Source organism: Microchirus variegatus (genome assembly GCF_963457635.1).
Source record: "Microchirus variegatus genome assembly, chromosome: 9".
Taxonomy (NCBI): Eukaryota; Metazoa; Chordata; class Actinopteri; order Pleuronectiformes; family Soleidae; genus Microchirus; species Microchirus variegatus.
Genome location: NC_139810.1, coordinates 20,600,981 through 20,673,069, shown reverse-complemented (window position 1 = coordinate 20,673,069; position 72,089 = coordinate 20,600,981). Strand labels below are relative to the sequence as shown.

The 72,089-nt window shown below is 40.7% G+C and overlaps 5 protein-coding genes across 10 annotated transcripts in view; 1 reads left to right on the top strand and 4 right to left on the bottom strand.

Moving 5' to 3' along the window:
* kcnc4 (potassium voltage-gated channel, Shaw-related subfamily, member 4) overlaps positions 1-11,547 on the bottom strand; it is a 17,496-nt gene extending 5,949 nt beyond the window's left edge. Inside the window, exons 1-2 of the mRNA XM_083894549.1 lie at positions 10,373-11,547; positions 13-949 (exon numbers count right to left, since the gene is read on the bottom strand). Coding sequence (XP_083750675.1) covers positions 13-949; positions 10,373-10,990 — 1,555 coding nt within the window. The 5' untranslated portion in view covers positions 10,991-11,547. The remainder of the gene's footprint in view (positions 1-12; positions 950-10,372) is intronic.
* A 4,705-nt stretch (positions 11,548-16,252) lies between these two features.
* ahcyl1 (adenosylhomocysteinase-like 1) lies at positions 16,253-35,126 on the bottom strand (the record flags this gene model as incomplete). Of its 3 annotated transcripts, XM_083894546.1 has the most annotated exons (16): positions 16,253-16,377; positions 16,533-16,611; positions 16,837-16,905; positions 18,123-18,221; positions 18,615-18,709; positions 18,941-19,011; positions 19,191-19,279; positions 20,069-20,132; positions 20,226-20,342; positions 21,279-21,385; positions 21,526-21,620; positions 22,427-22,529; positions 22,643-22,743; positions 23,356-23,499; positions 24,330-24,444; positions 34,935-35,126. In XM_083894546.1, 16 exons carry the CDS (start codon positions 35,124-35,126, stop codon positions 16,253-16,255), a joined length of 1,665 nt encoding a protein of 554 aa, XP_083750672.1. The 3 variants fall into 3 exon arrangements, with proteins under 3 accessions (XP_083750672.1, XP_083750673.1, XP_083750674.1); XM_083894547.1 differs by lacking the exon at positions 34,935-35,126 and having other exon boundaries at positions 23,356-23,526; positions 24,330-24,378; XM_083894548.1 differs by lacking the exon at positions 34,935-35,126 and having other exon boundaries at positions 23,338-23,499; positions 24,330-24,378.
* A 1,402-nt stretch (positions 35,127-36,528) lies between these two features.
* Positions 36,529-43,063, bottom strand: nfyal (nuclear transcription factor Y, alpha, like). Of its 4 annotated transcripts, none has more exons than XM_083895746.1 (10): positions 43,007-43,063; positions 41,201-41,308; positions 40,596-40,682; positions 39,556-39,702; positions 39,276-39,407; positions 39,080-39,182; positions 38,799-38,968; positions 37,907-38,080; positions 37,444-37,554; positions 36,529-37,306 (listed from the first exon to the last, which is right to left on the bottom strand). In XM_083895746.1, the coding sequence occupies exons 2-10, from the start codon at positions 41,279-41,281 to the stop codon at positions 37,241-37,243; spliced, it is 1,071 nt and encodes a 356-aa protein (XP_083751872.1). In that variant the 5' UTR covers positions 41,282-41,308; positions 43,007-43,063; the 3' UTR covers positions 36,529-37,240. The 4 variants fall into 4 exon arrangements, with proteins under 4 accessions (XP_083751872.1, XP_083751874.1, XP_083751873.1 ...); XM_083895748.1 differs by having other exon boundaries at positions 38,817-38,968; XM_083895747.1 differs by having other exon boundaries at positions 40,599-40,682.
* A 628-nt stretch (positions 43,064-43,691) lies between these two features.
* On the top strand, positions 43,692-45,915 carry ngrn (neugrin, neurite outgrowth associated). The gene is made up of 3 exons (XM_083895180.1): positions 43,692-44,073; positions 44,719-44,829; positions 45,121-45,915. The coding sequence occupies exons 1-3, from the start codon at positions 43,868-43,870 to the stop codon at positions 45,719-45,721; spliced, it is 918 nt and encodes a 305-aa protein (XP_083751306.1). The 5' UTR covers positions 43,692-43,867; the 3' UTR covers positions 45,722-45,915.
* A 2,625-nt stretch (positions 45,916-48,540) lies between these two features.
* Positions 48,541-63,518, bottom strand: sort1b (sortilin 1b; the record flags this gene model as incomplete). Its single annotated transcript, XM_083895484.1, has 20 exons — positions 48,541-48,604; positions 50,054-50,188; positions 50,290-50,402; positions 50,517-50,622; positions 51,191-51,307; positions 51,403-51,592; positions 51,682-51,872; positions 53,907-54,078; positions 54,166-54,268; positions 54,893-54,999; positions 55,421-55,576; positions 57,101-57,245; positions 58,192-58,319; positions 58,425-58,474; positions 59,947-60,020; positions 60,572-60,733; positions 60,867-60,969; positions 61,072-61,145; positions 61,266-61,325; positions 63,222-63,518. 20 exons carry the CDS (start codon positions 63,516-63,518, stop codon positions 48,541-48,543), a joined length of 2,547 nt encoding a protein of 848 aa, XP_083751610.1.
* Between the last annotated feature and the right edge of the window lie 8,571 nt (positions 63,519-72,089).

Sequence of the window (72,089 nt, the reverse complement as noted above, 5' to 3'; positions counted from 1 at the left end):
CTTTAGTCTGACCTGAACGGTTCCTGCTGACACTTTCATCAGCAGCCAGTGGACAGGTGTCACTCTGCGTGCTGTCTCTGCGCGAGTTTGTGTCTGACTTCCCAAATGAGATGGAGTCAGTCGGAGCGTCTGGATTGGGGTTGTGCTTCTTCTTCTTCTTCGGCAGTTTCTGTTTGGCCATAGCCAGCGAGTAGTACATCCCAAAGTTATTGACGATGACGGGGACCGGCATGGCGATGGTCAGCACCCCAGCCAGCGCGCACAGTGCCCCCACCATCATGCCCAGCCACGTCTGCGGGTACATGTCTCCATAGCCCAGTGTCGTCATGGTAACCACCGCCCACCAGAAGCTGATGGGGATGTTCTTGAAGTGTGTGTGGTTGGAGCCTTTGGGGTCGTCGGGCTTGGCTCCGATGCGCTCGGCGTAGTAAATCATGGTGGCGAAGATGAGCACGCCCAGCGCCAAGAAGATGACGAGCAGGAGGAATTCATTGACACTGGCCCTCAGCGTGTGGCCCAGCACACGCATTCCTACAAAGTGCCGCGTCAGCTTAAAGATCCGGAGGATCCGAACGAACCGCACGACCCGCAGAAAGCCCAGCACGTCGCTAGCAGCTTTGGATGACAGACTGCTCAGGCCCACCTCCAGGTAGAAGGGCAGAATGGCCACAAAGTCAATGATGTTGAGTGAGTTCTTGATGAAGACCGCCTTGTCCGGGCAGCAGATGATACGCACCAGGAATTCAAGCGTGAACCAGACCACACACACGCCCTCCACCACGATGAGGGCGGGCTTGGTCACCATCTCCAGTCTTTCCACTTTGCGCGTGACGTTGCCCTCAACGACCTGCTGCGTCCGGTTCTGCAGTTCATGGAAGGCTTCATGGGTCTCCAGACAGAAGGTTGAGATGGAGACCAAGATGAAGAAGAGAGAGGCAAATGCAACTCCCTGGATGAGAGGAGAAAAAAAAAACTGATTAGCACAGTGATATGTCTTCCACTTTTCTCACAACTAAGGCGCAACTAGTACTGTTTATGAGTCTTCTCTTGTCTCAAGGCACCAATAAAAACCTTTATCTGCAGTATTGGTGACAGTAACATCACCAATAAAAAGACATGGATGTGCAAATCAAGTCTGTAAAGCAACCTTTTTTTTCTCTGATCATTCTGAGGCAGAGAGAGTGAGCTTCAGGTGATTAAAGACTCACAACATGAACACAATTATCAGACGACTTCACTCAAGCACAAATAAATGCGATAATGAGTGAGAATGAGTAATGGCAGCAAAAAAAAGCTTCATCAAAATTGGAATAAATGATCTTGGATATGCGACTGTAGTCATGGTGTGCAGACACGGACAGAAAAGACTGACCCCTGTGAAAAACCTAATATAAACCTAATATATCATCAAAGCTGAGAAAGGGGTGGCTGAAAAACATGTATACAGATAATATTCATTATTTGTATGCAATAATGGATAAACTCACTATTTAAAATATAATCATACTTTAGTTCCTAAAAATCTAACAATAATTTCTAGGAGCTGATTATATTCTCAAATTTGTATCCTTACAATATCAAGAATAGTATGGTAAATGGACGTTCAATGCCATATATGACAAACTAAATATGTATATTTGATATAACATTATGATAATGACATTGATTATTCAACCGATCACTGCAGTTTTTCAACTCGTATGTCGACAAATCTGTAAAGTAAAGTTACAGGCAGCATGTGTTGATTTGTTACTGCACAACTGCACCAGAGTAAAAACAAAAAAAAGTTTATTCCCTCCAAAAACCAGTGCAAACATAATTCATAAAATCAACTATTTTTAATTATGCTGAAGTGAAACCTGCAAAAAATGTCAACCATAATAAAAAAAATACTAAATATTATCTACAAGAAACAGCTCACTGGGCTTTTCTTGTAATAAGGGGACACGTCGTCCACAGGAGAGCCTGGACAGTGTTCTCATTAAAACAAGAACGGCCAATTTAAAACCAATTATTCTGAAAACGTGATTCAATTAGCATTAAGTCCTGCAGGGGGCGCTCACATGGAGACATGTGTCTTTGTCTAATGGATCAAATAAACTATATTTTACACACATTTGTATTTCATGCCCATCAATTCACACTTACTGAATACGATTGTTCCTTGTTGCTGCTTTTATCTGCGTGAGGCTCGCTGAACTGTCACATGTGTATGATCAGTATAATAATGTGTTTTTGCTTTTGCTAATATGGCAATGCTGCACTGTTGGAGTCAGAGCACAAGAGGATGAGAGGGGAAGTGAAAAGAGGAGCGGAGCCTGCAGGCCCAAAGTAACAGGAGATAAAGCAGAGAGACCTGCAGACTCCTGACAGACTGACTCTACCCGTCTGTACACTTATATTCACCTGCCATCTTGTCTGGTTTATCAGACATATTTCACTCTTTTATTGCCAGTGTTTGCTCCAACACAAATCATTTCTTGTGAATACAAATCCACAGAACATGGCGGGGCAAGGATAAAAGACTTTTAGACCTCCCATAAATAAAAAAAATAAAAAATAATGGGAGGTAAAAATGATGAATGCTGTGGCAGGATGGCACTTACCTGATCCAGCGCAATTTGCGCGAACAATGTGTGCTCACTCATACCTGATCTCTCTTTGTTGTCGACTAAAGCCTGGACATAATTGTAATGCCTCTCCAACCTTTTCTAATCTTCTATTGCAGCTGGACAAACAACACACCTGAGCCTTGCATGCACTTCTGCCTCCAGGGCCTTTTAACGCATCAGTCTGCTTTATAATGTTTGTGTTTGTGATTGAAATGAAAAAATCAATCAATGGATCAAACTAAATAAATAATGACCGGGGCTGTTTGAGCTGCAGCTTATGTTCAAAACATATGATGTAAAGATACTTCACGTCTGCGTCTTTATTTTGCACACAGACAATGTGCAGCTTTATCATGACAACTGCTTTTCAGCCTGGTCCCTGCAGAGCTCTGCAGCTCTGATCTCCTGGGGAAGATGAAGACTGAGCCGCAGGACAAGAGGGAAGGCCGTGAAGCCTCGACCGTGTCTCAGGAGGAGCTCAGAGTTCCCTGTGTTGCATAGACACAGTTTCCCTGAACATTACCCAGGCGTCATGTGCATGGTGTGTGAACAGGTGTGTTACAGTCACGAGGTGCATCACAACAAGGCGCATGGTGTAAATACAGACCTGACGAAGTATTTTAACAGGGAAAATAAAGACGGTGGTCAGTTATGCATATGGCATGTAAATAACAATTGTAGTTACTTTTTTGCAATTGTGCATCACGTGCTGCATCAGTAAAGCAGAACTGGTCCCTGGCTTCTCATCAACCCCCTCAGGACCGTCACATTCCCTCTGAGGATTCCTCATTTGCAGAATAAACTATAACCAGAACGATAAACATCTGAGGGGGAGCTGTTGTAGAGGGTACAGTGATGTGATTCTGCAACACCATGATTCTTGTTTTAAAGCTTCTCACATTTAAAGCTGCAGTGTGTGACCTTTCGTGACCTTTGTAGCTATTCTATTCACATTCTTTGTATGCTGTGTTAAGGCTCTGTCAAGCAAAACTATCAGAACCTGACTGCGGTAATGTTATTACTGTGGATGATCTGAACACCACTTTCCATCTGACAGCAAAAGGCAAAAAAAAGGTAAGTGTCCCTTTTTATATAAAATCTATTTATGCAGCACCAATGTTTCCTATAATGACAATAAAAACAATGCTGTATGAAAACTCAGGCATATAAACCAAAATAAACACAGATATTACTTTCTTACATTACATGACTGTATAAACTGTTACTAAAAGACTTAATACCAAACCAATGCCAAACTATTGACAAATGTCATTTGAATGTTGGATTATTTGGTGTTTTTCAGATTCAATAATTGATCAGTATTTCAAATAATTTGTCAGTCATGATCCAAAATTATTATAACAATAATCCATCCATCCATTATCTACCGCTTTTTCCTCCACCAGAGGGTCGTGGGGGGTGCTGTGCCTATCTCAGCAGACATTGGGCGATAGGCGGGTTACGCCCTGGACAGTTCGCCAGTCCATCGCAGGGCATAACAATAATAATAATAATAATAATAATAATAATAATCAAATGCTTACACAGAAATACAAATGATGATACATATCTACAGATCTCTGTACGTACAGCGGCCTGTGGACAGTGCGTTACTCTACACGTGTACAAGGTCGTCTGGCCTCAGTGTGCACACAGAGCTGAGTTCCCCCAAGGGGACGGACACCTGGTCCGAGCTGGGGAATTAAGAGCAGAATGGAGCGTGACAGGACGTATGACCGGCAGCAGGCTGTGCATCAGTGTACGGCAGCTGGGGGAGTCACCTCCAGCTGTTCAGCATCACATCCTGTCGCTGACACAGACGTGCGATATACGCAAATAACAAGCCACCTGAGCTGCAGAGTCAACAGCACCGGCTTCTGCTGGGTTTCTTACACAACTCACGTCAATTCATGAATCAGTACAACTGAGAACAGAGGAGTCTCAGATTAGGTCCATTACTAAGGCTGTGTGCTGAAATTCTCCTGTGCATCAGTATGTTGATGACACCAAAAACAAACACTACCATTCAAAAGTTTGGGGTCACTTAGAAATGTTCTTACTTTTGAAGGAAAAGCACTTTTTTTTCAATGAATATAACATTAAATGAATCAGAAATACAATACTATACATTGTTAATGTGGTAAACGACTATTCTAGCTGCAAACGTCTGGTTTTTAATGGAATATGTACATAGGTGTATAGAGGCCCATTTCCAGCAACCATCTCTCCAGTGTTCTAATGGTACATTGTGTTTGCTAATCACATTAGAAGGCTATTGGATGATTAGAAAACACTAGAAAACCCTTGTGCAATGATGTTAGCACAGCTGAAAACACTTTTGCTGGTTCTTTGACGAAAGGGCAAACTTATTATTTTGAATAAAAATCATTATTTCTAATCTTGTCAATGTCTTGACTATATTTTCTGACCCCAAACTTTTGAAGGGTAGTGTATAAAATTCAACCTCCATTTTAACTAATATTCTGCATTAATCAGGCCTCAGCATTGATCAGTTACACAAAGCAGAAGTCCAAAAACCATAGTTTACAAATTAAAAGACCATAAGTTACATTTAGTAAGCTCCTTTTGTGTCACCGTTTGGACGTATGGCTAATTGTTAAAATTCCATTTTTATAAAGGTCTTTGTGAAATTGTCATATTTCATCTTTGTGGTGTGTATGTTCTGTGTTCTGCATCAGCTCTCTGAGCTCTGGCCATAGAGCAAGCAAGAAAGTCAACAACCTAGAATGAATGGGTCATGGGTAGACCGTATATTTTGATATTGTGTAAGAGCGAGGACCACAGCAACTACTTTATACAAGATGTCAATTATAGTGCTAATACTTTACTTTTATGAATGGTTAGGCAGGAAAAAAACATAAATATTGGCAAAATGGATTTTAATTTTTTTTTTTTTTTTTTTTTTTTTTTTTTTTATTATGTTACTTTTTTTCTGTGAATAATATGTCCTTTGTTAGCCGTTTGTTGTGTCTGTCAAATTGAGTATTTTTACAGACAAAAATCTGAATCATAATCAGTTGTTTCCCTTGACCTGGCCCCTCCTGACCAGACTAGAAGTTCACTGGCCCCCAGGTCACTTTGAGTTTGAGGCCCCTGGTCTAAAGTGACAGGTTTAAGAGAAGGAGCCACGAGATCTTTGTTTTCTGTTCCCTGTGTGGAGATGATGTAACCAATCACCGCCATACCCTCAACTTATTTCAGTGTTTGGTTCCAATTATTCCCTTGTAAGTCACTTAGGATAAAAGCGTCTGCTAAATGACATGTAATGTAATGAAATGAAATGTTTCTCTTTTATATTATACATTTTATCGAGGAAACATCTAAAAATTACAGGCCTTTTAAGCAGGGAAAATTAAACTGACAACTCAAATACCAGCAATCCAAATCCCTGACAGTTGCTCTTTGGTTTGTGTGGGTGAAAGATGATATTTGCACTAATGTGTATTTATTGATTTTTTTTTTTCTTTTCTTTTTTCGGCGGCAAAACAAACTCTGAAAGTCCTTTAAGAACACAGACAAGAAGAATTAACAGCCGACTGTCTCAGGATTACGTTACGCTATAAACCTCCTGAACAAGGCTGTGCTGCTTTGATGATGTGTGAAAAAATGAATCCCCCGATCTATTCACAGGGAAGCAGAGAATGAAGAGAGAGGTGATGGCGCTGTGACAGCAGGGCCCGGAGACAAATGTGAGGTGTGAGAATGCCTTTAATATGGAGCAAAAATCGCTCTAACTGAAAGATAACGGTAAATGTGAACTGCTTGTTTAACACTAAGCCCTAAAAACAGCAGAATGGATAAAATCTTAACCAAAAAGACATGAATAGAATTCATATAAATAGCTATTAAACAAGACATAAAACTCTGAGATCTACTCTGATTAAGAACAAAGAAACTCCCTCGTCAAAGAACATCCCATTGGCACAGTACTAATCTTGACTTTGAATAGGTAAGTCAATAAGAATGTACAGTATATGTCAGATCAGAGCGCCGTCCACAGAAAACCATCATACTGCAAAGGAGATTGGAAAATGTATTCTCCATGAGACGCACTATCAGTCAGTCCTTTGGTCTCAAATTGATTTCTTCCTCCACGTGGGAGAAAGAAATGCTCGTCTTTTCTGTGGGAAAGCTCACTTTAATTGCTCACCACTGATAACAAGTTGCAGCCTATTACCACAGCGGTGATTAATTACTGGCAGTGGAGCTGAATTAATGAAATATGGCACGAGGGAAGACTGAACAGCGTTATCTGGTTCAATCATAACGTTAACGTCAGGTGTAAATAGAAGAAAATTAAAGCGGCCATGGAAGAACCAACAGTTCAGCCACTGCTGAGAATGCTGTGTTGTAATATTGTAATCTCGGGCTCAGCGAGATCTCGGAAAAAACCCGTTCTGGTCATGTAAACAGCATTTCTCCTGAACAGCGGATCCTCCTGACCGGGCACTAGTCCGGGCACATCCGCTTGCGTACATTGAACCGCAGAAGAAGAAGAATGTCCGTTGTGGAGGAGACTGCGGCAGGGGAGTCGTGACGAAGCTATTTTTAAACATTGTTCAAACAATGTTTTGATAATGAGTAGCAGTGCATCCACCGTTCCAGAGGGGGGAGCTGCGCTTCTGAGAGCTGACGTGCTAATTACGTCACTTCCAGGTATTGGCCAATCACAAGACAGTTGGGAAAGCTCTGGTATGGTTGGGACAATTACAACACAGTCTGTCTTCTGGGGGTGAGATTTCAGTCTGAAACAGCGCGACTGACGAGAGCTTCAGTGAAGAGAGATTTCTATCAGCTCGTTTACAGCAACTAGTGGGTTTTTGACCATAAAAACAAGTTAATTTATGCAAGTAGACCTCCATAACTCACATATTATGTCCGATAGGACTACTCTATGGCCGCTTTAAGATTTATCTTCATGTGCATTTACTTTAGAGTCATACTAACATTTCCAATCCACTTATTACTGTCTGACTGCAGCGTATGTTAAAGCTGCTGCACTCACTGTGGGAGCTGGCTGTGATTTTTGAGGTGTACCAACCATCGGCCCTTTAAAGAGGTTTCCTGTGCCGCACCTCCAGCCTCAGCCGATTGTGAAGAGGATGCGGGTTTAAACGACGGACAGATTAACTTCCCTCCAGCTTTCAAGAATCACATTACCTGAAATGAGCTTGGGGCTCTTTAAAAACCTAAAGGCCATCAAGGTAACGTGAGTCCCACAAAATGCTCTCGACATGCTTTCAGAAAGCACACAGAACAAACATGCGTACATGAAAGGGCTGCAGAGGAAATGGACATTAGGAACATTAGAGCTCGGTCAATATGAACCCGGCCTGCACTCCCGTCTCGTTCTAACCACATTCTCCCACAAAGACTCCACATGCAGACGCAGAACGTTGCGGATTTGAACCAAATCGCTTGCAAAAAAAAAAAAATGCTCTGCGTTGAGAGACGCAGAGCAGGTCAGTGGCAGCTGTGACTCATCAGCTGTTCCACTGTGACAGCCTGCAAACGCCACCTGGACGAGAGGCTAAAACAAACACTGTGTGTGCAGAGAGACTGGCGTGCAATAAGAACATTATACATGCAGCACGGCGAGCAGCTTCTGAATAGAGCATTCGGCTCCACGAGCAGGCAAATAGAAATTAGAAAGAGCATCAGTATCTCTCCTTGTGGACTAAATGTGTTTTACCTCTTGCCAGATGAAAGCTCCTCGCCCTTTGCCTGACAACGCCTGCCCATAGTGACGCTCAATACTTGCTTTCACGTTTACTTCACTAAGTACTCTGCCTTTGTTTCAGAGCCACTGGGCACAGCATCCTTTCAAACGCTTGCAGCAGGACTGCATCCCTGTGGAAGCGACCAGAGCAAATTGATTTAATTTATGACACGGCTGTATTTATTTTATCTGTAACACAAGTGCAAGTGTGTCACCGCGTTCAAAAAGAAAGATCAGACCGTGACGTAATGTCCGACGAGTTTCGTCTGAAACGTGACTGATGATGAGTGTATGTTTCTCATGCCTTTGTGTGCATTTGTTCTGACTATGGACGTAGACTCCTGCAGCCTTTCTACCGCACTCTTGTTCTGAGGACTTTTCGAGTGAAAACGTTGAACAGGTTGCGTGGGAACACTTTCGCCAGCTCTGTATTCCTGTCATGAAACAGTGATTTTTTTTTGTATTGTATAAAACAGTATTTTGTCACAACTTCATGACACAGAAAACGCTGATCAGATTATTGAACTGTAGTCTGGAGAAAGGCTCGAACATGATTGTGCACGAGTGTAACTTTTATATACAAACAGATAATGTCTGTTACATTCACTGGCACAAAGAAGGTTTAGAGGCATAACAGCCATGCTAGTGATGTGAGAGATCAGCAAATGGTTGTAATATGAATCTAGAGTTGTCCTTTCAGAAAGCTCCTGCTTGGCTTAAAATGCCAAGAAGCACCGACGAAAAGTTTCCTCCTAATCCTCATCCTCATCGCAGCATCTCTGTCACTCACTGCAGAAGCTCATGCATCATGTCTGTTTTTTTTCCTTCCAGCTGCTTATATTTGAGCTTTGGAATATCAGAAAATTCTCTTTAGTTTCAGGAAAATATCTGGTTCTAGCTTCTGCAATCTGAGAGAATCTGTCACATAGTTTTTCGAATGTTTTGTTCACTTCATTTATATTGGACTACGTAATTGAAATACCAATAATTACTAAAAAAAAACAAAAAACTGAAGCAGTTCAACTGAACCACAGCCTCAACATCTCTCTAAAACTGTTCCAACAGAAACACATGACAACATAATGGTATTGTAACCAATATTAAAGTGGCTTTAGATTTCTCTATAGGTGAACCTGATTAAAAGGTAACGTCACTCCTATTTGGTGTAAAAAAAAAAAAATAGGAATAGGAAAAAAAACTATACATATTCAATGAGAGAGTCCACAGGGATTTATAAAAGTAAGTGGACACCTGAACATTATTCCCCTATGGATCATCTATAGACATCAACAGACTGTTTTTCTTACACAACAACATGGTTGTGTGGTTCTGATCCAATTACCCACAAAATCAAGGCCTTCATAAAGGCTCTGAAAGTGGACAGTGAGTCCTGGATAGTAATATAATGATCACACTATATAATATAATATATATATAGTGTGATCTAGTTTAGCAGAAGTCATTCCAGAGGTGTTGGATTGGGTGAAGGTCAGGACTCTGTGCAGAACAGTTTCAGTTTCATACAACAATAAGGGAACATTTTATTTGAATTCTAATATTTCCAACACCTTGATCTAAAACAAGTGATATAATAGCGGGATTATGTGTTCATTTATTTTCTATGAGGCTTATGGTCAGGGTTTAGGTATATGGAGACGTTTCAGGATGTGTGAGCCACTTTGTGTCAGTCCTGGAAACATAGAAACAGAAGACATGAAGACGTGAACATGTGGCCACAAACACATGAAACTAAACTAAATAGAAATAATAACTAAATCATAACAGTGAGACAAACATCTCAGTTGAAATCAGGATTCCACATCACATGCAACAGGTTGCATAGTGGCCAAATTCAGATATAGTAAGAGTTGCATGCTCTCACCTCAGCTCACTGATCATGAAGATGCACTAAACCAAAGACCTGTGGCTGGTACAGACTGACTGACTGACTGACTGACTGACACCTGTCAGACAAACATGTGTTTCCACTTAAGTGTTTCCAGACTATAAGTGAACTCACCCGGGCGGTTCTGGAGGAGTACGGGTCCTCAAACAGGGCCCACATCTTCGGCTGCCAAACTTGACAGCAGCTCCTCGACCTGTCTGGACAGTCCTCGATACCGAACCGTCTTGGCATCTCCCGGTCGTCGTCGGTGTCCTCCGGGTCCGGCGGTTCAAATATATCCAGGGCCTCCTCCGCGTCCCGGTGCTGCCGGTAAGTCATCCAGCAGCACGGCTCCACGTCGGTCTCGTCGATCCCCCAAAAGGCCAGCTCGTCCTCGAAGAGTGGCCCGCACACGTCCGCCGGGCAGTGCAGCTTCCCGGTCCGGTAATAGTTGAGCACGTAGGCGAAGATGCCCGGGTGTCTGTCGAAGAAGAACTCGGTGTTGACGCTCGAGGGAGTAGCGACCGAGTCGGTGCTGAGCTGCGGGTCTGGGTCAGCCAGCCAGGCCAGGCGGGTCCCCGGCAGCGTCCTGAGGGTGCTCTTGTAGGTTTCATGTCGAGTTCCGCCCACGTTGATGATGATTTTGTCCGAGTCTTCGCCTCGGGTCATCTCCTCCTTCAGACATGATTTAGACGGAGGTTTGTTGCCCGACTTGCGCCCTCGGTAAGACGAAACACACACGGAGCTTATCATTGGGAAGCAGAGGTCTTATCCTCCGTTACAAACTGTTGTCCACTCAGAGATCAAACGATGAAGGTGAAGCGGGCCATCACTTCAGAGCCCGGTCCTCACAGTGGCCTCTGTGGCTCATTTAGCAACAAGAAAGAGCGTGTGTTGGACAGCGCTCAAGTGAGGCGCTCAATATAAGAGAAAAAGAACCACCTGTTACAAAAAAACTAAGTCTGGTGCCGAAACAAATCACAGCTGTTTTCTAAATGCTGTCGAACAAACTGGACAAAGTGACTTCACCTGCCCAGATGTTTGAGTCTATTTCCCGGCACACGAACGCAAAGACGCCGCGGAGGAAACAAGGATGGATGAAGATAATTAGCCAATTACGCACGGGAGTACGGGCCTGCGCAGCGTCAACACTGACCCGTAGTGTAACTTGTCACTTATGCCACCGCTTTCGCGTGAATATTATCCAAATTCTGCTACGTACAACAACTTTTTTTTTTCTCTCCCCCTCTTCCTCTCCACGCAGGACACAGAAGCCACGGAACGCGACCGCGCTTTGATTACACACCGTCACCGTCACAAAATAACGCAGCACGGTTTGGTCCTGATGAGAACGCTTAGCTCGCGCGCCAGATGTGAGGTTGTTTGTCCGCTGGGGATCTGTTGCTCCTCCACAAGTATCCTCCTGTCTTCCCTTAGCGACACAGCCCAGTTGGATGGTTCGTTCAACAACAGCCTCACCAGTTTAACTCTTTGGCTGCTGGAGGCTGTGCATCATCACTGAACCACTCCCTCAATTTAGACCGAGAGAATGGAGCGACTGTGTGTCTGTGTGTGTGTGTGTGTGTGTGTGAGAATACTCAGACTGATTTTCATTATTTATTTATTTTTTTTCCTCTATATCAGTCTCGGTCTGAATTAGCTGGATTGAAATCCATTAAAAACAGTTTAAAATTAATTTAATTGGGGTTTTACAGGTGTTAATGGTGTATTAACATATTATTATTATTATTATTATTATCATCATAGCCAAAAGAACTGCACAGAGACATACAGTCTACATGAAATGTCATATTAATGTCGCTCCACTGCATAAATACACACGTCACCGCAAACCACACTGGTCAACTGGATGATACAGTTGTGATTTTGTGTGTTTGTTATTATTATCATTATTGTGTTGATCCAACAGGTAGCTCAAACCTCTGATGTCACTGATATGGCTGAATGTTGCACCCTAGTGGCTCTGCCAGTGAACAACATGTTTTAATAATAAGCCTCATCATGACTGAATAATGTGTCACAAATGATACAGTCGTGAATTTACAGTCTGTTTAAAAGTCTTGTTGGTGAATACATTATATCATTATATCATGAAAAGGCATGTTTTGGGCTTCTTTTTTTTAATTATCTGCATGACTCAACTGAATTAAAGTTTAGAGGCACCATCAACATTTATTATAAGGTATTAAAGTCTTTAAGGCCTCAATAACTTTAATGTGGAGACGGACATAAACCTGCCTAATTCTGGAGTAACTGTTGCATTTTGTAAAACTTCTAAAAAAGACATTTATTTATAGAATATCCTGCCAGAGCGAAGCTGCATATCCGTGCATGTGTGTGACCTCTGTGACCTGAGAATGTTCTCAGAAAGTGTCGCCTTTGGCCGCGAGAGGTAGTGCACACAGTTTAAGGATGTTAGGTGATTAAGTTGTTTGAGGTTGAGTTTTTTCATCTCAGTCTCTGTCAGTAATTAATCATAAAATGCAGTCATACTTTCTCAGTCACAGGCTTAACTATGACTCCCAAACCTTGTCAGCCCTGGTCATGCTGTTAAAAACATGTCTATATTTACCATAATGTGAGAAAATAAATAGTAAAGCTAAACAATTCATCTGAATTTTATCGAAATCGCAATAATGTCATTTTCAAATCGCAGGAGACGCAAAATTTGTTAGAGCCAAAATGTGTGTCAAAATATCATGGGAGCCGAATTATTGTTTTGACCTGTACACACTTGTTCATCTTGTTGTTTGTGTTCTGTTCTGTGAAGTATGTTCTGTCTGTTTTGTATTTATTTAATACCTTCTTCCTTCCCTCGTCTGTCCACCCCCTCGTCCCCCTGTCCGGTCCGGTTGCTATGATCATAAAACAAATAAATAAGAATTAAAAATACTGCAGGCCAAGTATCAGAGACTAAATACATTCAAGTTTTACCTTTGAAAAACAACTCTGACATTGCATTAAAAAAAAAAAAAAAGGTCTTGGTTAGGCATCTGTCCTTTTTTGTGTCTCTATTTGATCCAAATCTTGGTGATTTGGTGTCTATTTTATCAGGACACCAAGAAAATAACAGCATTTTTGACTAAGTTTGCAACATAAGATCAATTTTGTCATCATGTGCATGGCTGATGTAGTTTTCACTTTCACTTGATCTTTTTTTTTTTTTTTTTTCCAACAGACCAGCCTCATAAAATCCTTCAAATTGTGAGTTGTATTTTATCCTCTGCTCACTGCTCACAGGGCAAGTATATCACAGCTGACTGCAGAGCCTTGTGCTAAAAATAACGTCTATAATTCATCTACAGGTGGAGGTCCAGAGGTGTCATATTTTTTCTTCCTGTGTCATAGATGAACATCAGATCAGAAGTGACCTGAAAATATATGTAATTCATGACTGCTTACTTTGTAAGGACAATGTCTTCACATGTATGCAAATGAATATTCATACTTTTCGTCACACAAAGGTTTAAATCAAAAGATCTCTTAATGTCTTCCCTCCCTGCAGATTTTAGGTCCATATTACTCATGCAAGAATTTATAGAGTGTGATAGTCACCAGTGAGACTATTATAAAGTAATTAGATACTGCATAATGGTATTTCCCTCTGACAGTAATGAAGGTGTCACTGCTTCGCTAATAAATTACCCATCAGCCTGTTAAGCCTGCAAGTGTTAAATCCAATTATTAGAGCATTGCAGGTATAATGTGACTGCAGTCACTGCTTTCTTTTTCAAATTGATACAAATTGTATTATCTAGTTATCAGTTGTGATTATATTTAATAAGATTTATCATTAGTATATTAGTAGTTTGGTTAATTGCACTAAGTAAGTGTAGAAGTCCTTGGGCCCTCTGCAGGTCATCTTCAGCCTTATACTTCTCAGCATCCTGTACCATGTTGCCAACCTCCTCTTTGCTAATGTGGCCCTCGTCATCAGTGATGGTAGTTTTGTTTTCCTTGACTGTACTTTTGGCGTCAATGTCGAAAGTTACCTCCACCTGTGGTGCACCTCAGGAACCCGTCAGCTCAGACTTCCCCAAGAGGTTGTTGTACTTCATCGTGACCACCAGCAGTCTCGAGGCCTAGCGACAGGGGAACCACATCCAGCAGCAGCAGATCTTGGACATTCTCCGAGGTGTCGCCCCATGAGGCCAGCAGCTTGGACTGCTGCACCATTATGCCACAGCTTCATCTGGGTCGATGATCTTGTTCAATCCCACAAGAGCTTCTGGGTTCTGGAAATTCTTGTAGAGCCCCCAACAAGGACAATTTCTTGGATCTTGCATTTATCCATCTTGACATCTTGTAGGGCTTTCTCAAATGGCTCCAGTGTTACCCTGAGGAGCTCAGAGTTGAGATATTCAAAGTGCCAAAATACAATACTTGTGTTTTAGAATCCTGAAGTTCGCTTCAAGACATAATCTAGAGCAGAACTGATGCATGAGTGATATTGAATGTAATATTTAAGGGACCAAGATTAGGTTAAAGCCCGAGGATGTATCCTTTACCATTAATCATTGAAACATTAAGAAGTCTGCACTAAGGTTTCTATTTATAACCTTTTACAACATAAATCTACAATCTGATAATCAGTTGCTACTTACTTTAAGTGATAAGTGCTCTGGGCAGAGATCTAACGAGTGATAATCCAGAATAATCCAGCAACGAAGCCCCTTGGTAGGAACACAGCTTCACATGTTGAAACTCTGTTAAAAGGACTTGCTTTATTGCTGATTGAATGCATTGGTTTACATACACAGAATACATGTTTGTGGATCACATGAAATAATTCAACTTAAGACAGTGACAGTTAAGTAGCAAACAGGAAGTCTACACATAATATACTGCATCTCATTCAGGAGTGATTCACTTGGTACCAGAAGCTGCGGAAGGAAGACTTTAAAATGTACTAGGAGCACGTTTATACAAAAGAGGAATGTACATTGAATAATTAAGGTCATGATATTTTGTTTTTGTTGATGATTTAAAAGGCACAGTCATGCCGTGTCCTTAAAGGGACCATCCAGTCATAAACAAATGGAAACTAAGTGAAGGAAGTAATAGATCTTTCTAGAGAAGGAAATGTTTTGTTGAACCACTTCTCCTCAACGTCTTCTTACTTCCTTTTTAGGAATCCACGTAGCCTGTTACTTTTAACACAATATCTTCATTTGTTATCAGCACAGTAAACATTTCTTTGCTTCGTGTTTGTTTAGAAGAAGAAATGAAATGGCTCTTATAATTTCTCAGAATAAACAACACTGGATTATATTATTTACATAACATATATATGACACTGTATTTCATCATTGTGTTTTGTTGTAATAAGGACGTCTGGACGTGACCTTGCAGGGCATGTATGCAGATAACCATATATTGCAAACTAAATCTCTCTAAAGTAATGTACATTATAATAGTTTGTAATGGCTCAGCCTAAACTCTAGTCAGTGACATGAATGAACTGGTAAAATCTTAAAGCTATAGACAGACAAATTATAAATGCTGCCTCATGGTCCATCTTACAGCCATTTTTGGCACTGTGCGAAAAAAAAGGGTGTTCAAGCAAATCAAAAATCCTCCGACATATTGACATGAACAGTAGCAATTAATTCAGTACACATACATGGAAACATGCAAGCAGGCTTTGTTTATCAGCACGCGACAAGTGATTTCAAATGTTAGTTGCTTATATGTATGTATATATATCTATATATATATTAAGATTCTTGTACGTGTTACTCTTGTGTTTCATATTTAACATTATGACTGAGGCGCTAGTAATAAGTTACATTCAGCATAAGTAAAATAATTCCTCCATTTGGTAGCAATTTAGAAAATAAAATAGATATCTCTGTTTATCCCAGGGCAACTGTGTTTTGAGGATCATACGAGCAGACACTTTCATTAATACCTGTGAACAAAACACAGTGTTATTATATATTATATCATATTACATCGTTGATGGATCATACATGACAGTAAAAGATGTGAGACTTACCTGTAATAATTCGGTTTGAAGGGGCCATTTTTATTGAGGCCCATGTACTTGGCCTGCTCGTCAGTCAGCTCCGTCAGGTGGGCATCGAAGTTTGGAAGGTGCAAACTTGCCACATATTCGTCTGACGGAGAGAGAGAAAGATTGCAGTCCATATTACATGTCATGTAATTCTAAGGTCAAGTCACAAGGTGGCCACACTGAGCATAATACAGGTGACTTGCCTTCATATGTGACGCACACTGCATTTTGAACCTATTTACATCAATCAGATCTTACCCATCTTCTTGGGCAGGAGATACACATCCTGTTTGTAACGACCCTCTGGAGCATTGAATAACTCAATCAGGGCCAGAGCCTACGGATAACACACACACACACACACACACACACACACACACACACACACACACACACACACACACACACACACACACACACACACACACACACACACACACACACACACACACACACACACAAACATACACTGTAACACCTGAATATTCAAACTACATTTTTAGATGGAAAGCTGTCCTAAACAATATCTACAGGGTTCTACAGTGGTGACAAAACTACTGACCTGGGTTGTAGCAGTGATGGACAACACAAACGTCGGCACTGTGGAGCAGCTCAGATTTAAAAGTCGACCCTGAGACGAAATACAAGCATACAAAAAACACAGTGTACAACATTAACATTTAAGATTATACAGAGTGTACAGTCACTGTTGCATGAGACACGTCTGGACCTTTTGTTTGTTTACTGTTGTTAAAGGTTAAAGTCAAATGTTCTAACACTACACATTTTCACGATAGTAAAAAGCCCAAATACAGAGTTTTATGGTTAGTGTAGCAGTGCATATCTTTTTTAATCCAATACAACTTTATTTATAAAGCACTTTAAAGACAACACAGTTGACCAAAGTGCTGTACACAGACATGACAAATAAAAGCCTTGAACTGGGTTAAAAAGCCAAAGAGGAAAAAATGTGTTTTAAGAGAGGACTTAAAAACAGGAAGTGAGTCGACCCGTTTATGATAAGCAAAGGCGACCCATTCCACAGTTTCCACTGAAAATGCGCAGCCACCTCTGAGTTTCCTCTTAGTCTTAGGGACGACTAAGAGTGACTGATCTGCCAACCTGAGAGAGCAAGAGGGAGCGTATGACTGAAGACTGTGGGCCAAGACCATGAAGACATTTATTGTTGGTGGTTATTATATTAGGTCTTAGTGAACCTTAGCATCTTAGTGATCTGAAACTGGGCTCTATCAAGCATTTATGTCAGACCTGACTCAGGGAGTGTTAAGAATTAGAATTAACAACACCAAACCTCTGCATTTAACCCATCCGTATTACACAGTTACCAGTTACAGGTAGTGAACACACACGTGTCATGACTGTTTTTTTAAGTAGCAGAATTCACTGACACAAACACTTAGTGGGTGCATCTCTCCCCTCTTTCTGTCCCCCATTTTTCCTTTCACCCCAACCGGTCGAGGTAGATGGCCGCACATGTTTGAGTCTGGTTCTGTCAGAGATTTCTTCTTCTGTTGAAAGGGAGTTTTTCCTCTCCACTGATGCCTGGTGTTTGCTCATTCTGTGAATTGATGGGTTTCTCTGCTCTCCATGATGTTGTCTATGTACAGTGCCTTGAGAGATGATGTATGTTAAGATTTGGCGCTATACAAATAAAACTGAATTGAACTGAATATTAGTGTTTTCACTTAGATTTCACTTCGAACTGATCAGACTGACTCCTACAAATAATTTCCTGTGCGCAGCATGGGAATGTTGCCGAGCGACAGATCTAAAAACCGTATCATGTATCATGAGTTGATAGTATTAATTACAGTAAAGGTGCATTACCTCTGCCAACAGGACAACCCTCTTTCCATCAGGCCAGATGATGTGGTCAACCTGAGAGCGAACCCTCTCCCAGGTCAGTTCAGGGCTGCGCAGACTCGCCTGCAGAGAGAAAATAGTCGGTCCTGTATTTTAAATGTGAGAGGAGCACTTTGTGGTCATATATTTAATGGCATGTCCATTCAAAAACAATAACCAAAGCATAAAGTGATATAAAGATGAACGACATGATGCTCTCGATCTATAGTAGCAGCACATTTGAGTATATTCATTTGAATAAAGGAATCATCCATTCTCTTCCCTCACACATATATGAACTGAATATTGTGCTTTCTGGACTACTTTTTTAATAGAAGGTTAAATTAAGAATATGTGAATTTAAAGGCTTTATGATTTCTTTCTTTTCCTCAGCTGCAGATTTTTATAAAACATTTGCATGTGCACATACTGTGTATGTGAAATGCTCACACATATACAGTTACATAGATTTATTACCACATCAATCTCAGTATTGGAATGTCCCATATTGCAGACAATGCAGCCATTCTTCATTCTGTCGAGTTGTTCTCTGGTAACAACATTCTTGTTGCCTGTATTTGAAAAAAAAAAAAAAAAAAAAATGCTGAGTCACTGAAGTGGGAGAAATCCAGAGCATAAAAGTCATTTCTGTTATAACAAAGAATTTGCAACAACACGTAAAAGCATTTTAGCGTTCGTGTGAAAAGTTGGGTCGTGAGGCAGAGCGCTCAGATGGGAAACTGAAATGAGATGTGCAATGGTCACAGCAGAAGTAACAGCAGTCACTGCACGGTGCAGCGTACCAGTGCAAGTTATCACCACGTCCATCTGACGAATGACCTCACTAAGCTTGACCACTCTGAAACCGTCCATGCTGTGTGGATACACAAAAAGAAAAAGTCTTGTTATAGTCGCACGAGCACAAACACCGTGTAAACACACGGAGTTGTCACACAACGCAGCTAAACTGACGCACAACACAGCGACAGACATGCAACTACGAGGGTGTGTGCTCAGTGAGGGAGTCGTGTCAGGTTATGGTGAGTGACTCACCAGGCCTGCAGGGCACAGATGGGGTCAATTTCAGTGATGCACACAATGGCTCCAAGGGCTTTTAGAGCAGTGCAGCAGCCCTTCCCAACCTACAGCAAACACAATAATACAGTCATTATTAACATAATATCTGCACACAAAAAATAGAGATTTTCTGCAGTGAATGTATTTAAAGATCCCATATTATATCCTATTTCTCCTAGTATCCTAGCACCTAGTTCCCTGGTGTCCTAATGAACATGTCTGTGACATGCTTTGGTCAAAATACCATAAGGATGAAGCACCACAGCAGTTCAATCACCCTGCCAAAACAGCCCTGTTCAGTACACTCTGTTTAGTAGTATCTCTTTTAAAAAATATATATATAATAATGATATGTAAAACGAAACTTAAGAGACAGGAAATGACATCAGCCAGTGAGGCTACTGGGAGCTAACAGCAGTTAGCATTTGGAAAAGTGATCATTTGCAGACACTAGACACATTGCTGTCATAAATAACATGTATCCACTGGACAGATAAATCCTCTGAAGCTGGAAGTTTGTGTAGAACTCTGTGCTGCACTGTGGAGCCAAGAATAGAACTTTTCGCGGACTTCCGGTTTTCGGATGCCGTTGCCCTCTCCAGCACTCTCTCCAGGAATTAAGCGCATTGTGACGTCCCAATGAGTGCGGAAGTCAACATCGTGTGTTTTATCTCCTGTACTTAGACTGAGGAGGACCACAAAAACATGAGTGAGTCATCTTTTTCACACTTTACCTACTCATAGGACATCCAGAGTCCCAAATATAAGGATTTAAATGATTAAAAGGTTGATTTTGCATAATATGGGACCTTTAAAGTATTATCAAACATTTGGAAATAAAAACATTTATTCACCTCTCCATAACCACAAACAACGACTTGCTTGCCTCCAAACATTATATCTGTGGTCCTCTTCAAGCTGACAGATACAAGAAAAATGTTTATGAAAACTTTAATGAAATACAATAAGTCAAAAGCAGCATGATTGCAAAATGGCTGACTCTTTGCTCACCCATCCAGGATGGATTCACGGCAGCAGTAAAGGTTGTCAAATTTCTGCTTGGTGACTGAGTCGTTCACATTCATGGCAGGGACACACAGCTTTCCTGCCTTTGACAATTGGTACAACCTGGGAGGACACACCAGGAAACATGTGAAACAGCAGATGTGCACACACACGTACGGACGCACACACACACACACACAGACTTGAGCTTTGATCGTGGGTGATCTTACACTTTCCAGAGCGTCTGGTTAATTGATTCCACTGAGAGCTGAACATGCCCTGCTGCTGTGAGCTGTGGTCCAGCTCTGTCGTGTTTCTCAAATAGTCTCCAGCCAAATCAGGCCAGTGACCTTTTAAATATGTGGAGTCAGAGTGTGTATTAATACTAATGTGATTTATACAACTGCCTTTGATGCATTTTGTGCGAACGCAGTATTTATTTTTCCTTGGAAACTGCTTTCTTTGGAAACTGTGTTGCCTGCTGTGCTCAGGTCTATTTAGAGGACAGAATAATGCAAACACTTCAAAAGCATCGGTAGTTAGTTTTCTTACGACGCTGCTTTCATTGGGAACTGTGCTGCTTGATGTTCAATTCTATTTAGAGGATTAAAAAAGAAATGCAAACGATTCAAAAGCATTGTAAAATCACCTTAGTGTTACAAGAGTGTGTTTTTATTGATGATAAATTAATATAGTATATATATATAGTGTAATATAGTATGTAAACAAACTGCAAAATGGTGTAAAGCCTAATGTAATGCTACTTTATATAGTTAAGTTCAATTATTAAACATGTTAAGGGCAAATACAGCTCTGTAGCAAGATTTTAGAGTCCAACAGCACAAAATTACTATCATTAAATTAAGAGGTTTGATCAATACCAATAAATGATTATGAAATACTGCTTCAATCTTTATCTATATTACTGTCCATTATTGCTACCACAAAATGAATGAAAATAACGAACGCAGCCATCCACATTTTAATAAAGGACGAGTGGCCAAAAATGCTTCCTTCCCTCCTTCAAAAACCCCCAGACTCATCAAAGCACCATCTCACCTGTGCACCCCAGTCACACTCTCCTCCACGATGCCCCGCACTTTCTTGAAGACGCTGGGATACTTCTTGTACACCCAGTGGGTTAAGTCGCCGCCGTCGTCCAGGATCTACGCAAAAATAGAACGATCATCGGTTACAGCCTGAAAACATGCGACCCGCACAACTGAACACTTAACTCTGTGAGGAACAGACGAGAGAGAGAAGAACAGAGAAAGATTTGCAAGTCACGATATTGACGGACTGATACCATATTGGCCTGCCAGCCCTCGGTGTTGACACAACGATCGATGCACCACCAGAAGTCGTCCTCTGACTCACCCTTCCAGGCAAACACAGGAACTCCTGTGAGGAACAAAAACACAAACCTGATGGCAAAGACGAGCAGCAGAATCCATGCTTTTTTATGACATTGTAGAGAGTCATTGTATAAGAAAATGCTTATTTTTAAGATTAGAGACAAGATTGTGAGATATTAAGGATTTTAATAATCAGATGCAGAAACACATACACTGTCGTTCAAAAGTTTGGGGTCACCTCTACAATTGTTTTGTGTTTTCCATTAAAAATCACACTTTTATTCATCAAAAGAGTTGCAAAATGAATAGAAAATATAGTCAAGACATTGACAAGATTAGAAATAATGATTTTTATTCAAAATAATAATTGTGCCCTTCGTCAAAGAACCAGCAAAACTGTTTTCAGATGTGCTAAATTCATTGCACAAGGGTTTTCAAGGGTTTTCTAATCATTCAATAGCCTTCTAACGTGATTAGCAAACACAATGTACCATTAGAACACTGGAGAGATGGTTGCTGGAAATGGGCCTTTATACACTTATGTACAAATTCCATTAAAAACCAGATGTTTGCAGCTAGAATAGTCGTTTCCCACATTAACAATGTATAGAGTGTATTTTTGATTCATTTATATTCATATATATTCATTGAAAAAATTGTTTTTCCTTCAAAAATAAGACATTTCTAAGTGACCCCAAACATTTGAACTGTAATGTACACGTTATACTTTGTGTGTAATCCATAAACAAATCACAGAAACTTCATCATACTTGACAGTGGTTATTTCTGCTTTTCCGACAAAAAAAACAACCAAACAGGGAAATTCCAACCTCAGAAAAGAGAAGATCTTACCAATTTCTGCGAGAGCAGCAGCAACCTCATTCTGAGTGGAGTAGATGTTACAGGCAGTCCAGCGACACTGGGCCCCGAGGGCCACCAGGGTTTCAAGCAGGACCTACAAGGGAAACACAGAATATAGAATTACATGAACAGGTAGCATCGATAAAGACGAGAAGAGGACTTAGTAGGAACGCAGAGAACAGTTGAGAAGAGGATAAGAGGACGTACTGCTGTCTGAGCAGTGATATGGGTACAGCCCACTATCTTCGCACCAGCTAGTGGCTTCTCTCCCTGAGCTCGCTTCCTCAAGGAGATCAGGGCAGACATATCTGGGGAGGGAGACATTTAAGCACAAGTTAGGGGACGTTGAAACAACATAAATGGTCAGCATTTGTTTTTGCTAGAGAGTGAGGGACCACCTCTGAAAACAAGACCTTTCTACAGTAAATGGTTGTAATATTAATTCTGACTAGATAATGTTCAGTAAACACACAGAAAGAGAGAGACTGAAGACACCTAGGACGGAAGATGATACATTAAGAGGAGTAAATAAGTAACAAGGGATGATGAATAGAGGTGAGAGAAAGAACTCAGATCACGTTTCCCAAATAACACTGTTCCAGCACGGGGTCATAAACTGCTATGAAATCAGGATGTGCAGACCTTTTATCAAATAGTGTCTAAGCAGCAAAATAGATGCGATATGTGATACATATCTGGGAACAAAGTCAGTGCTGATGATACAAAGCTCTCTGTTGACACAGCATGTGGCCAGATTGACTCTCGGTATAGAAAAAGTGACTCCCCAAGAGACTACAGTTAAAACCCACTGTGATCGAAGTGACCGGATCGTCAATGGCTCTATTCCATTTCAGTTTAGAAATGGAAAATGATTTGCAACATCCACGACTTCAACTATGCACCACAGAGTTCACATAGACCTTGTTCTGCGATCTCTATTTCCCGGCGGCCAAATTCAGCCTGCTTAATGTTCTTCACGCAGAAGTCACTGCTGCCCAGAGTGTTGACCTGGGCTTTGTCCCGGGGGGAGATTTCATCGTCGGAGCTGTCAGTGTAGGACGCAGCTGGGGAAGGGAGAACACAAAAGGTCACTATGGTCGACAGAGGCAAACAGTACAAAACTGTTTATTATGAAATGTATACTTCAAAATCATGTGTGTTGTGCAATTGTGTACACTTGTACACTACCGTTCAAAAGTTTGGGGTCACTTAGAAATGTCCTTATTCTTGAAGGAAAATCACTTTTTTTCAATGAATATAACATTAAATGAATCAGAAATACACTCTATACATTGTTAATGTGGTAAACGACTATTCTAGCTGCAAACGTCTGGTTTTTATTGGAATATGTACATAGGTGTATAGAGGCCCATTTCCAGTGTTCTAATGGTACAATTTGTTTGCTAATTGCGTTAGAAGGCTATTGGATGATTAGAAAACCCGCTGAAAACTGTTCTGCTGGTTCTTTGACCAAAGGGCAAAATTATTATTTTGAATAAAAATCATTTTTTCTAATCTTGTCAATGTCTTGACTATATTTTGCAACTCTTTTGATGAATAAAAGTGTGACTTTCAATGGAAAACACCAATAAATTGTAAAGGTGACCCAAAACTTTTGAACGGTACACTCGGAGAAATAAAAGTGCTAAGTAGAACCATAAAAGGTTCTTTGGCTTGTCCTCATAGGAGAACCCTTTTTGGCTCCAGGTGGAACATTTAGGGTTCCACCAAGAACCCTTGAAAAACCCTTTCTTCGGGAAAGGGTTTTTCAGAAGCAAATGGTACCAGGTAGAACCTCAGCCCTTGTAGAAGGACCGTTTTGGAACCCTTATTTCTAAAAGTGTAGTGTACGTGCTGCATTATTGAATCTCAGGTACTTTCAGGCGTGTAGTACCTGAGCTATAGCTGTCTGTGGAGGACTGTGACATGGACCGTGACAGCGAGCGACGGCCTGCCTTGGTGGGGTACTTGCTGAACTCCTGTTTGTCCTCTGCATTTGCAAACTGGATCTGGAGACAAACAGAAGAAAAGTGGTGCACAATGTAATAATATAACATGATTGCGGGGGTAAACAAGATGCACTATTAATACAACCTAAGTTTTAAACCTACTATAAAAACAGAGCTTTTAAAATGATTTAGAATTATATTGAGTGTTTTATTGCAGTTGACAGCCACAGTGTTGAATTACTGTCTTTTTCTTCTCATCTTTCTTAAGCCTCTTTTTTCCTCCCTCCTCGTTCTCTACTTGTGCTGCAGCAGTTGTCTCGTGTGAACACTGAGCATTCATGTTGCTGCCGTTATTGTGCACACGCCCGATCCAAGGCAGATGAGATTACCCTCCCCGGTTGCCACGGTTACTTGTATAGATCAAAGGTTAGTGGTTGTTAGTGGTGGTTTTAAATGGCAAATCCTACATCAAAACATGTGGTTCTACCAGGGGATTGTGTGCTGTGACATCTTGAGTGACCATGGAAAAGAAAACACACCTATAGGAATGAATGGGGAGCTCAAATCAAAGGCACATGAAATGCTCTATGCTATGGTTGGCACTCGTGAGGAACAACTCATTTTCAAATCAAAATCACAAAAACTGCAATTTGCTAATAGACTATATGGACACACCTGTTACGTATTGAATTTCAGGTGTTTCAATCCGGTTTTGGGCTCGGCCCCTTGAGCTCCAATGAAGGACAATCTTCACGCTTCAGCATACCAAGACATTTTGGACAAAGCTGCACTTGCAACTTTGTGGCAACAGTTCAAGGAAGTTCCTTTTCTATTTCAACATGATTGTGCCCCAGTGCACAAAGCACAGACTATAAAGACATGGTTTGACTTTGAGTTTAGTGCGGAAGAACTTGACAGAGTCACACAGACACAGAAACACTTCAAAATCAAGACGTTGCCGTTCCTGTTGGTGTAATGGTCGGATACTTTTGTCCATATGGTGTAGCAGAGGCTGACATTTTATTTTATTATTGACTCTTTAAAAAATGTAACTCATAACTCACATTGGAAACATTTGATCTCTTTCTCATCCTCCGCACACAATTACGGCCAGTTAATTAAGGCCAGTTCTGCTATTTAGTTTTATTATCATATCATAATGTAGTTATTATGGGTTAGGACAGGTACAATACACTGCATATTCCATTTCTTTTTGCTGTGTGCTCTTGTTGTTTTTTTGTACTGTATGTCCTTATGTGCTGTCTTGTATTCTGTGCAGCTGTTGCAGCACTTTTGCCCAAGACAAATCTCCCTTTGGGGACAATAAAGTATATTTGATTTGATCTGACTGATTTAAATAGAATACACACTCGTCAATGTGTAAATAGTCCATCGCACATGTGTCAAACTGCCACATAATTTTACGTGGCCCGCGAGTGATTAATTGGTCTTGAAAATCTGTGTTAAAATAGATCTATGCTGCTTATGCGTTGACCATAAACTACATTTCCCACGATGCATGGTGATAGCGTTACCTGCAATGTGATGGCATCCCGTCACTCGATCGCAGTGTATCATTGTATACGCATCATGCGACGAGTGAAATTGAGATTGAGACTGTGATCGCAGCAGAATGTGTTCACAAAAGCCACAGCCAAAAACGATGCAGCAGTGAACACTAGCTTTATTGTGGCTGAAGAAATCACCCGTGCTTCAAAGTCTTTTTCTGAGGGTGTGTTTTTGAAGCAGTGCATTCTGAAGGTGTGTGAGCAGGTCTGCCCCGACCGTCAAGAAACACCATCACGGACCGGGTTACATCTATAATGCATCATATTTGTAACTTGAATAAGTCATAAATACAGAAAGTTATTTAGCAATATGTTACGGAGTAGTTACCATTATTTTACATTATATTTGGTTACATTTACTCTGTATGACCGTTTGAGGGTAACCATTATGCTGATGTGGCTCTCAGTGAAAACATTTTTTTGACACCCCTGGTCTATCACATCCCAATATTGAAGTGTACCTTGACAATTGTCAGAAAAATCAAATCCTAGTTGCCACAGTGAGGGTGGCATTTGCTGTGTGTTTTGACAACTTGATGTAAGCCTTTTATCCTCTTTTACCACGTAACACATGAATATCAAGGCAGTTTAACCCAGGTGTTGGTGAATGTAAAGGACAACAGCATAAAGGCAGACTTCTTCAACACCATTGTTGCATAAGTACAGATACAACAATGAGCCCCTAGTCACAAAGATCATTTAATTAAATATTTAGGTAAATTACCTGAGTCACTTACACATGTAGTTTAAGGGGGAAAACATGAAGGGAGCTATATTTAGACGGCTGCTGCTCTGTGATTAATGCTTTGTGTAAATACACAGGCTTCAGGTGGTGGTGGTGTGGTGTGGTTCATCATGTCAACGTACCACTTCAAAGAACCCAAGAGAAAAAAAGGAAACGGCTCGACTATTGTCATTGTCAACTTAGATGAAAAAGATAGAACTGCAGAATTACAGGAACTAATCTCAAAGGTTAATCCTCAATAACTGTCCTTTACCGACTCAAGTCATATTATTCAGATGCTGAATAAAGGGGCGGTAAAACTTGGGATCGTCTGACACATCCACTGAGTGTAGTTTGAATAACCTGTAGCAAAACCATCAGTGTTTCTACATCTACAAATGTAGAGAAGTCAGAATCTCTCCCTGTCTGAATGCAAACACAGAAACCTTGCATCCTTTGAAGCGTGCAAGGCCCAGGATACCAAGCAGGTTTTGGTTACGACTGTCCCATGTGAATAAGTAGGACTATGAGAAAGTGACTTTACTGAGATTATTGTATGAGGTTATCGCGTCTGAAATTTATGATGCCCATTAAATTCAATGTGGAACCTTGATGTTGCAAAAAATAAAAGGGCCTCATGTGATTAAGATGTGGAACAGAGGTCTGTCTCTCTCGCCCTCTCCGTCTGCTCTTTCATGAAAACATGTGGGTCTTGGAGACTTGGTGGCAAATGGGCTGGATCAAATACAAACTCCATTTGATATTGTGTCTCTTTCTCACAACAGCGTGTCATGTCACAACACGGTAAGTCACGTAAGCGCCAGCGGTGAACTTTCACCGTGCTTCGACGTTAACGTGGGAAGAATATGAGCCGCGTTCCTCTCGTCGTCTGCAGCTTCACTCCTCATCACAGCCACGACGTGACGTCGTTTTTAAAGTGGACAGTTTACATTTTCTATCATGGGGAGCACATTTATGTGACTTTGTAATTATCTACATTCTGACTTACTTGGTGTGGTATATACAGTTCTCTGCAGTGTGTAAACCTGCATATTTCAACATGGATTTGTTCACCTGATTAATAGTCAACAATGACACACTTCCAAATGTCTTCATTCATTGTGACATTGACACAGGATTTCCTCATTCTCTTATTTTCGATGTCCATACGGTGTGTTTGCAGTAATAACGTACGTGCAGCACAGCAGAGTTGACACAACACAGAAGATAAGCCCAGGGAAAACATGATTGCCAGACTTAGAGTGTAATTGTATATGCACTGTCAGAGCAGATGTCAGCCTAATGATTATAATACTAAAGAGTAATGACACATATTACATTTATAGATGATTACCATGGCCAAATATGCTTAGAAGATTATATTCTGGGTGCAGGGTTACAGCAACGTTACCTGGCATTCATCACACACACACACGATAGCAGAAGCTGAAACAAATTTAGTCAAAGATGATCTCTTCTCCGTCATATTCGTCATAGTCACTGCTGCAACTTTCATGAAGTTTCAGGCAAAACGCCAGAACCATAGTGACTTTATTATTCAGTATTTGTACCCTGATTCCCTCTCTCCATGAACGGTGACACCTGGGCTTCAACCATCTATCTGTGTCAGTCAGAAGAAACTCAAGAAGCTTGTGAGATAGTGTGAACTCAGGAGATCTCTGCATGTCTCTGTTTTCACAATGTGCAGCAGCGTCTTCTGTCTCATGCACTTGCAAAATAGTACTTTTGTGTTTACTTTGCATCAGTTTGGACTCCAGAGGATTCAGCCGAGGTTCGGCACACAAACCTTTCTGCATTGTTTCTTCCTCAGTACACAGACACCAACGCCAGGGTTGATTTTCTCAAGGTAAGACAAAGATGAATCCAGTTATTCAGAGTGTGTTCGGTTTCTGCTACTCTCACACAATTAATAAACCATCACAATCAGGTGAGCAGTGTGAACAAGCTTGACCGTATGATTTTCAGTGCCCCTGGTTTGTTATAATGCAAAGAAACACAGTGTTTATTTAACCAGCTAAACAATCTAAAAAGAAACTTGTGACGTATACCAAAGGTAACTCCACAGTGTGTGGGATATGCTGCAGGTATCTTTTAAAAAGAAGTGTGTCAGATGAGCTCCCAGTGGTGCATTAGACGAGAGGCGACTCACCCGGTCTCTCCCGTGCCCGTGTTTGTGTGCCATAGCTGCCTGGTCTCTCCAGTTTTCCAGCCTACTTCCCTGTGCCTGTGTCCTCTCTGTGTGATGGTACTAGGTGTCTCTGATGCTATTATCCCAGAACACTCCCACCTATTATCTAGGTTTGTAATGGCCGGCCTGGAGAGAGAGAGTGAGTGAAAGACACCAACACAGAGAGAAACTCTCTCTCTCACACACACCACTCTCTCTCTCTCACACACACACACACACACACACACACACACACACACACACACACACACACACACACACACACACACACACACACACACACACACACACACACACACACACACACACACACACACACACACACACACACACACGCACACGCACACCTCTCTCTGATTCTGCCCCTGACAACCAGCTGTTAAAGTCTGTGTTTTAAACACTTAACTAGACTTATTCATCGACATAAAATAAAATAAATACATGTATGTACATATAACTGCTGAGAGAGCAAATGCAGTAACAAACTGTCAACACTAAAATAATTAAATACACGCATACAATAAGTACATGCAGAAACACACTCACAAAATGCATTTGCTGCGGCTTCCCCTCTAGTCTGTGTTCCCGATTTGGACACAAACTAAAAGGGGAGTGACAGGAGGAATTATCCCCTGCTTCCATTAGCCTCCTGCCGCATCAATAAGCGGCCATCAAGTCCCATCTTTCTGCTAAAAATACCCTTTCTCTCTTAGTTAGCGGGCCAGGTCACAGACTTAAGCTGCGGAGTGTTGGTCAGAGGGCTCAAAGGGGACCTGGCAACAAGACAACACTGACTACTCACCAGAAACCACTGGAGCTCAACAGCGCCACCTTGCATTCAACACATATTGGTGTCATATTGATATTGGTCACACTCAACAAGTCAGAGGCAGAAAGGGAACCATTATCTAAAAAATATTTGGGGACAAATTCCGTCATGAAAAGGTCAAAAAAGCCAATGTGATACACAGGTCTGGCTCTATTATCATTGTACTTCCTGTGGTTTGCAAAGGATCAGCACAGACGTGACGGCTCTAGGTGTTGTGACAGAAAACATACATTGATTGTGCTAAATCCATCCTCCAGTGCTACTGCGTGTGACCTTTAACAGAATATATACATTCCACATATTATCACAAAGCAAAACCCTACGTGAGAGTAAAACACACAGGTATATGACCTTGTTATCTATGGTATCAGCATTGCTATTATTTAAAGGTAAATATTAAGGTCAGAATGGTGATACCAAAGACTATACTCAACCTACACTCATCCTTTGTGAATATCACATTGGCACAAGTGAAAGAAACAGCTGCAAAATGAGCAAACTAGTCAGTGTGGTCGTGTTATATTTCACAGTCTATGGTGACTTTAGCCCTAAGTTAATATGGGTCATACTGTGGGGCAAACACAAAATTGTGTGTAGACTATGTTCAGACTTTGATAAAGGTGATAAAGAGAGTGTCATTTCTAAAATAGAGCATAAAAACTCACAGAAAAAGATTATTTTGTTCATATTGTTTTGAAGCCACACTCAAATCATTACTAGATGTTGATTGACCTCCTTGACCTTCGCCAAGGAGGTATATGTTTTCGAGTTTGTTTGTCTGTCTGTCGAAAAAGTCACAGACGGATTTGGATGAAGTTTTCATTAAATTAAATTACATTTTGGGCGTGATCCGTGGACGCTATCACTATTTTTATCGCTATTTTGTGGGGGGCTGAGCAGATTATTAGATAATCTTCTTGGTCACGTTTTGAATGAGCATCACACCAACTGTGATGCTTCCACCTCGTTCATACTCAGCTTCTCCAGGTCACATAATACCAGGAGCCACCAAGGTCACACATCCCCATACCCTGCATGTAAGATGAGCAAGGTTTTAAAGACTTGCTTATCTTACATGCTTCCACACCTTAATCTAAATTTGAAATGGAGTTCTGCCACAATATGAACAAACAAAATGAGATACAGATGAAAATAAAGACTGAATACTTTTCAAATCCAATGTAAAGAGGCCAGTGGGCTCAAAAACTGATGATGCATGAACACTGTGCTGTGTGAGTCTCATTCGCAGGGGGGCGTGTTGTGTAACCGCTGGATGGGTTCAAAGAGAGAGGCGGTTTTCATAGTTGTGTTCTTCGACTCAGTCGCCCACACACACACACACATTTAATATTCATATTTCATTGTGTTGCATTGATTGCTTTTGCTCCCTGCACCTCTCCACTGGTTCTGTGTCAATGCAGTGTAGCCCCCAACACCCCCCCCCCCACCCCCCCCCCCCCAGACATCCAGCTCTGAACAGTTTAATTAAATTTGCTGGTCATTTGCAGTGTTTTACTCATTAATGTTCTTCATGCAAACAGGTGGCTCAGCTTGACACCGGGCTCTCACATTTATTCATAACATACTGCTTTGTTTTCATAAGCACAGTGAAAAAATCCTCCCATCCAATACGTTTTCAATCAGGCTCCCTGCGGCTGCTCACAGTCCGCACATTATTGCCTTGGCAGACAGGGGGTCAGAGATAATGTTCTCAAGACCGTGAGCCCTGCTGCTGGGAAAATAAATATTTTTATTATCCTCAATATTCTGTCTCGCTCATATGGACATACTTTTGTATTAAAAAACAACAACTTTGCAGCAATAACAAAGCTGGCTACCTGGCAACACAGACGTTACATACAGTACATGACTAAAACAGACCACACAAAAGCATATTTTCAGCCTCTGTAGTTGTATTGTTCATCAGTCACAGAAATAGTGCGGCGAGTGCTGGTGATTCATTATCTTGCTTTACAATCGCAATGTTTCTAGTGTTTCACAAACTGTGATGTTCCCACTTCTGCCGCACTTTTGACCACAACTTCATATGACTAATTCACAGTGTCCTTATGCAACAGAGGTGCGATGATTCCAGATGTCAACTATTACAGAAGTAACAGAAGATCAGTATACAGTGCATCAAACAGAGGATAATGAAATATGGACATTCTTTTAAAGTCCTATTACTATAAACTACGGAGCTCAACTGATACTGAAATACTGGGCCTGGGTTTAACATTGCAGCACTAGTGAATATAATAAAAGAATAAAATATCTATCATTTTAAAACGCAACACATTAAAGGTTCAGTGTGTAAGAATTAGCGACATCTAATGGTGAAACTGCAGAGTGCAACAGACTGAGGACATTCCCGAAAATTCACATCTGTTCAGGCTGCTGTAGAAACACAGCAGTACATATAAAAGGTTTATTCTAAGGCTACTAAAACCAAACAATTTAAAAGCAATTACACGCCACTAAACCCTGATAAATGCTAGACACTGGACCTTTGTAGCAAAATTCTGCTTATTAACATTTACGAGTTTATTTATATATGACATTAATTTACTTCCATTAGTTCTAGTTGTTAAAATCATGTGGACATGTGGTGAACAGACAAGGATAGAAAAATACCTCACCAAAGAGTTACCTTACTTTGAATTTGACATAAAACTCAAAAATCATCACGGCAGAACAATAAAATCAATAAAAAAGACGTTTTCCTTCCACACCTGAGCACGTTCGCTCTGAGCGGAATAAAGAAACCTTCGACTAAGTGTCTGTTCTATGTTTATCCGCAGCATGTTCCCAGCTGTAACACACAGTGTTGGAGCTGTAATGATATGAGCAGCTATCTCAGGGGAGTCTTTCAGTTTGATGATAGATCTCTGCTGTTGTTCAACAGCCAAGAAATGTGTCTTCTACTCCAGGTGCACCTCGAGCTGCCAAAATGTTTCTCATGCTGTTCGTATTAGTAACGATAATGATGCCCACACACACACACACACACACATACACTCGTGAACAGATTAATAAGTGACATCATGAAAACAACCATAAGACCACTTGCTATTGGCATGGTTAATTGTTACAGGATTACATTTCCACGACTAAAATATCCTCAAAGAATTTGTAGCTTTGACAGCAATTGAAATTCTTCAGACGGCAAACATATAATTAAATACTTAGTGTGCAGACCTGATCCCTAAGCTCGGAGTTGTTAGTGCATTAATGTCTCCACTTTGCAGAGATCTTGATCCAAAGTTTTAAGACCTCAACATGACTCCCTGTTAGGACTTGCCTGCAGAATGCTGGCATGAAGTCGATCTACTGATTAATTTGGCCAATTTCAGCCATTATCAATTATCACATTGACTGATAGTTATGTAATTAAAAGGTGCATTATGTAATAAATCTAAAGCAACTGGCCATAAAATCCTCCTAATATGTCACAGAGACTCAGTAATAATGTTCATATAACATACTGAACTCACCAACAACAACAGTACAGCCAAAATATTTGCATTAAAAATAATCTTTTGCAGACTGCAAATCATGTTTATGTTTTGAAAGCATATTTTGGCATGTGGTGCCACCTACCGCCATTGAAAGTAAATATCCCCTTTGAAAATATGCAATAGGAGCTTAAAAACTCAAGGAAACCCTGTAACAATATGTGGACATTAGCTATGCAAAGACTGATGCTGCTGAAGTGAAAGAGATGCCTAGGGCATTCTCCAATTTGGCAGAGTTTGGCACCATCTGTGCCATTTGAGATTTCTTAGGTACCCAGGCAATTCTGTGTATCGTTTGTTACTATTAAAAAAAGAAAACTGGCCAAATAAATAAATCATCATCATACGTTTGCCATGAAAAGCCTTAAATTCAAAGACCAGGATGGGCCATAGATTAACCCATATCTGTAATTGTGACTTAATAAACAGGGAGAATCACAGTCACTCATGGCCGATGAATGATACTGATATGTGGCCAGACTTGATGGAAAGAAGCTAAGATTAAAGGTGCATTATGTAATAAATCTAAAGCAACTGGCCATAAAATCCTCCTAATATGTCACAGAGACTCAGGAATAATATTCATATAACATAGTAAACTCACCAACAACAACAGTACAGCCAAAATATTTGCATTAAAAAAAATATTTTGTTTATGTTTTGAAATCATGTTTTCGCATGTGGCGCCACCTATCGCTGTCTACCAACCATTGCAGTCAGTAGAGTCTCAGCGGGTTGCCAGTTACTTCAAAAAAAACGAAACCTACAAGACCTCTGTATTTTGAATTTGAATGTCGTAACCATTTTTGGCCACATTCTTACATATGGCACCTTTAAAATATCACATTGTGTGAGACAGAAGTGTCACAAAGCCTTTATGTGTCTTATAACTCCACAGATTCGTGGACTGACACAGCGCATATTGTGTTACACTGAGTTAGCAGCTTGTCTTATGATGGAGTGAACCCTGAGCAGGACGCCTGTCATACAGTAATAGAGAGACACTGCAGCATCTCATCACACAATAACAGTGCACTACAGCGCTCATGTGTTCCTGCTTTAACATTGGGCTGGATGAAACAAACTGGTCCTTAATATGAATATGTGATTACTAAACACTGCATACCAGCATGGATTTGTCCTCATCACATGTGGCTGCCCACACACACACACACACACACCACATCTCTCTGTATACTTGTGAGGACACTCATCGATGTGATGTGTCCCCTGGTGGCTAGGGAATGAATTACGCATAAGAATGTCCTACAAGTAAGAGGATGGGGGCCTAGCTTCTATGTAACCATCTCAACTAAATGCCTAACTCCAAGTCCTGACTCTCAAGAAGATATTTTTATCCTTCTAAAATGTCCTCACAACATAAATGACAAACTTACAATTGTGTTTTTTTTTCCCCCAGCCAATTAAACATTAAGGTTTGCACACCTATTCTTGTTAGGACTCTGCACTGACTTCCCTTCATTTAGACAGCAGACTAAACCAAAACCAAAACCAGTGCATGTGTAACCCTAACCTCAACCTAACCACACTTCACATGTTAACATTAATCTTAACCAAGACCTCAGAATTACAAGGCTTTCGCCCACTAGTCATGATATATTGTGTTTAGAATGGGGGAAATGTCCCAGAGAGTGTGTGCACACAGTGGCGGAGTGATGATGGCTGGCATCACCATGGTTCTTACCTTCTTAACGGTCTTCAGAGTGGGCACTGCGGTGAACGCTGCGGAAGGCATTTCCCCCACGTTCATATTCACATCGCTGCTATTTTTGCTCACTGTCAACGCGGAATATTTCTCCGCGACGTTTTCCGTCTCTTTGACATATTTGGTGGCTTGTTTGACCTCCGTCTTGCCGTCCACAACCGAGTCGGTCATTGCATCCAGGTGATGATGCCCGTACAGTCGCCGAGAACGAGCCGCCGGTTGCGAGTGGACTTCACACTAGCTTGTTTCCCCGTCACCTTCGCGACTCAAAACGACGCCACGGCACTTCCGCTCGATGTAAATGTGGAGCGGGGAACAAAAATGTTCTCCACAGAGATGGTGGCGTGTGTGTGTGGTGTCCTCGTCCTCGTTGTCAGGAGAGCAGTTAGAACACTTGTTTCGATGCTCCGGCTCCTCTGTCATCCACAGCCAGCAACATCCACAGGAGGCGGAGCGATCACTTGACGCTGTCACCTGAAAAGTGTGCAGGGGGGGCGGGCAGTGATTATCCAGTCAGAGCCGGTGGTGGAGAGGAAAAGAGACAACGAGTCTTTTTACTTGTTCTTTAATATTGAAAACTAATAATATATGATGTATGACTTGCTTACTTACAGTTTTGTCAGAGAGCGTAACTTGTACGTGCCGTTTAAACTGTTGTCCTTGTACACAGTAACCGAGTAACCTCCTCGCAGGCTGAGTTAAAGTCCCGCCTCCTTCGCTGTGATTGGCTTATCCGTGCACGAACGTCAGAATCTGCAGCGTCTGATTGGTGGAACTTGCTGGGACAGTATTTAAGCTGGGGGGAGGTTATATTCAAAGCAAAGGCTCCATTTTGTCCTACAGCAGAAACAAAATTAAGTTAATTCATTATTTTTTATATATATATATATATGTATATACAGTATATGGATGTATATAAACATAATTGTGTATATATACATATGTTTGGCATTTTGGATATACAGTATAACATAGTAACTACACAAGTCCAGGACCTTGGCTGGAGGATTTTTTTCTATATTAGGACATCCAGGGATTTTAAAGGATTATATACTCACCAACAACTTTTTTTTCACCTGTTCCACTGCTTGTTTACAAAAAATATTGAAACATTATAGGTGTGGAAGTATAGTCATCAGAAAGATAAAGAAAGATTATTCAAAGTGACTATGATTGTCTGACCTCAGACAGGCTGGTCAGCAACACTGCTGATCTACAAGCACAACCATGTTCTAGGGTTTCCAGAGAACGGCCAGAACAAGCAAAAAGTATCCAGAGAAGGCCAGTGAAATAGTGATTTCTTGAACTATTAATTAAGAAAAAAAAAAACAGTCCGAGTTGTACAAAACTATAAAGAATGACCACAAATATTGAATTAAATGACCAAATTTAATTGACATAGGTTTTCGCGAATTGTGTGTCCACTCTTTTTTCATTATATAAAAAAACAACACTGTTCTGATGGGTAAAAAAATCTATTATCTACAATGAAAAAAACCACTGGTGGACTTACCCATGAAGGAATAACATAGATATATGTAATGTGATGCAACACAGCAATCTTTTTTCCCTACAAACAAAATATCTGACTACATATTGTATAAAATGCATCCACGTAATTGAGCAAATTAGTAAGTACATCCAAAACACACTTTGGAAGAGGGGAATTCCTGTACATCAATTTTTACATTAGTATCACATTTCGTTTTTTTTGCTCAGCAGATGCATGTTGCCATTAAGATGCCAAGTCCAACCCCACAGAACATGGGTTGGAAAAAAACAAAAAGAAATGTCAAAAATATGAGGCATCACATAAAAGTTGAAGGACACTAAAATCTGTACCATTTACAAAAAAATAATATTTTAACAAAAATGTACTCAATACAAATATTTTTAACAGACCAGAGTCCACCAGAGTATGGCATTACAGCTTTCCTTTTTCTCTGTGCAACAGACGCTGGTTACCCACAACTCAATGTTTCATGACTGTCCAAACAAATAAAAATTAAAATAAGCTGGTCGCAAGTGCTTGACCAGTAAAGCTGAGCACGGAAGCATCCTCCATTTCAGGAAAGAAGACCAGTTCAAAGGCTCAGCAGCTCACGGTCAGCTCCCTGGAAGACCAGTGAAGAGGTGGAGAGGAAAAAAAGAAACCCAGTGGAGGAACTGGTTTATTATCACTGGGCAGCAGGGGTAAAAAATTGAGACACGGTGTTGCAGCAGATGGTTTAGCTGCGATGAAGAGTCTCAGGAAGAGTAAAGTGCACAGGCAGAAGATGTTTGTGCTACGAGACTCGTATCATCTGAGCCACAGTCTCATCTGCTGCTGCCTGGGCTGCTTCCTGTTGTTGCTGCACAAGAGGAGCAGAAAAGAAGCAGTGAGGAAGCAGTTTTAAGTGCTACATTGACCATTTTACCATGAAAAGAAAATGCTTGCGTCAGTGAATTTTCTTGCATTACTGAGTGATTACACAGCTTCTTGTCATACCTGTGCCAGGGCCAATGCCATTTCCTCCTTTTCCTTAGGGGAGAAAAAACGTCCTCCATCTCCTCGTTTACGCTGCATGGCATGACGGTGCCGAGACTCGTGTAGGTATTTCTGTCCAAGAGAAAATTGTGTATATAGGATCACATGCTTATTTTTGCTTCCTCTGTACCAGCAGTGGGTGAAAAGCTAGCCTGTGTCTTGCCATGCAAATACTTTTAACAGGTATTAGGGCAATGTTTTACATCAACATTAAATTCAATAAATTATTAATTAGATAAAACAATGCATCACAGTTGTACAACCAATCACACTATCATACAAGTTAATTTTGACTGTCATGTCAACCACTCAATTAAGATACACAAACAAAAGGTAAATATGTGTGCTTGTGCTTGTTTAGTGGGTGGAGAAAAGGTAACCTCCCATGTTTATGCATATTACAGAAATGATCTAAAAGCTTTACCCTTCTCTCTTTGGGGATCTTGCCCTCAGCCTCCAGCTTGGCCCGGGCCTGTCGTCGTTTCAGGATTCGATGGTACTGTTTGGCGTTGACATAGAGAGGCTCCTCCTCAAGCATCTCAGCTCCTGGCAGGGGGATACGTTGCATTGTTTGAACTCCACCACCTCCGGGGACCATCTGAGTGGAAGTAAACAGGCACAGTGTGATTAGAACGACTAGCATGTGAAATATATAACAGAACATATGGACACGCAAAAGCGCTTACTGTGCAAATGGTAAAATAAATCACTGCCATTTAGGACAATGCTATAGCACATTTATAGACTAAAGTTACAGGCTCTGTAAACAAGCACAATGGTTTTTTTTGTCATTCTGGCTAAATAGACTTCTTCACCAGGTGATATGTTGAGGATAACAGGCCAACAAATGAGCTAATAGAATTCACAGACTATTGTAACAGTACACTTAAATGTAAATATACATAGCTTATAGTTATTGTGATGAATTTCAGATAATTACAGTTCGGCAATTGCTCTATGGACACAGATCAACAAAAAAAAAGCATTAAAAGCATTTCGCAAATCAACTGCAAACATGTTTGTGCACTGCATAAATAATACATTGATTTATTATATTGCTAGTGGAAAAATTTTTTGTTTTTGAAAACAATTTTACTGAAAAGTAACAAAAAATGTATAACCAAATGTCCAATATCAATTCCCATGTTTATTCCCCCGATTGTTTCATATTATACAGAAAATGGCAGCTAAATATAAACAAATAGTAGTAGCTGGATTATGAAAGACATTCAAAAGTTCTGTGACTTTCACCACACCGCACACCCTCTTGAGTCTAGATTTTTTTTAAATAAACTAAAAAAGGAAATAAGATGTACCTCTGCACAGGGTCTTACCATGACCATTCCACCTGCATTGACCATGTTGCCAGAGACAGGCAGGGTGACGGTCACAGTGCCTTGGCCGCTGTTGGTGGTGTTGGTGTTAGCACCCCCTGCCTGAACAATCTGGGCACCTGCCAAGCTGGAAGCTGGAATCGTGATCATTCCTGTGAAGAGAACATAATCTCGGTTCATACTCAAAAGGACAACTCAGCAGTGCACCTGTTTATAGAATATAACAAGGCAAACAAGACAAGAGAAAGGAGAAAACTATTTACCCTGCTGCAGGACTGTACCCTCCGCATTGACAGGCTGGTAGACAATAGTCTGCCCATCAGCCGTCTGTGCCACCTGCTGGCCCTGCAAACTGATCTGCTGCCCCTGTGGAGCCACAAGTAAGAGGAAAAGTAGTCAGTAGTGTTTTCAATAATTGAATTATTTGGATTTGCTGTTCTACTGGTCAGAATTCAGCACCTGGTTCTGTCCAGCAGTGAGTGCTGTCTGTGGCTGCTGGATGATGATCTGCTGGGGCTGACCCTGCTGGCCCTGAAGCTGGATAGTCTGGCCGCCTTGCAATTGGATCTGACCTGGCTGGACCAGCTGGATCTGCACACAATAAGATCCAAAGATTGGAACTGTAGACTTTTGAGACTCTAATGGTGTTCTATCATTCATATTTACCAGTGCATATTATTTTCCTGTGCACAATAATGTGATGAATCTTGAATACAGATTTTAATGTATTAACCCTTACCTGCTGTAGGCCCTGAGCTCCAGATACTGGGACCTGCATTATAGTTTGTCCCTGACCCCCTGACATGGCCTGTACCATGATGGGTTGCCCTGACGATGTGATGAGCTGCCCACCGCTCACCTGGACCATGAGAGGCTGCCCCTGGACCTACAGGGAGATACACAAGACTGTTATACAGCAGCACTGACTATGTTTGTTTGTTTCCATGTGTCACGTATAGGACTGCGAGTCAAACATCCAGGATACCACACCATGGACAAAAGGTTTCTTGTCACTCATTGCGTTTTAGGTTACACCAACATGAATCAACTCCATAGTGGCCAACTGTCCAGCCAACTGTCTGGACAGAGGATGATCAGTTACAACTTTAGACACAATCTCTGAGTTCAGTGGTTTTGTATCAACTGGATTTTTGCTGCTGAATAAAGTGGATACATGGAGTTCATTTCAGCCTGATTAAAAACACAAGATAGGGTGAAATGCTGCCACCACATTGATTGCATTCTGTTGTAAAACTTGACCATCACTGATGGCTCAACTAACATCCATAAATAAGTGAGTGACCACAATGAACAATTGAATACGTGCAGCGTTTGTGCCACAGAGAAATGCTGGAGAGAAGAAAACAAAGGCCATTCAATAAGAAAAATACATCCAGATGAGAAGTGACAGTCTGTGATGATTTGACAATGCCAAACATTGAAAGGTTGTCCTGCTTAGTGCAGACACATACTTGTGACTGTCTGACATGTATATTTTACAAACAATAAGCAAACACAATACAGACAAACAACAACTTTTGTGTTCATTTTGTTGTTTGTTAACATTGACAAGATAAGCAACAACCTGAGGCTGACACACAACACACTGTGCTGAGGTACATGCAGTTCAGGCAGCTGTAGGACATGCTGGAACGGAAAGGGGAGAGATGAACTAAAAAAGCACAAAGATGAGTCTTAAAAGACAGCCCTGGTTGTAGCATGCAGACTGGTGGGCTGCAACATGGTCATGACACTGACACAGGGCGGCGGTGACACCACTACCTGGAGTGTATGCACCTGCTGGCCCGAGGCCGTCACCACTGGCGCCTCTGTTTGCAGCTGCACAGCGGTCACTGTGCCCTGTGTCTGCAGACAAGGCAGGACATTACAATCCGAGACAAGTGATTATCAGGAAGAGAGACTGGACCTGAAACCCACTGCAACACAGTGCTCACGTCTGGTACCTGTGACATCTGGTCCTACAGCAAAGGGTCTCATTGTTGATTAGGGATGGCCTGATATCACTACAATATCACAGCCTTGAGCAGCTACTGATACTAGTCCAACACAGTAGTAGAACACATCAGTGCTAATACACCTATGACCTAGTCATAACTCGTCATTTCGAAAACACAACATTCCACTTTGTAACCTATACAGCTAAGAACATGACTTGACATGATAAAATGCTGCTGCTTTGTTTCCGTTAAAATAATAACACTTGGCTCATGTGCTTGTTTATCTTACATTTAACATTTTTCTTTTTGATTCTGATCAGTATCTGACCAATACAGATACTGGGTATTGTACATCGTTCTATTGTTGCTGATCAGGAAACTGTTTTGATATAAGCACATTTATTATACTTTTCCACTTAATCTCACCTGCTGCTGGATCTGTCCATTGGTCGTCTGCACAACTATCTGTTCCCCAGTGGTAGTGGTGGCAGTGGTGTACTGCTCCATAGCTTATTATTGTCACAATCCTCTTCCCTTGAGACAGAAAAAGACACAGGTAACTTTTACATGACGATCAACCACAAAACATTCTATTTTCCAACCTTGATAAGGGTTTCATTTACATGAGGTCAAATCATTATTAACATTTGAAATGTTTACCTCTGCAAAATAAATTATGTCTTGTAAGTGTGTCACTCTATTAGCAACTTACTACAGTTTTTGGCAAAATAATCAGATTTTTTGTAATGGTAGGTGATGACCTATGTATTTTCCCATACAGTTTTGGTAAACAAAAAATATATATATATATATATATATATATATATATATATATATATATATATATATACCCACTGATGACACCACAAAATCATTATCACATTTTCAAGAAATCCCCATCTATTATAATGGATCAATTCAGTAGCATAAATAAAAAAAAATATATCTCTGTCAAAACTCATGGGTTTGCGTATGCAGGATCGCTCTTTTGATTATAAATTTAAATTTAACACGGGACCCGTTTAACAAGTTCAGATATGCAGATCTCAGCAACATCTTAACAGCTCAGGATTCATTTTGCCATGCTTATGTAAGACGATGCAAGCATTGTGTTGATTTTCTGTTTTATCTTCTGTACTCAAGACCATCAACAAGACAACCAGCCATTTTTATTAGGCACGCCTGTTCTATTGCTTGCTAATGGAAACATATTCAGCCAAGCATATGGCAGCAAACCAAACATTGAGACATGCAGATGGTTAAGAAGACCCTCTTAGCTTCAAGCTCAGGTGATTTAAGTGATGGAACCACTGGAACGACGCTGATTCATATGTTGTGACAAGGTTGGTCCTCTCTAGGGTTAACCCAAAACAATAGAACATATCCAGCCATCCCTGAGCAGCAGTTCTCTGACTGAAAATGTACTGTTGATGTTGATGAAATGGTCAGAAAACGGTCAAAAATTAAAATACGTAAATGCAACAATAACAAGCAATGTGTGAAGACCATCTAAGACAGCAAAAATCGGCAAACCTTGAGGAAGTTGTGCTACAGCTGCAGAAAACCACACCAGGTACAACTGCTGCCACTCAATGAAGTGTATTGTGTACCTAATAAAATGGCCAATGATTGTACACTGAGTATTTGAATACGAACACACGGGCAGCCTACGGAATTAAACTAAATGAGTGTTCCCACATCGTGTTGAGTGGTATTTATTGTCTTAGATAAAGGAGTAATGAACCTCACATTGGGGCGAGGACCGCTTTTGTTGATATTTTCACAGGATATATGCACGAGAGCTAACACGGAGAGCGCCAATTAGCTGCGTAAAAGCGTGGTAAAATAGGGAACGGCACTGGATTGCAGTGACTCGGGGATAGTGAAGAAACAATGGTCTTAACATAACACCATTGAGTGGGCTGTTGTTCACGATACTGTGCTTTACTGGTGAGTGCCCGCTGACATTATCAACAACCCCTTTGTTTCAGGTTAAGCTAACACGCTAACATTAGCCGAGGCTTGCGGACCAACACGCATCATGTTTCCTCACATGAACGGACACACACCGGGGACAAGAAGTCATTTGAAGCCCGAGACACCGCGGTCCAAATCAAGCTGCCATTACGCTTCTCATCTTTTTTGCATTTAGCAGGGTTAGTCATTTGGTTGGTCCATGACAAACCAATCCGTGCTGACAACTACCAATGCCTTCAATCGGGTTTCCCTTACCGTATCTTCACTGTCCGGTTTCCCTCTGATTGGCTCCAGTACAGCTCGCTAAAGCCCAATCAACAAAGTGAGCGGACAAAATGGCGCAAATGAAACAACGGCGCCGAGGGAGGAGGAGGTGCGCAGCTGCGTGACACATGAGCACGGGGAGAGAGGGGGGCGGAGAGAGAGAGCAGAATGAGCAGGATGCAGCGCTCATGTCGGCCGACAGATGTCATCGTTTTACCAGTATTATTATAATAATGTTATGATTATTATTACTATTGCTGTTTATTATCCCAATACTCTAACGGTGGTTGGCAAAACGTATTACTAAAGAAAGATCGCTGTAAACGTGCTTTGTATTGTGTGATTTTTTTTAATTAAATCATGCTGTTTATAATATCTCTTTCGATGACTGGTCTCGTTCTTGCCTGCTGAACACAATACCCCCCCTTGGTGTAGTTTTTTCTCTTTTTTTAATGTTTGAGCATGTGGTTTATTTTTCGTTCTTTGTTTTTTTTGTATCTGTATGACACGACTTCAAGCTAAAAATGTACATTTTGTACAATAAGCTAGACCGTTCACCTCCACATCGGTAGGTGGCGGTGTGGCGCCTTAATCAAGTTGCAATACTCGTGTTTGCGGAAGTAAATACACGCTGTTCACCGACATGTTTGCGGTGGTGTGTGAAGTTGATGAACGTCCGCACTATTTTGTACGATAACGCCAGGACGCGTTTGCGTTACTCCAGTCGGTTATTACTCGGTCCAAACCAGGCCCGTTAAGGATAGTTTGGCTGCTAATGTTGTCCTGTAGCTTAACTGCTCAGAGAAACACCCTGGTTTTGGCTCTGGAAAGCAGGACACACCGTCTGTGAACATGTCCCGACCTCTGCGGGTCATCTCCCTCCTTTTCTCCAGGCCTGGTGCTCTGTCTTTTACTCCCACAAACAGCTGTCGGTCTGTCAGCAGAGATGTCAGACGGCGGACGGGACAGAACCGTGTGCAGGGAGCATCAGGACACAGTGACGACATGTGTGATGAGGACACTGAGGACGTAGAAGACAAGCTTCAAGCCTTGGTCGAGTAAGAGTCAACAGTATATTTTGATTTAAATTGCACAATATAACACACAAAAATAAAGAAAGAAAAATATGAATTAACAAAGAGAGCATACATACATTGCACTGACCATTTTAGTCAGGAAAAAACCCAATATCTATAATGACTGGGTGATATGGCCAAAAATGTTATTGCAAAAGGCAATTTTAGTTGATCATAATTATGATAAAATGTCCAATAGTTATGTTTTGCTTCTTAGTGAAAATTAAAGAAAGTGCATAATTGTGGTTTGAAACTTCTGTATGGACTGAAACAAACACTTGTGAAAAAGATTAACATTTCACACATCATGGTTAAAAACATTTAATAGTAACTGTGTCACAAATTGTGCATAAACATTTTTATATTAAAACATTGTTATATAGATGTTAAAGAAAATCATATCCCAATATATTATTAAGTGATTAGCCCAGACCTGTGAAGGTGTAATATGTTTGTGTACATATTACACAAACACAGTACACAGTAATAATACAAATCAAATGTGTCTGCGGATTGAGGAGTTTAATAAAACTGGACCAGTGAATTTTCTTTAAAATAAAACTTGAGCTAATTTATTGGGTCTGCCGTCTGTGTACTTTGTGAAACCTCATCTATTGTGTTTTTCAGTGACGAGAGGAAGAAGTCACAGACTGTGAAATATCACATACTCAGGAGGAAGATGAATCCATCAGGAGCTCCACACAGGAAACTAACCTGGGATGCTATGGAGCAGATCAGGTGAGGATCTGTTGCCTCAGTCCAGCCACTTGATCAGGGAGTAACATTTACTCACAGGCCAGGTTTGTGACATACTATATTGGCAAGAGGCCACCACCTGGTGACACTATGCATCTACAGCAGCCTGAACAGACAAACCTAAAAGAGCATGTATGCGTTTTTGAAGCTGAAGCTTACTTCACAAACGAAGAAGAACAACATCCTTGTTGAGCCATGTCTGTCATGACACTTCCAGCACTCTGCGCTATTTTAAAGACTAATTTCAGTGATGAAAATATTCTCTTTTTATAGATATCTGAAGCAAGAGCAACCAGAGGAGTGGACAGTAGAGCGTCTGGCTGAGGGTTACTCTGTCACCCCTGATGTCATCCTGAGGGTCCTCAGAAGCAAGTTTGTCTCCACTCCCAAAAGAAAAGCCAAGCAGGATGCTAAAGTAATGACTGGACTGAGCCAACAAGTGCTGCTTTCAGGTGTCAGAGCCAGCCAGGATAGACTGAAGCTACCTGGGAACAACACAGCAACAACTCTGCTACCTGGAGGTAGAGAAGGGGCTTTAATCGCTGCAGCTGACCAGGCTCTGATGATCCAAGCAGAACCCTCAGGGTCACTGGACAAGAGTCATGGCCCTGTTACTGTCCTGCCCACACATTTCACAACTGGTATTAGTAAAAAAGCAACAGTGACGCAGTCAACTGAAGAAAACTGTCCCAACAAAACAAATCCAGAGGACACCCATGAGGATGAGGAGGAGGAGGAGGAGGAGGAATGGGATGGACAGGTGTTTACTGAAGAACAAATTGAAGAGTATTTGGAAAAAGAGAAACCTGCTCCTTCGGTACAAGTTGGGAATGAGTTCTTTGATGCAGAAGGAAACTTCATGTATAGAATCTAACTGCTGACTTTAAGTGGGGAGACTATGGCCGACTGCCAATGTCTGTGAGAAGTTTCCACATTCACACATCACAGGTGTCACAATGTACACAGGCCTTTATGTGTGTGTATATATAAGGCTTCAGAGTAAAATAAATAAGTGAGTTCTCAGTTTGATTTTACTAGATAATTGCTTTCAACATATTTATTGTTAAATAAATCAAGGCTAATACATGAGGGGTTAATGGAATTCATTTTATTTATCGTGTAAGGACAACATGAGACCTGTGCTATTGCTTTTTTGTATTGCTAGCCATGTGTGGTTCTTGAGACTGCATTATTATGTTATATTAAATAAGACAGAGAATTACTTTAGAAGCCACAAACAGGCAAAAATAGATATGAATATTCTATTTGTAGTTGTCAATCAAAATGGATTTGTAAAGCCCATATTCACAAATCAAAATTTGCCTGAAAGGGCTTAATATGGTGCAGCATGATGAAAAACGTTTTGGGGTTTTTAAACGTGAAACCGTGAAAAACATAGCAATACTTTGATGACATAAATGATTACATAATCTCTGACATAATTACTGACATTAAACCTGTACAAAATGTATGTTTTGTACAGGTTATTTTTTGTGTTTATACCCAACGAATAGTGGCTGCAGCCATTCTACAAAACAGCAGGTTTAGATACTAGTTATTTTACTGATCATAGGCTAAAACCACAGTCGGCTCCTTTTCTACACGATAACTATTTCTACACTGCTGTTATCAGTAAATAAGAACGGGCCTACAAAGATAGAGCAACATAAGAATTTAATGGCAAACCCAAACATAATTGCCTCAAATATAAAGAGAGAATCATAGCAGATACAAAGTTGTAACCTCTCATATTTACAGAAACATCACAATGACTTGCTGTACAGTCGTTCTTACTGTAACATAAATGTCATACCCTTCCTTAATGAAATCCACCCTTGTTTGAGAACTGGATAAGTCTCTCCCAGTGTACAGCAGCTGAATAATAACGCTGTATTCATTCTGTTTTATTTGGATTGACTCTAAAGTATCACAGTCAGAATATAGTCTCACACCAAGAGAAGTAGGAGAATATCCAGGTTACTGTGGCTAATTTCTTTTATAGAGCTCTGGGAATATAAATAATATTAAGAATTAACATGCAGTTCAGTGAAAACACGAGGATTCACCTTGGGAAAACAAGTGCAGTTTAGGGTTGACACTAACATACTGGAGTGGATCCAAATTGTTACACATTAGTCATTATAAATATTTATCAGTAAACAGATGCTGGCCACATATTGGTGAGGGCCTCACATCATATCCTCACACCAGGCACTTGCATAACCACATCCATTTTACTGCATTCTCAACTTGCTAGTCACAAATAAATAAAATCCGCTTAAACGATACATTTCGAACAAGACAAAATGATTGTGCAAGAAAAAAAAAAGAGAGAAAATCATCCTAGAAGATGTGACACGATAAGACGGGTCCGTTTGGTCAATCACGTTAAGCATCAAAAAACAACAGTGTCATGCTGAAGAAAAAAGAAAACAGATGTCAAAGAATCTTCCAATATCCCTGTTAGATTTGAGAGGTCGTTTCACATCAGGTGCAAAAATAAAAGAAACCATCTCTCCTGTGGCGTTGCAGCGTATACAACTATGTCTGTTAATGAATTCACTACAGTGTTTATTATGCTGTACAGTGTAAATAACTGAACCGTTTCCCCTTCACGTTCACACATTCCTTCAGTAGTTTGTCACCAAATTATAGCCATGTGTTGCATCTTCCGAATGCGTCGTAAAAAATAGTTGTGAATGTACTATCAAACTATAATTATTTTTTTCCTTCATTGTTTCAACGTCTTTTGTAATTTGCCATGCAAATTACAAAAGTTAGTACAAAAACTGCTGAGTGATTATAAACATACTATTATTACAGTATCGTCACATTAGGTCACATTTAAGAAAACATGTCCAACTACAAACTCTTAGCATATATAGGACCTTGTGCTTTGAGCAGCTAGAACTGCATTATTATTATTATTATTATTATTTTGATATTAAATCCTGTCTTGAAACAGACACACATTACCACCCTATACACTGATGCAAAAATGTCTCCATTCATATCATGAAGCAAGTGGAAACCTTTAGAGATATTGTACCAATAGGATTACTGAATGTGCACAGAGAGTAAACTGGACTTAACGTGTTATTGCTAGCAAATATAATGCAAAAGGAAGTTTCCACTTGCCTCTTATTACTTTAACCATGGATCTCAGTGTCACAGCGTACCAAAAGTATTCAGGCTTGTATTTCCGAGTACAGACTACGACAAGAGATCTTACAAATTATTGCCAAAAATGTATATACTTTGAGCTGTCCGGGGCACGCTTTGACAAACAAATACTTTATCAAAAGTATGAGTGTTCTTTCACCTTCTTTCACCAGTAAAACTTTTTAACACCTTCAAGTCCAAATGGCCAAAAAAAAAAGTTTATATACAAGTGCATGAAAAAAAGGATACAGGTCTTTAGCAGTAGTGAAAAGTATGATTTCCAGGGAGCACTCCCAGGTGATGAGGAGGCACTACCCATAATGCAACTGTGGTGGATTTCTACAACTATGTTTCAAAACTGGCTGTCGGCAGTTCCTCAGGTTACTGCGTTACTTCTTCATTTGACCTGTAGACTCAAACCCAATCATTAGAATTAAAGCCAAAGCACAACACTACAAGGTCTCCTTAGTTCTCAACTGAGCATTAGTCCCACGGTGCCTCTGTATGTCCGTTGCACTTCACAGATGTGTGTCACAGACCTTTCCTCTGGTAGCTGACGCCAATGTCCATACTAGAAGCAAAAAGGAAGAAGTATCTGGAGACAGAAAGAGAGACAGGAACAGCAGCCAGCCACAAGGTGGTGTGGAAACCTGTCCCTTCAGGACTGGTTGTGCCTGCTATTCAAGCAGGTCCTGTGCAAAGAGAGCAAACAACATACCAATGAAGTCAGAAATTACACAGGTGAGCAAACAAAAACCATTATTAGCATGTGTGCACACACCTAAATCAGGTGACCTTGTCAGGAGGCAAAGCTAGAACACTATATCTAGATGCACAATTCAGGTATTGGCTTATAAGCCAGTATGTTTGAGGTCACTCCTGCCTGTTATTATCTGTACGAGTGCAGTGTCTGTAGGAAGTGGTGTCTGTACCTTATGAAAAGTATGTGTTTTATGGAGTTGCAGGCGTTGGCATGCCAAGCGGAGATTTAGCTTTCGACGTTGTAGTGGTCTTAGCATGCTAAGTGGAGATGAAACTATTTGGGCTATTGAAAACTGTCGGGCTAGGCTATGACGCGCATCAATACATGAACAAACATCATTTGTTACCAGCCATTGTCTACATTATCACAGGGTATTTCTCCAATATGAAGAGAGCAGTAGGCTATTAACGACATGTAGAACCGCGTCCATTGTGGCCACATCCTTGCATACGGTAAAACTATGTTTTGTCACAATAAAATACTCATCAGTCCTTAAAGTTATAAGCTTGTACACGATGTGTGTACAACAAACACATATTTTTTTGACACAGTGTTTGCCGATGCATTGTTTTGCATTGTATTATTGTTTGCTTACTATGAAAGGCAATCCTGATGGCGCCCCCTGCCTGGTGTGGCATGATAAATCAGCGAAAATTAAAATGACTCAAAAAAACGTGAAAATCAAGGATGCACACTAGGGGTGGGAGGAAAAAATCGCGATTCTAATCATCCACGATTCGGAATCGATTGACACAAAACAAAACACTTGTTTGTGTTATTTGTGTACAGTTTATTTTTGTAACTTCTGGGAGAAAAAGGCAGCTAGCCTAAGCTTTTATTTATGCAAGTTATGTTTTTGTACAGTAAGTAAGTTTTTATTTGTTTTGAATAAATAAATGTTAACTTTTGTCTTAAGTTTGCCTTTGTGTGATCACATTATCACACTATCTTATACAACCTGTATTGTTTTGATGCCATAAGTTGCCTTAACACACTATGCGTTGTATCAATTTGTGAATCGAGAATCGTATGAATAGAATTGGTTGAATCGAGAATCAATTTTGAATCTAATTGTGATCCTAAGAATCAGAATCGAATTGAATCGTGAGCCACCCAAAGATTCACATCGCTAATGCACACCATCGGGTCATGCTCAGCCCACATCCAAAATCTTAGGTCGATCTGACTAACTGTCAGCGATATATGCCCGTCACAGACACACACACAGACACATCTTGCTTTATAGATAGATGTGTATCAGAGAAAGAAAACAATATGCACTGTACCTCATCGGAGTCATCGTGAAACTCTATCTTGCCATTGTGAACGTGGTTGGTCTCAAGCGGGTCGTCTATCTCCTCAGTGCCGTTGTCCTCAACATGTTGCTGCAGCACAGAGTATCTGTGAACCAAGAACCTGAAGGGCACATTGCAAACACATTCAGGTCACAATACACAATACACAAAACAAGTCTGGTTAAAAAGTGGACTAACATTTTGACAGAGAGATGCACTAACCTGCCCCCGCAGACATATTTCTTCACGAAAAGGACTCCTGCTGCAATGCTCAGCAGAAGGACGATGACGACTGTTATCACAATGGCCACAGACTTGGAGGAGTGAACGTTGACCTGTAAAAACCAAAGCAGACAAGCAAGAGTCAAATAATGTAATACCACTAACGACACTGTATGTGAACACATAGCATTAATACATCTGAATAATAAAGAAGCAGAGGAACTAACCATTTCGGGGTCGACCATGTCACTCACACACCTCTCACTGAGGTCAATCTCTTTTCTCTCGGGCATCTTTCCTCCCACACACTTGTCTCCAGGGATCTTCCTATAGCTGAGAGCACAATGGTCAAATTATTATTGCTCAGTCAACCATTCATGATACTGTAAGTTGACATATCAGTGGAATTGTTTTTTGTAAAAAAAATATTAGCTTTAACAAAAAAAAAACTCTACAGATGTTTCATTTTTGGACCCAAAACAACATTTTAATTAGGCCGTGTGTGCATTTACAGTTTGTTTACCACAAGTTTCATTTGCATTTTGTAACACAAAAACATGAGTCTGCGCGTCCTCTGACCACTTCCTTATTCTCACTAACTGTCAACATGGAAGTGCTCGTTTCTTTTGTAAATGCATATGTTCCAATATTGTACAAAAATAAATGTAGAGCAACAAATAAAAACTAGTAATACTGTTGAGCAAAAGCAACATTTTATTAACACTCCTGTTCAAGTGAGAGATAAGTATCAAGCAAACAAAGTCTAAACACGTCATGTGGCAAAGGTGTGTCAACACATTGATACTGATATATGGTGGTATTATTTGATAACCAACAATAAACCAGTAAAAGTAACACACAAACACATAATGGACAATAGGAGCTGAAGCTTGAACCTTACCCACTAGTCAGCAGTTGCTCCTCTTTGCCGTGCAGACAATACTCCAGCACTGTTCCCATCAGGTCTGGCTGCTCCACACATTCTGAGCTGTTCTCCTTACGATAGTATCCAAAGTCACTGCAGCGAGCAAGTAAAGTAAAAAGTAAATTGTGTTCAGTTATTGTGTAGTTATTAGTAGCAACTTGTAATTCTACCGCAGGTCAAAGCCTTACCACAGGAAGTCATCCAAAGTGCACGGACACGGTGTCGGCTGGGTGTTGACCACATAATCCCGTCCGTTCCAACAGACAGAGTCCTTTCTCAGACGCAGGAACTTCTCTTTGTATCCCAGCATGCAACCATCTTTGGGGTCGCTGATGTCATCCGAGTGAGCCAACCACTGCACATAGTCATTGTCTGTACCTAAAGAAACATCAGCATTTTGGACTCTGTTAACAGACGCTCTTTAAAATATCAGTGTTTTGTTGTTTTTTATTTATCATGTCACTCACAGTCTCTGGTGAGAAGATCCCTGAAGTCAATGGTGATGGAAATCCAGTACTGGCTGATGAAGGTGTCTCTGTAGCCCCAGATACTGACATTCATAGAACGAGCTCCCGGCTCCGATGCCAGACCAGTAAAGAAGATGGGATCATCTGTGAAGTTGTACGAGGCCCAGCACTGTCCTTCATCGGTGGAAAACCTGTTAAGATATCCAAAAATGTGCAGACATCAGCACTGGGAATAAAGCATCATCTCCATGGGAATTGCTTTTATTTAAACAAATATTCTAAATAAATGTGGAGGATTATGTTTTTTCCTGCTGTCTGATTTCCTTGCAAAAGGGAGCAACACTGTAATTGAAAAGTAAAACACAAAGTGTGGCAGGGATTTGACTGACCATCCTCTCAGACTAATCTGGAAACACAGCACCACTAATGCCCTGTGTCACACTCTCACTGTAACAGCAAGTTACACTGAGAACATTTAAATGTTACAGTAGGAAAAGCAAGGGTGTGGATACGAACATGAACAATGGCTGACAAACATTAACCAGCAGCACTTTGATAGAGAGGAGTGTTGTAATGCAAATTGCCACAGTGAGTGAGATAGGTAAATAGAACAGAACCATGAGTAACACATGTACTCTTACTGCCAAATCAAGTGAAATTGAGTATACAAAAAAGTGAATTGAAATTTTACTCAGACCTAGTTTTAACATCCGTCCTCAGAGATGAGATTGCATGGAATTGCACGTGGATAGTGCCGAGTATGACTGTTCACACCTGGCATTACAATGTTTCCTGGGTGCATACATATGAATGTATTGTTTTATTATGACCACACATAAATTAGTGTGAACAAAACCTGAAAATACCATGGATCAGAGGATGTCAACTGATCTCAATCTGGAGGACAGATTACATTCATGCAGCTCAGGTATTTGGCCACAGAGCACCTCTGAACACAGAGGTCTGTGATCAGCTCTGAGGGCGCACACAGGACAGGGTGGGAGTGTTCAGGCTTGTGTTTAGTGCAATCTGCCTGTGACTGAATCACTCAGGACAGATGTTAGTGCTGTATGTCATTTGCCTCTCTCTCTCTCTCTATCTCTCTCGCTCTGTCAAACAATAACAATGACCTAGTTTGATGACACCAGAGAACGGCGTGGGATCATTGTCTGATTCCTGATCCTCTCTTGTCTTTTTCCCAAAATTGCTTTGCATATGAGCTTTTTTTTTAATGCCGCATACACCACTCTTTCTAACTTCAGCTCGTCAATGCCTTTATTTGTGTGTCACAAACACAACCACGCCCTGTTACTGTACCTGTTTCAAAGCAAAAGCAAAAGCACAGAGGAGCATTTCAAATTCTTCTCATCTGTAAAAGCATTGCAGCAGCTGTTCTGCATAGCCATTGATGTCATTAAAAAGCAATATATGAAATGGTCGACCATCAATAGTGTAGGAAACATTTTGGCAAATTCAAGTACACTACTCAAAAATATACAACATAAATGCTAACATATATATCTTTAAAGGACTCATTATACCCTATTTCTCCAAGTTAACCTAGTTCCCTTGTGTCCTAATGAACATGTCTGTGACATGCTTTGGTCAAAATACCTTAAGGATGAAGCACCACAGCAGTTCAATCACTCTGCCAAAACAGCCCTGTTCAGAACGCTCAGTTTTGAGTGCCTGTCTCTTTAAATGCAAATGAGACACAGGAAACTACGTCAGCGTCACTGAGGCTCGGGCAGCTAACAGCAGTTAGCATTTGGAAAAGCCATCATTTGCCAACTTTAGCTGGCACATTGCCGTCATATATAAAATGTATCCACTGCACACGGAAATCCTCTGAAGCTGAAAGTTTGTGTAGAACTCTGTGCTGCACTGTGCAGCCAAGAATAGAACACTTTGTGGACTTCTGCTCTTCCGGATACTATTGCCCTCGCCAGCACTCTCGCGTTTTTTAAGGACAAAGCGGAGCTCCACGAGACAACAATTTCAGGAATGTCTCATTGTGACGTAACAATGAGTGCGGAAGTCAACGTCATGTGTGTTATCTCTGTACTGTAACGCGGACCATAAGAGTCATCTTTTTTCACACTTTTCTGACTCATAGGGCCTCCAGAGTTCCAAATATTATTATTATTATTGTAATATTAAAATTATTAAAAAGTTGATTTTGCACAATTTGTCTCCTTTAATACAGGTCAAACCCTGTGACTCACTTGACTGTGTTGATAGGTAACTTGGAGTTGTGCTCTACAGCCACCAGGAGCCCTCCAGAGTCCAAAATGGCGTAGTGATGAGGTCCATCGAGGGCCTTCATCCAGGTGTACCCTCCATCATCGGACACGTACACATCAGGGTTAGTGTCTGAGGCGCTGTCACCGACAGTCCCTGATGAAACACGTTTAGAAATATTAATGAGTCCAGAAGACCGCATGCAAAACTTACTTGTCATGTTCGTACAAACTGAGAACTTACCGTGAGCTAAGACGAGGCCGACAGCGTTCGGTTCACTCAGAGGCACCACGGGGACGTTCATCTTCATCGAAACACTGTAGCTTGCGTGGATGTGGAGACTGCACTGTAAGTAAACAACACAATCAGCGTTTGTCATCCGTGTGCTTTTAGTACCAAAGCGTGACAGTCAACAAACAAGACCTTTGACAGCAATTAAAGTGCAGAGCGTAACATTTAGTGATCTTTGATGTTGTCGCTGTCTCTACCCGTTTAGTGTTTGTGAACAGAAACAATGTAACATTTCAGCCTCCCTTTACACCTGGCATTAGAATGTGTTTTCTGTGATTGGATAGCGCTTCACCACATGCATTTAGACGTGGCATTAACATGCATCTCCAGTGTCCATGTCAAGATCCGATCGCACCGCATCACCTTCCCCTCTTCTTCTGCATAGAGGGCCACATCAGCATAATGGTTACCCTCAAAGGGCCAGATGTTAACTGTCATACAGAATAGATATAACCAAATATAATGGAAACCACCGAAGAAGTTTGGCAGATCTGATAACAATCCGCCCTCGTTGCATCTGGAGTGTATTTACACACGTACTTAAAAGTGATCGGGCGCTATCTGATTGTAATCCGATAACAGCAAACACATTTTAATGCCAGATGTGACTGGCTCTATTAACAGAGCTGAATGAGGGAGTGTTTGTATGTATACAGGGGCAGTGCAGGGACGGGCTTACCTTCTCTGGATCTATGGCAGTAGCAGTGCACTTGGTGTTGGCGGGTTTCCTCAGGGGAACCCACTCCCCTCCCTGATCGAAGGAAATCACAGACTGCACCGACTTACCTGGAACAACAAGACAGGCACAACATATAGTTATATACAGTATGTCGTAATCACTCAGCTGATGCTGCTATCCAGACTCAGCATGTCAAAATAAAGTAAGCAAAACATGAATCGAACCCATGCTATCTGTGCAAAAACCACCACGTATGACCATGTAGAAGAGTGGAAATTATGAGCAGGAATTGCAGAGTGAAGCAGGAACAGGAAGGCGTTAAGATGTAGCAGGTGACGTGAGATATTTCTGCTCAAGTGTCATCCAGCTGCTTCAAACAGTCAGCACATCTAACACTGAACAGCTAATTAAATATTTACCAAACACCCTCACTCCACGGCGTAATGGAGAACTCATATCTGTGTGTGTGTTTCTAAGGGAATCTGAGTGCAGATATTCCTTCATCCAAGCACACACACAATGAGGTACCTTCAGTCAGGACACTGGTGATGAAAACTCCTCGCAGTGAGGTGATGTTTGTGAAGTCGGTATCGCCGCCTTTGGTGGTGTAAAGGTGCCGCTCCAGTGACTTGGAGTAAACAGTGCCCCTGTCATCGGATACGTAAATGGTACCAAGGCCTCTATCTGTACACAGATTTACAAAAGGAACAAACAGATTCAACAAATATAGGGTCAGGAACCTCAGACGATTTGGTACAAGTGGCCAAAAGTACATATACATGCAAGCAAAATACACACATGACAAATAAATATGTCATTCCAAAAGTGTGATCAGTATGCTGCTGTGACCGGGACATGACTCTCTCTCAGCTGAAGTTAATGAGGTTGACAATAATGACGGACAACAGGATCTGGCTCACAGTCACTGCCCTAGTTCTTTATTGGTAAAGAGTGGCCTTGTCAAAGAGGACACGTGTCTTTCTGTGTACGTCCACTGAGTTATTCTCAAACTTTCTTAATAAAAATTATTTATATTACATTTCACAGATTCACAGCCCTGGTAAAGTGCACATTGAAGATTTGTGTTCTTATTAAATGCCTGTGTTTAATGTACTACAATGAGACAAACTGTCTGTTGTAGGATTATTTTATGAGAATTAGGACTATTATTGAAAAATGTTGTTTAATACGTTTTACAAATGGACCAAAAATGCATTTCTTTACTCTAAAGTCACAAATCTTCATTTAATTACTTTTCTAAACATATTCACACATAAACTACCGTTCAAAAGTTTGGGGTCACTTAGAAATGTCCTGATTTTTTAATGTATCTAACATTAAATTAATCAGGAATACACTCTATACATTGTTAATGTGGTAAACGTCTATTCTAGCTGCAAACGTCTGGTTTTTAATGGAATATGTACATAGGTGTATAGAGGCCCATTTCCAGCAACCATCTCTCAGTGTTCTAATGCAGAGGTGTCCAAACCTTTTTTTAACAAGGGCCAGACTTGATAATGTGAATATTTCCAGGGGCCAATGGTCCCTTCAGACCTTTTTTATCACTAAAAGTTACATACAAATACACTGTTTTATAATACACATAACGCAGGAGTGAGAAAATCACAAAAATCTGCCTTTCTATTACATCTGCAATCACATATCATAATAACTGAAAGGATCCATTGGATGGATTTGTCTGTCACGGCTGAGTATCAAACACGAGACTCTGGTTTCAAAGCGCAACTCTGTACTAGATGAGCTAATTGGGATGACATATAATCTGGGCAGATATTCTGTTTGACTCCGTCCTGGGCCATAAATAATACATAATAAAACTGAAGCTGAATCTGACCGTGGGCCCACAGGCCGGACTTTGGACATGCCTGTTCTAATGGTACATTGTGTTTGCTAATCGCGTTAGGTTAAGGCTATTGGATGATTAGAAAACCCTTGAAAACCCTTGTGCAATGATTAAAGCAAAACTATTATTTTGAATAAAAAGCATTATTTCTAATCTTGTCAATGTCTTGACTACATTTTCTATTCAATTTGTGACTTTTAATGGAAAACACAAAAACATTGTATAGGTGACCCCAAACTTTTGAACGGCAGTGTAACATCATGAAATTACAATTGTTTGGAAGTGCCCGTCTCCTACTCCGTAAACATTATCACTGCTTGTGACACAAGAGATGAACTGACCTCCTGGCGCGTCGACATGCATGAAAACCATTTCATCATTTGCCGCCAGGATGGAGTAAAACTGCTCGTGACCGACAGCAGGCAGCTGGGCCATGTTCCAATTCTCACCCTGGTCCACTGATACGTGGATCATCCTCAGTGAGTCCTGCACACAGAGATGGTTCATTAAGAGAAAGACAGACACCAGGGGTCAGAAGTAATATTCATTTATACAAATGTTTAAGTAAATGTTATTTTCCATGACATCTATGCAGAAATAACCAAGTTAGTGGCGAAATATCAAATTTAAAGGTCCCATATTATACCCTATTTCTCCAAGTTAACCTAGTTCCCTGGTGTCCTAATGAACATGTCTGTGACATGCTTTGGTCAAAATACCATAAGGATGAAGCACCACAGCAGTTTAATAACCCTGCCAAAACAGCCCTGTTCACAATGCTCGGTTTAGTAGTATCTCTTAAAAAAAAAAAAAAAAAAAAAAGTTAAACGAAACTTAAGGGACAGGAAATGACATCAGCCACAGAGGCTACTGGGAGCTAACAGCAGTTAGCATTTGGAAAAGTGATCATTTGCAGGCTCTAGCAGGCACATTGCCGTCATATATAACATGTATCCACTGGACAGATAAATCCTATGAGGCTGGACGTTTGTGTAGGACTCTGTGCTGCACTGTGGAGCCAAGAATAGAACTTTTAGCGGACTTCCAGTTTGCAGATATCATTGCCCTCGCCAGCACTCTCGTGCATTTTACGGCAAAATGGAGCTCCACGAGACAACAATTCCAGGAATTTAGCGCATTGTGACGTCCCAAGGAGATCAGATAATTTTCCGGTTTCAGAACTTACAACCAAATGATGACAGTAACATTAATAAACCCTTAAAATAAATCAGTACATTATGGTCACTTTAAAGGAGAAGTTTGAATACAAATATTTCCTATAACCATTCCCCCTTCTGTTATTAAAATAAAATACAACTAAATTGAAATGTGTAATGCCTTTCTTTCAAACTTTACACTTTAAACAATAAATACTTTGCGTTTGAATGCATGAACTTGTGTTTACTGTGGTTTGGACAGACTTTATACTGACCTTTCCTGTCATCACAGACGCAAAGAGGAAGCGTCCACCCAGGCCAAAAGAGAAGATCTTATTGGCGACAGTCTTGATGGTTTTGCCATAGTCTGTTGTCCTCTTAAATTCCAGCAGTCCCCTATCATCTGACAAAATAAAATGCAAAACATAGAAATTAAGGTCTGGGTTCAAGTGTCTGGTGGTCATTTTTAATAACAGATATTATTTTTCTTTAAGAGGGGATTACTTACCGCAGGATCCATTATGGCCGGTTGAAAAAAATAGGGCATTTTTCCTTCCCCTACAATCAGAATGGAAAGTACAGAAGATTTCAGGTGAACATTTGAGTCCATGAGGTCAAAAATAAACAAGCAAAATAAGCGAGAAAGTGAACGTTTTTTAAGTCTCACTAAACAAAAAAAGCTGAGGAACATTTCCTGAATCAGGGATGAAATCCGGTCTCATACAGGATATATATATCACACATTCTTCACCTACTCCCATAATGAGGGTTGCTTTGTTATGAAAGTAAGAAGCTTGCGGCATGAGTTATTAAATATAACCACTATGCAAATATGGCCTTCTCTACTGTGTGCTTTCTTCTGACAGTTATGTTTTGACATCAGAAAACTCATGCGCTATTTGATAATGACCCATTTTCCTAAAGCCTCGTCAGATTAGCTTCATTTGAGATAGCGATAACCGGTTTCAGGAAGTCTGCTTTGCACATACAGTTTTCACAGACACCGTGACTTTGCAAGTTCAGCTTTACAAATGAACCCAATAAGATATTTTGAGCCCTCAAGGTTATTGGGCAATAAATACCAGGAAGTGCCACCAAAAAGATACTGAGGGCTTGGCTATTCAAACATTCATTAAGGACAATAAACCTGATGCTGGTTTTATTTACATTTGCCACCAGTCTGTGGCTTGTTGAAGGAATTTCAACTTAAAGGTGACATATTATACCCTATTTCTCCAAGTTAAACTAGTTCCCTGGTGTCCTAATGAACATGTCTGTGACATGCTTTGGTCAAAATACCATAAGGATGAAGCACCACAGCAGTTCAATCACCCTGCCAAAACAGCCCTGTTCAGAACGCTCTGTTTAGTAGTATCTCTTAAAGGTCCACCTTAAAAAAAAAGTAAAACGAAATGGGACAGGAAATGACATCAGCCACAGAGGCTGCTGGGAGCTAACAGCAGTTAGCATTTGGAAAAGTGATCACCATTGCCGTCATAGCATGTATCCACTGGACAGATAAATCCTCTGAGGCTGGAAGTTTGTGTAGGACTCTGTGCTGCACTGTGGAGCCAAGAATAGAACTTTTCACAGGCTTCCGGTTTTCGGATGCCGTTGCCCTCGCCAGCACTCTCGCCTTTTTTTTACGGACAATGCGGAGCTCTACAAAACAACAATTCCAGGAATTGTCTCGTGACGTCCCAATGAGAGTGGAAGTCAACATCACGTTTTATCTCCTGTACTTAGACTGAGGAGGACCACAAAAACATGACTGAGTGATCTTTGGGACCTCCAGAGTCCCAAATATAAGGATTAAAATGATTCAAAAGTTGATTTTGCATAATATGGGACCTTTAAGTTAATGGCCACTGGCTAACACATAGAAAATCAATATCGTGAAATCTTTGTTGCCTGACTTCTCTACTACTTCCTACTCTCAGTGACCAGATAATAATGAATAACACGTGTTTGTTGTTTATGGTCCGAGGTGACTAACGTTGCTTATATCATCCGTTGGTCTTGTTTCTTACCATTTCGTCAGACACACCCCGTCGTGAACCTTTTTCCAGTTGCTGCCAAAATCTTCCGACAGCCACATTTCATTCTGAGGATGAAAGAAGCAGATTCTTAGATGATGAATCCACCGTTCACCTGCAGTGGCATTGTTTACACAGGTTTGTCAGACCTTGATATTCTCTGCCTGGTCATAAACACCACAGCCACGTTAATAAATGTACGATGTGTAAACGGATACAAAGAATGACTGACCAATAGCAGTCCCTTTGCTAAAGGTAAGTGAGTTGGTGGCCTTTGCTCCAGGGTTTTTACAACTGGCCATGAAAGTTTTTCTTTTAAATTAAAGACCACAACTAATGGCCACACATGGCCAAGTGGAAAGGGAACTTGGGGTTGGAACCAGGCGTTTCTCACTGCTATTAATTCTAGGAAAGTTTCGTGTAGAGCAGGGGTTAAATGCAAAGAAGGAATTTCCCCTGAAGGACTGATATAAAGGACTCATTTCTTATTGATTAGCCTGACCCCCATAAAGAACTGAAGCTGTCAGTTTTACTCAGACTCTAATGCTCATCTTTCTGCAGTTAACTGATATCCAAACAGGATACCCTACACACTGTGCTTGCATCATTCACCACTTACATTGGTGCTGTGAGCCAGCAGCACGTTGGAATCTTCAGGGTTGTACGTGATCTGCATTTGAGGAGTAAAGGGCAGATCTCTGCGGTTGAAACTTTTTCCAAAGTCATCAGAGGCAAAGATTTCAAACTCGTTAGTTCCAGATGTGTCGGCAATCAGGATCACCTTTAAACAAGAGGCCAGAGTTAAGACTGACGAAGACGATAAAATGTTAAAGCTTCTTCACAGTCGGCAGACATTACCACGCCACCATATTTGTGAAAAATCTAATGACAATGTGTCTGAGGACGTGACTCACCTTGCCCGAGTTCTCAGGGCCGATAGCAATTCCAAACTCTGATTGGATGAAGGTGTTGTTGATGAGATTGGTGACATCCTGGAATGACTTCCCATAGTTCTCACTGGCAGAATAATGGTTGCAGGCAAACGAAATGTAAATAAACACTGATTAAGCACATACTTTATGCTTTCAAAAAAAAAACAGGTGAGGTCATATAACTTACCTTCGATAGAGTCTGGACTGCCCAAATTTAATCATGAACATGGGCACCTGAAAGGTTGTCAATGCCAGAATGACCTGCAAAGAAAGAAGGTTCAGAGGAGGAGCATCGGTCATGTTTTGGGTGCATGAAACTACTCCGTCAATTTCATCAAGTTCACTGATACACCAGTAATGTCACAGTGGAACATCACTCACCCCTGTGCCATCTCCAACCCAGGCCACTGACACTGAACCACTGAGGTCATGGAAAGTATACTGTTTGGAAACATGAAAATGTGAAAAATAAGCATTTTAATCATCACAGCAATAATTGAGGAGTTTGATTAATACATTACACTGCAATAACAGCTGGGGGGGAAAAGAGGACAAATAAACCAGTTGACCATCTGACATCCGTAGATGGTGACCCACACAACACCTATTGTAATATTGTGCACATCAACTTGATTTAAATGGGAAATGGCCTGTATTTATAGTCCTTTTCTGGTCTTGATGACCACTCAAAGCTGTTTTACACTACAGTTCACCCATTCAGGAACACTTTCATACAGCGCATCTACAGTATGTGCAGCACATTTTCTATCACTTATCATCCATACCCATTCACACACTGCCTGCACAGCAGTCAGTCACCCCCCATGCAGCGGATTTAGCACTGTAGCTCGAACACAACCACCTTTGTATCAGTGTCTGAGACAGTCCTGCTGCCTGACATAAAACATCTGGACTACTCCCTAGTCCAGATGCTCCAGTGGCCTTCTACCTTTTTTGTGGAAATGAACAAACTGTTTACATTAGGACTCATAAGACTACAATGCAAAGTTGATCACATGGCAGCAAGGAGCTAGGCAAATTAACAGCAGAGGACTCCGTCTGTTTGTTTAAAGGAGGGCGGTGCATCATTGCTTTGTCTTCCTGGTCACACAGGATTAAAGTGCAACTAAAAACTAACTACAGCAGTCCCATTTCCTGATAGATGTTCTTTTCACAAACTGCCTTCCCAGGCCATGCAAACACAGCTCTAATTTACAAAATAACTACCACGCAGCCAGTCACATGGAGTCCCCTGAGTCAATTTTCCTGTAAACACTCGGGCACATTCAGTCTCTGTCAAGCAGAGAAAGGTGCGAGTTGCATGTCTGACAAGAATTAGATGTAGGTCAAAGTTACATGAGAGGTTAGGGAGTGACCGAGTCCTTCAGTAGAGCATAAACTGGTCCTAAAGTATGAGGAAACCAAACATTGTACAGTTTCACTTCACTGTAGGATTTGTTATTGCATTAAATAATTAAAGAATAACAATCTGGTCAGTGGTAACCCTGAGAAAGACGTAACTGGAAGACAAGATATTGTTCAATATAACAAAGATTTGCTGTTTATTAAGCTTTGTGCATGCAATTGTTCTGAATGTTTACCTCAAATGTGTGAATTGCTTTTCTGACTGGTAAGTGGGTATCATTTTGAATCCACAAACAAGTTTGGTAACACTTATTCACAATTAACTAGGTGCTTACTTACTTATCTACCTTATCGATCTATCTACATAACCTTAATCTAATCTCTATTATGACATGAATTAAGATTTTTCCAACATAAGGTGTTATTACGTGCTTAATATTTACTAATAAAGGGCTAGTATGCTACTTATATGCATGTTAGTAAGCACCTAGTTAATAGTGATGTGTTCCCTAAACTAAAGTGTTACCAAAAGCTTAAATACCTACTTACGAGATTTCTTTAACTTTCACTAAGGAGTCAAAAACCCTTGTTTGGCTGTTGACTGATTTTAAAATCCTGTACCTTAATAGTCCCTATTAAAACATAACATTTATGAATATTTTACTGCATTTTTTTTTTTTTTATGCACATAAATATTGGGAAGCTGGGAAATAACCTTAGAGACCTAACTCAGTGGGTCCTGACAGTCTCCAGGAGTGACTGAAATTGCCTTTTGTAATAACAGTATATAGCAATAACACTGCAGCAGTTATGCTGAGGTTTACAGTTGAATAGAAATCAGTAGTCTGGCCCCTGATGAGGCCTACAATACTGTATGTGTGCACCTGTTTCACACCTGCGCATAATCCGCGCCAGGCTCGCTTCATTGTCAGAGGGTGCTAAGTGAAACAGGACCTGGTGCCGGTAACTTACACGGTGGGTGTTGGCTGCCAACTCGGTGTCATGTCCTCGGAGAGCTTTGCAGGAGTCGCCGTCCTCTGTGCTTCTTCGTCTAATCTTGTGGTCTGGTGATGCAGCAGCAGCAGCAGCAGCATCAGTCAGCCGTGCCAGCAGAGACCTCTTCGCGATTCTCGCAGCTTGCTCCTCGGTGTTTGAACGCCTCACGAACGCTCCATGTCGGACACCTTTGGGTCCCTGCTGAAAATCTAGACCGACTGTCAAAGTGGAAACCGACAACAGGAGCAGGGCACAGTGCAGCAAAAGTCCCATCCTCGTTGCTCGTGTCACCTGCGAAGGAAACAAACAAAAGCAGGAACCCGGAGTCTTTATTTATTTGCCTAGAAATTGAAGGAGGCTCCAGCTCTGCCGCGATGACACCAACAAACAGCGTAGTCCTTCCTCTCCTGACACCGACTGTTTCTGCCTCTGAAAACACGCAGCGCCCTCGAGGCTCCCGCTGTCCACGAATATCCAAACGGTGGAAAAGAAAATGTGAATTCAGCAAATGAACCGAGGCGTTCGATGCCGATTTATCGCGCTGTGAACTCCGTTGCCAACATGATATATTCTAACGCTCACTCAAATTGTCTGCGGATCAGTAATGCTCTATGCAGACAGGGGGCGCTGCGATTGGCTGCCCTCAATTGTGGCCCACCTATCAGCTTTTCTGATTGGCTCCACTCTAAAAAGGGCGGGACCAAAACAGAGGGACCTGCATAATTAGCTGTCAGTGCTTGTCAGGATAGGTTGAGTAATACTATTATTTTCCTTGAATAAGACACAGGGATTTAAAATAATATTTAATCATTTATATATGTGGAAAAAAAAAAATAATAATACAAAAGTTAATGATCCATTTTACAATATAAATTGTGACAAAGGCACATCTTATAGTATAATTTTTCCGATTATTATTGTTTTGAATTTCATCTGTGACCCATGTATGGGTCTTTTTGTTTGACGTCTATGTAGCAGTTCACCCTCAATTCACAGTGTCTAATAGCTGGGCAAGTGATAGGTCTGTGAGCTGGAAGAAAGGGGTCAAACAGGAAATGAGCCTTTCTGTCATGTGACGTTCTATAAATTAATTACAGTGGATGTTTTTGTACAGGCCCGCTGCATTCTTAAATTAATTTTGTTACCAGCGAATCATCATATTGTATTCATTATGTGATTGTAATAACAAACCCATGACTACTGAGAGAGAAAGAAATCCTTCACCCAGTGCTGCTATGGGTCTGACTAAACTGATTCACTAACCAATACACATTTTAGACCATGTAGTTTTAGATTTCTCTCAAAATCCCCCGTTGAGCTGGGTGAGATTGTTGCTGTGATTTCAATAGGCCAATAGAAAGTGTTGGTAAAAGATGAGCGGATGAGATCAGAAAGTCAAACTAACTTATTATTCTCTTGTTTAGCCTTCGGCGGAGGAAAACCCGTCTGACAGGTTTGAAAGGGTGCAACAATAAATAAGATGTCATGTCATCACAGCCAAAAATGAAAGCCTGTTGGCCAAGTTTCTCTGGTTTCAAGAATCCTTCACATAACTTTGCTATATCCATGTCTTCATTGGAACACAGAGTATGTGCTTTGCGTGCGTGTTGCTTTAGTATTTCTTGCAGATACACTCAGAAAGCTGAACAATCTCATCTGTAGAGCAGCAATCCTTCACAAAGGGACTGTACAATTGAGCAGCAGCCCCTCCCCCACCGCAGCCCAGTCCACGATTAAAAGGTGGGGAACAAGGCCACTTTTATTCTTTCGAGATGTGCCCTCTAAGGATAAGAGCTGCTCCACAAAGACTAAAACATTCTCAGCTGAACAAGTGTTCTGGGAAACGCTAGATAAATTACAAGATGGAACCAAGCTTACTTAAATTCCCCTGCCCACAGAGCCAAAAATATATTTTTATTTATGAAAACCTAAACCAAACTAAACCAAACTGAAAGACAGTCTGGGTGCTAATTAGCTCAGCAAACGCTGATGTAAGTCATTAGAATCACATGGCTGTCTTTGGATACATATATCGGTTTCATGTTGCTCAATTATTTCTTTGTATAAATGGTGACCTCTAGTGAAAAGTCATCATCACTGCTATGAACTCCAAGTTAATACTCTGCAAATATAGGCCAATGTTGTATCATACAATTCTATTTATTATTAGTGATTTATGATTTTACCGTTGCTGATATTAAAAGTTCTATATGTAAGACATGTATTATATTAATATATGAAATGACCATGAGTGATTACTTTTTGGGAGTGATCCATAGAGGCGGAGGTCTGCGCTCTCCAAGTGCTTTTTTAGTTATTTATAATATGGAAGGATATTAAACTGAAAAACACCTCACTACCCCTAACTAAGAGTGTTTCAACCAGACAAGAAGAGAAATGGTATCTGTATTACAAACTCCAATATTAGTCACTTTAGACCATTTATGAACGATGAAAGTGTTTTGTGACTTTTCTGATTCCGTTTTATGAAACACATTTGTGCAAAAACAAAATTCTCCAACGGTGTAACATATATTGTTCTCCCAAAAAGAAGAAATAAACAGCCCAAACATGACTCAGCTAAAATGCTTTTCCCTGATGTTTTATTTACATTTTGAGTGAGTGTCAAAACCAATACTGATACCGACTCCCATCCCTATAGTCTGCAGTGGAGTTGCATAACATTAGCCTCAGCTAAGGTTAGACGAGACCCTCTTTCTCTCTATCAATTTGTCAGTGGATATTTAAGCTATATAATGTTTTTACTGTGCACTATTATCACCTTATCTGGTCTCATCATGTGGTAATTCTCTGCTGCTGCTGCTCTAAAGCAGATGCATTTTCACTTTCAATCTCTGCCTGCTCCTGGAATGTTAAAACATTAATTAAACAATTGGTTTCAGTCATGATGTAACCGGTCTGACTGAGGGGCTTTCTTTCTGGAGTTTGCATGTTCTCTCCCCATCTGAGAGTACTCAGGCTTCCCCCCACAGTTCAAAAAAATGTTGAACTGTGGGGGGAAACCTGAGTTAAATATGCAGAGGTTACTTGGACACTTTAAAATGACTGTAGTAGGTTTGAACGGATAAGCAAGATAAGGTGATCATATGTAAATGGTTCTTCTCTGTGGGTGTTGGTCCTGACCTGTCCAGGGTGTAGCCCGTCTTTTGCTTATGTTATAAACAGGGACTCTCTCCGACTCTTATTGATGGCATCAATGACATTAGAGCATGGATCTCTAAATGTCTTTAACCTAAACAAAAATACTCTTCTGTTAAAAGCCTTGCCTTCCATTTTGACAGTGCTTTTAAATATGATAAGTAAATCTCAGCAGTTAAGCCCTGCTTCTTTCAACTAAGGCTCATAGACAAGGTGATGGCCTATATCGCCCTCTCAAAGTTTTACAGACACAGATCCATGCCTTGGAACATGTCTCTGTGTGTGGGCTCCAAGTCCATCCAGCCAAATGGCCAGAAAAAACAAGAGAGACCCTATAATGGAAAAACATTAATTCTAACACTGTTTAATTTACTTCATCTGATGATCCTGACTTAATTTCAGTTTGAAATTTGAAATTGGACGTCTCTAGGACTCACTGATTTACTTCCAGTTTGGGACTTTTCAAGGACCCATATATCTGACTCCCTAGAAAATAATGTGTTCTGTTAGGTGGTATCTACTATTAGCTGGTTTAGCTAAGTGGAGTCCACAGACCTTGGTGCGGCGGGCTAGGGTTCAAATCCCAGTCAGAGAAGGACCTGCACTTTGGACCATTGGCCCTTAGGCTCTGATGTGTGGAGCATTATCTGGCTGTGGATTCATCCCATCACCTACTGTACCTGGGGCCGAGACAGTCAGATCAAAAATATTAGCATTGTATGTGTGGCTGCTGTTGTTAATGGTACTGTAATACTGTACACAACTATTTGAATAGCAATTTCCAAAAAAATCTACAAAAATAAAACATTTTGAAGGGTAACAAAGGAAAAAAAAACATTAAAACTCTCATGTCTTGTGTCATCTTTTTATACATGAGCCATATTATACCATATGTGGTAGTGGATGAAGGTGAGGACGTTTTGAGATGCATCACAATGCTGATATTCACTGTAGCATTCCCTGCTTTAGAGTTCAGTTAATTATATTCTCTTTAAAACACTGTGCAAAGTTGAGAACTGGTCCCCTATCTGGATTTGTACACGTTTGAGTTGTTTTCGCAACTGATGCCAAGTCATGTTTAACAAGATTGATTTACTGCAAATCATATTAACCCACTAGAACCTTGAAATGTGCCCATTAAGAACTATTATGGTAACCCAGACTTAACATCTACCTTACATGCCTTTAATTTCACTGAAGGAAACGCATGTGGTTCCTTTGTCCAGCACTTGAATACAAACCACTCTTGCAGCCAGTGCATTATGATCAGTTTGGTTCTAATGCCAGCAGTTAACCTGCTCCTCAGGGGCAACACAACTTGTATCCTTTATCTTAATACACAAGTTGGCATTCAGAGTTCAAGGGTCACATTTTTTCTACCATTAATTGTAGTAATACAACCATGATCTTAACAGTCTTAAAACTAGGAGAATATAAGGTCAAAAATTATGATACAGGACCATGTTTGAGTTGACCGGTTAAGATCAAACTGAGAGTCTATGGTAACAAATTAATGCAATTTATTTTTAAATAATTCCACATCTTTAAGTTCAAAGATCTAGCTTGTCATAACACTGGTCACAGAACCACTGAAAAAAAAATACAAGTCCACTATAAAGTTAAGAACAAAAGTTTTACTTGACATAAAGAAGGCAATAAATACAGGTTTTCAAAATAAATCATTACAGGCTGAAAGTAGCTGTGTCTGTATTCTAGTATTGTGATGCTTCACATGTGCATGTACATTGTTTTAAGTGTAAAAAAAAAAAAAAAAAAAAAAAAAAAAGCGATCCACTCCCTTCGTGCCTCACTTTGCCAGCCATTTGGGATGATGCCAAGCCCAATGTCTTAGTTGGCTGCACGGAAAACTGTAAATCTCCCAGTTGCCTAAACGAACGTTCCTTTTTATTCAGAGTTATCCTGATGACTCTACAAGCTGCCTAAATTGTGCAATCAAGTGGACGTCAATGTCATATATTGAATTTGAAGTCATGCATAATAATGAACTACAGATACTTGTTAGCTGAAATTGCTAGTGTGTGGGTGAATAGTTAACCCATCAAAAACCCCAGGTTGGGCAAACCATAAAGTCGTATCACTTCAACCAGTTGCCAGTCTTGCAAATAAGAGACACAAGACCACTTCTGTTTACAAGATGATCAGGGTTAACCACAAAGCTCCAAGTCAGTCCAAGAAACAACTCAAATAATGAAAAATACATTATTTAAAAGCTGCAGCTGCTCACTCCTGCTACAAAAGGGTACTTGCACATCAGTCTGAACACTTGAAATTCTGTCTGATTTCCTAAACATCATGGCTCCTGGAATTCAGCCCACAGAATAAAGGTTTTTGTTCAATTTAGCAGATCAAAAGATAAAAGTTCTAACATTTGGCGTAACCTTCAGTTAAGTAATCCGAGTTGTCTCTCTGCCAGGTTTGTTTCCTCCTAAAGAAACGCGCTCTAAACCTGCAACCTACAATCCCATTTATGAAAGAAACGAAACTATACAGGATAGCCCTGCATCCCTAAGACGAGTAACGCAGAGTTTTGCAGGAGAAGATGTAAATCCCCTGGTGGGAGGCCTCCCAACATGACGCGCAAAAAGGCATTATGAACACAAAAATGTTCAACACCAGTCTTTAGAGGGAAATAAACTTGACAGAGTGAGACAAGTCAGCATTAATATTGAATTCCAGTTTAGTTATTGACTGCAAAGGCTCACAGCAGTGGATAAAGTTTAAGAATTAAACAGATTTCAAGTGTGCCAACAAATGCCAGATTTAAAGCATTTCATAACATTATCCATGGGCTGAATAACACATACAATCTAATGCGACTACACTTGCAGGAACTACTCATCTTATCAAAGCAATTACCAGTTGAGAATAAAGGAATACCTGCTTTAGCTCATCAATAGTTGCGCATTTTTGAGTTATGCGACTGCAACGATGAAAGTAGCCGTGTCTGTATTTTAGTGTAGTGAGGTATCACATGTGCATGTACAGTGTTCTGTCAAGTGTGGCTGTGGGTGAGTGAGAGTTCTGGCTTTAGATGGGAAAGCCCATTTAAAAAAAAAAAAAATCTCTGTGACCATGTCCTGTTGGGCAGAGTGACGTAGCAGCCATTGAGGCATGTGAACAGTTTGGCATGGTCCAACATCTAAAAATAAACAAATAAAGAGTCAGCACACTTTAATATTAAGTAAATAAGGATTAAACAATTGGGCTATCATCTGAAAGAACCTACCTGAAGACAGCCGGTGGAGAAGAGGTATCATCATAAAAGGGTCGTTCATCTTGGGCAAAGTCCTCATCACAGCCATCCAGGACGGGATTTCTCCAGGTCGTGGTGTCCAACATGGAGTGCTCTGATCCAGAAATCTGCTGCAGCTTTCATCATCTCTACAAAACAAAGCAGACTTGATCAGTCACAAGCCCCCCCAAAAAAAGTAAACAAATGACAATATCCTCAGGTTGCTCACCTGGTCAAATGTGACAGGTCCTCACATCCAGTCAGGGCCCACCAACGGATGCCTTCCTTAATCTGTACCCGTCTTTCCTGTTCTACACTGAAAGTCACAAGCGATCCACTCACTTTACCAGCCATTTGGGATGACACTAACCCCAATGTCTTGGTTGGCTGCATGAAAAAGTCTAAATCTCCGAGTTCCCAAGACAAACGTTCCTTCCGATTCTGTGGCCTCGCCACAAACGTCCCTCAGCTTAAACCCTGATTTTGCTAAGCATGTAATCAATACAAGAGGGTACTTGCACATCAGTCTCAACACTGACTCCTGGAATTCAGCCCACAGAATAAAGCATTTATTTTAAGCCGTTGCATCAAAAGATACGTTTTAACATTGGTGTAACCTTCAGTTAAATATTCCAAGTTGTCTCTCTGCCAGGTTTGTTTCCTCCTAAAGACAAAACGCGCTCTAAACCTGCAACCTACAATCCCATTTATGAAAGAAACTAAACTATACAGGATAGCCCTGCATCCCTAAGACGAGTAATGCAAAGTTTTGCAGGAGAAGATGTAAATCCCCTGCTGGGAGGCCTCCCAACATGACGCGCAAAAAGGCATTATGAACACAAAAATGTTCAACACCAGTCTTTAGAGGGAAATAAACTTGACAGAGTGAGACAAGTCAGCATTAATAATGAATTCCAGTTTAGTTATCGACTGCAAAGGCTCACAGCAGTGGATAATGTTTAAGAATTAAACAGATTTCAAGTGTGCCAACAAATGCCAGATTTAACGCATTTCATAACATTATCCATGGGCTGAATAACACCTAAAATTTAAGTGTGACTACACTCGCATATCAAAGTTCACTTCATAATCAATTCAGGAACCAGTTATCCTATCCAAGCAATTACCAGTTGAGAATAAATAAAAGCGTCTGTATTTAAATGTTGTGATGCATCACATGTACAGTGTTTTTGTCAAATGTGGTTATGGGTCAGTGGGGGGGGGGGGGTTCTGGCTTTAGGTGGTAAAGTTCCAAAGAACAGTTTGGCAAGGTCCAACATCTAAAAATAAATATACAAATAAAGAGTCAGCACACTGTAGTATTAAGTAAATATGGATTAAACAAATTGAGTACCATATCAAAGAACCTACCTGAAGACATCCTGGAAAAGAGGCATCATCATAGAAGGGTTGGTTCATCTTGGGCGAAGTCCTCAACATAGAAGGGTCAGTTCATGAGCGAAGTCCTCACTGTCGAAGGGTTGGTTCATCTTGGGCAAGGTCCTCACCAGAGCCATCCAGGACCGGACTTCTCCAGGTTGTGGTGTCCAGCATAGAGTGCTCTGATCCAGAAATCTGCTGCAGCCTTCATCATCTCTACAAAACAAAGAACAGTTTGGCAAGGTCCAACATCTCAATATAAATAAACAAAGAGTCAGCACACTTTAGAGCTGCAACTAACGATTATTTTCATTATCGATTAATCTGTCGATTATTTTCTCGATTAATCGATGAATTGGTTGGTCCATAAAATGTCAGAAAAATTTATGTTAAAAAACGTTGATCATTGTCTGTCAAACCTGGAAATGACGATGTTCTCGAATGTCTTGTTTTGTCCACAAACCAAAATGATTCAGTTGTAATGATTTCTTTGTTATGTGGAGCAAAGAAACAAAGAAAATATTCACGTTTAATAAGCTGAAACAATCAAAAATCTTGTTTTACTCATGAAAAAAGCTTCAAACCGATTATCAAAATAGTTGGCGATTAATTTAGTGAGCGATTAATCGATTAATCGTTTCAGCTCTAGCACACTTTATTATCAAGTAAATATGGACTAAACAAATTGGCTTCCATCTGAAAGAATGTACCTGAAGACATCCTGCAGAAAAGAGGCGTCATCAAAGAAGGTTGGTTCATCTTGGGCGAAGTCCTCGTCATAGAAGGGTTGGTTCATCCTGGGTTGAAGTCCGCGTCGTAGAAGGGTCGGCTCATCTTGGTCGAGGTCCCACAGAATCAAGCTTAGATATGCTTATTGTTTAATTGGTGTGCATCTTGCCAATCTCCCAGCATAAATGTTGTTCACCGTTCCGATCCAGTAAAGTGTCAGTCTTAGTCCAAAGGTCAGATTAACGTAAATCCAAGACAGTCTTCACTCACACACACACAATCCTGTCACCAGGAAAATGTTTAAGGAAAAACAGATGAGAAAG

What these genes read in the sequence shown, in the direction of transcription:
- nfyal (XM_083895746.1), bottom strand. Translation starts at nt 41,281, where the DNA reads ATGGAGCAGTACACCACTGCCACCACTACCACTGGGGAACAGATAGTT. An exon ending in TCACTGCTGGACAGAACCAG is followed by an intron (nt 39,183 to 39,275) that starts GTGCTGAATTCT and finishes GTGGCTCCACAG; the next exon opens with GGGCAGCAGATCAGTTTGCA. An exon ending in TGGCATTGGCCCTGGCACAG is followed by an intron (nt 37,307 to 37,443) that starts GTATGACAAGAA and finishes CCTCTTGTGCAG; the next exon opens with CAACAACAGGAAGCAGCCCA.
- ngrn (XM_083895180.1), top strand. Translation starts at nt 43,868, where the DNA reads ATGTCCCGACCTCTGCGGGTCATCTCCCTCCTTTTCTCCAGGCCTGGT. An exon ending in AAGCTTCAAGCCTTGGTCGA is followed by an intron (nt 44,074 to 44,718) that starts GTAAGAGTCAAC and finishes TGTGTTTTTCAG; the next exon opens with TGACGAGAGGAAGAAGTCAC. An exon ending in GATGCTATGGAGCAGATCAG is followed by an intron (nt 44,830 to 45,120) that starts GTGAGGATCTGT and finishes CTCTTTTTATAG; the next exon opens with ATATCTGAAGCAAGAGCAAC.